Source organism: Typha latifolia, chromosome 1 (genome assembly GCF_019914945.1).
Source record: "Typha latifolia isolate L0001 chromosome 1, TyphaL0001v2, whole genome shotgun sequence".
NCBI classification, from domain to species: domain Eukaryota; kingdom Viridiplantae; phylum Streptophyta; class Magnoliopsida; order Poales; family Typhaceae; genus Typha; species Typha latifolia.
The window spans coordinates 20,213,498-20,268,343 of record NC_133086.1 but is presented as its reverse complement, the minus strand read 5'-3'; the positions used below and the strand labels follow the sequence as shown (position 1 = coordinate 20,268,343).

Here is a 54,846-nt window from a genome sequence, read left to right as displayed (position 1 = left end):
TTAATTTTCTTGACATTTACGTATATCTACCATCTTCTTTAAACATTTGATTCAAATGGCCTTTGGCCTTTCTGCAACTAATGCTGAGTTTCTAAAATACTGACCTTCGTTTCCAGTTTCGTCTCTGTTTTCCTTTATGCATCTGAAGAAAAGCTGGGTAGAATTAAGGACTCGCATGTGTAACATTTAAATATTGATCTTATATGGAAAAAAACTCATGATCACTTGAATTCTGGCACATTCTTACCATATTGACTCCTCTGTGCTGGGGCGGTGAACATGGACATGGTTTACCAAACAACTGCTCGAGCACTTTGGAGGCTCCCCTGAGCTTGTACCAACTACTTACGGGGCTTCTTGCTAATTTGTCAACATCATTTTGGCATACCATTTATGCTACCATAACTTCCAAACTGTTATCAAGTCTATTTACAATTGCCAGAAAAATAAACTTGGATTCTCCCCGCGGCTTTTTTTTTTTTCTTTTTCTTTCTAAAAATAGTCGAAAGGCAACCAATAGGAGTGTAATTGAGCCGAGCTTGATTGAATTTAAGTTATAAATTATTTGGAGCTTAGATTTGTAAAAATTTGAATTGAAGTCATTTAAAAGTTTAAATCTAAACGAGCAAATTAATAAGCAGTCTAATTCCAATTGCAGATGAAAATTCCAATTCGACTGGCATTCAATATAGCATAGCTGATAATATATCCGAAGACCAACCTATTCTTGCCAAGAACCCACAAAATAAACTAGGCCCTGTCTGAGGAGGACTGGGCCGACTGAAGCCTATCTAATCCATTAAAATAAACTTAAATTATGTAATCAGCAGATAATGCCATATTTAAGAGAAGGGGAAATTATACTTCACCCCCATTTGATCTGGTTTGAATTCACTTTACTCCTTATATAATTATTATTTATACTACTTTATTCTCTTATGATTAAATCTAAATTAAAACTATTATTTTTTCATTATTTTTAACTATATTATATATTATTATTCAGGATTAGAGTAAAATGTAATTTTCCCATGAGCAAATTCGTAGTTACAACTCGGTTGCAAAATAATGTCCTTGAATGCATATGTTTCACTAAATACTGCTAATTACTAGTCGACAAAACTCCACTCCAACATGTGAAAAACTTTATCGTATGCTTAAATCTTGGGACAGTTAAATCTGCTTCCAGGATTCAAGTTCGATAAGAAATCTAAACTAATATTTGCCCCTACGACTTCCATACTACTCAAGTCTTCTTCCAAATATTTTATTAGAAGGTATTTTGTAGATAAATGATAGTTGACTGCAACCTATGAATGGTCTTATAATTTTTCACAAGAAAATAATTTCCATAATACGTCACTATTTGCTAACTTATTATAATATAAGTTTTGCGGCCAGCACAGTAATTCTTACTCGAATTATCACTGTATTACTACGCTCTCTCCCATATAACTAGCATTCTCTTGGTAATTTTCTCACTTTATTCTCATAGTCAGTTTATCTTTATAATAAATTATTATCTCATGCAATGATTTATAAATCACCTTCGGAAAAAGAGCAATTTGTTAATCACTTTTGGTCTTAGTTTAAGATTTACTGAGTTGGCAAAAATTATAATAATTTTAAAAGTTGTAATAATCTTAAAAATAATTTATATTGTGTTGTACAGCAGAATCATGTAGCAGTACTTTAGCCAAAAACTCTCATAATTAAAATAAAATAAAAACTTCCATAACAAACCTTCATCTTCTAGTGCACTAACTTTATTGGGAAGCCCCACCTGAAAAGAACACCATGCTATATAGAAATCAATTAAGAAGCACAAGTGATCAAGAAGGGCAACTTGGTAAAGAGCTCTTCTCATGTCTACGCACGTGAGTTGCCGAGCTCCACCACGTGGATGCCCAGAAGTCTTCCCCTACGAACTTCTCCTTTTTACTGCGAATTTAAGACCCCTTCGATCGAGATGATCGAGGCCTCAAATCCGACATCAAATCACCGATGGATTGAGGAGAGAGAGAGGCTTAGAGGGATTGCGAGATCGGGTTCGTGCCATACGATAGCAGCTGCAGTTGTTATTAGCAGTAATGAATCGAATCCGAAAAAAGCGAAAAAAGGAAGGAAAAAAAAAAAGAGAAGGAAAAAATCCAAAAACCCACGACCCAAATCCCAAAAAGAAAACATACCCATGTCGAGATTTCTAAGAATTTATACTCTCCACACATCAAAATCCAACCTTTTTATTTCTCGCCCCCTCTTTTCCAGTAATTCCTCTTTTCCGTCTTTTGGTACAGAGCGGAGGACTAGTTGTAAAGAGTTCCTGGTTATTTTAATTCCTGGGCGTAGTAATTGTACCACCTTATAATCTCTGATCTCCGAATCTTTTGGTCGTCCCTCTCTCTATCTCTATCTCTATCGCTCTTCTGGATTCTTTTTTTCTTTTTTGGTTGGTTTCGGTCTTTGGTTCTTAAATCCAGTTTTGTCAAGGGATAGATTGGTATAACATTTTTATTACTCCAATCTCCTCTGCTCTCTTTCATTGGTTTTGTTTGACTCGGCGTGTTCAGGAGGCAATTGTGTGGGTTTGGTTACAAAAGGTGGAATTTTTATCGCATTGGATGGGTTCGCGTTCGATTCGGGTGTGGCTTTCTTGGGGGTATAGATGGATAGAAATAGTTGTCGCTCCTCCTTTTCTATGATGAGAGGATTATTTTTTTTTTAAAATTTGAGTGTGATTTTTAAGGACAAGCGGTGTGCTATTAGGGTTCGGTTCTCTCGTCGTTACTTTACTCTTCTTCCCATCTCATCCCCCCTTTTCTGGGTCTCGGGTTGCTTGTTGGGAGAGCTCGGGAGGCGTTCTCTTGCGGAAAAAAATCATCGATTCCTCTTCTGAGTCCTTGATTTCCGTCGTTTTGGCACTTGGGATTCGCTATTTCACCGATTTGAGAAGATTTTGAGGCGATTTCTGAAGATTTTGATCGTTCTGCTTGGTGGGTTTTTGTGAGAGACTGGTCCTTTTGGCTCTGATCTGATTTCAGAGTCTGGGAAGAAGGAAACTGCAAGAGATTGCTCTGAATCTGGTTGACACGGTGGGCAACTATTCTCTTCTTTTGGGTTGAAGCTGAGATGATAGCGGCAGCAGCTATCCGCTGCTTCTATGGCTTCTGGCTGAGAGGAAGACCAGATAATTAGCTTTACAGATTCTTTTGCTGGTGTCATTTGTATCCAATGTCTCATTTTCAAGGTTTCGCAAGACAAAACTGTAGCCTCCTTGCAGTGTTATGTGGGAAGGTCGCCGATAGATCGACGGGGGAGGCTAAGCATCAATCTTTGTATCCCTTTCCAGACCTTGCTTCATCCGGGCGCTTAGAGGTTTCATGCATCCTGAATTTGTTTCTTTTGACTAATTTCTGCTAAGCATTTTGGGTCGTCTCACTCAGAACTATTCACTTAGGTTTCGTTTCTGCTCTCATACAATTGCAGGTTACTTCACTTGTTAATCCTACTTTTGATAAGTTTTGTGAAGCTCAGAGACTGGTGCAACCAAACTTTTTGTACTGCCAAGGAGAGCAACTTGAGGATGAAGAAGAAATTGGGTCTCTTATATGGGGAGAAGTTGATGCTTCTGAACCACAATTATTTAGTTCATTGATCAGTCCGCCATTACCCACCATTGTAAGGCATATGATTCTTGTGATTCTCTTAATTATTAAATTCTTTAGTTCGAAAAATGCCAGTTTTGGTGTAATGCCGTTGTGTTAATGCAGTTACAACCCCATATTGTGGATTGAATTTTATCTCTGCACACACTGACTTTTTGGTAACTTAATCCCTTGAGCATGATGATGCAGGTTTATTTGGAGGCTCCGAACAGTGAAAAAATTGCTCAAGCACTTCACTCTAAGGTGAATAGTCGGGAATGCTACTGAACTACTTTGCAATGCTTTTCCTCTTACAAATGTAAATTTTGGGAATGTGCTTTTAGGATCTAGAAGTATGTTGGTGGCTTGGTGCATTATTTCCTTCGTCCTTCTAGAGGTTCCAGGTCTTTAATTTGGCACTTAAGCACATTTAAAGAATATTAAAAAGTTTCCCTTTATCAGTTTGCCTACGTCATTTTCATTTTAAACTTTGAGTGCATGTACTTCATGAAGTTTTCTTATCTTATCTTATCTTATCTTTTTTTTTGTTTTTTTGGCTCACACATCATTAGTATCTCCTGCTGTTCTATGTTTTAATTTGACACACACAAACACACACACACATATATATACGGTGGTTTTTATCTGTTCTCTCTTTTCACTGATCTGATTCTGCATTCCTTACTATTGAAGTAGATATTCTTCATCAGGAAGGCCTATCTCTTTGCACTTTAAAATTACTGTTTTCTCTGTTACCAGGGGGTTCCATACATAATATACTGGAAGAATTCATTTTCATCTTGTGCAGCTTCTCATTTTCGCCAAGCTTTGCTCGCAGTTATCCAAAGGTATTACTCCTTTTGTTACTGTTCGACCATATAGAACTTAGGATGATCTAATGGTTGGCTCCCTCTGGATGCAGTTCATGTAGCCATACATGGGATGCTTTTCAACTTGCACATGCATCCTTCCAGTTATATTGTGTACGGAACAACCACATCCTGCCAGATAATAGTCAAAAGGTTAGTGGTAAGCTTGGGCCCCGTCTACTAGGAGATGCTCCAAAGATAAATATAACTCCGCCTGAGAAGGATATTGCTGAGGAAGAAGGCCTATCTGAAGCATTTCCTACAGTAAAAGTTTATGATGAAGATGTGGACATTAGACTTCTTGTTTGCGGAGTACCCTGCACATTGGTCAGCTCGAGCTTCCTTTCTTATCATGTTTCTTGTGTGGTTCTATATTTCTATTACAGAAGGTAGTAGATTAAGCTATACATTGTTTTAAGCAAAGTTCTCTTGTCTTCCAGGATGCATGTCTGTTGGGTTCTTTAGAAGATGGTTTGAATGCCCTTTTGAATATCGAAGTAAGTATGGATCCGAAGGAAAAAAAAATGGAAAAAAAAGGCTATGGAAACTCTAATCTATCTTTCCCATCAGCTAACTAAGATGATACAATCAACCCCTTTCTTGTATTTGTTTTTGCATGAAACATCATCATATGACCTTGTATATGAGAATTCCAGTTCCAAATAATTGGTTTGCAGATTGTTTTCACATAAAGCTTTCTTGCAGAAACTAGATTATCTATTTGGTTAGCCAACGAAACCAAACTTCTTTTAAGATGATATCTGTTATGCAGTTGCACTTGAGCTTGCAGTTCCATTGATGATGTAAGATTTTCAAGCTGATGTGAGAAATAAAAATTTGATGGATGAAAAGAAATATAAAGATTGAGATATTGCATGCTGCTATCTTTTAGGATGAATTAACTACATAAAGATACTTCTACTTGTTTTAGTTTTACTGATATTTTGATAGTAACATCTCTTCTAACGCTTCTTGCTATCTTTGCAGATTCGTGGGAGCAAACTCATGAATCGAGTGAGGTAATCTGAATTTTTTAGCATTGATATGATTAATATCTTGTAGAATATTTGCATAGAGATAGGTCAACTTTATGTTCACACATCATACCATAAGCAGTTGCATACCAATTTTTGTCTATATTGTAACATAAAATAATAGAATGTTGTGTGTTATTACTATTTGGTACCCAACCCTTGCTTTCTCTACATTGATCAAAGACCATCTTGTTGGTAACTTACACATCATGCTTTAAACCAAATACTTGGGTTAAATAGATCATAGACTTGAAACAGCCAAATTTTCTTAATTAACCTCAGCACATATATAAATAAGTAAAGAACTATAAAATAAGATAAAGTAAAAAATAATAAATGGTCAGAGCTGTACAACTTATTAATAAGCTTTACTAACCTATCTTTGTCCTCTCTTTCTTTCTCTGCCGCTTCAGTTAAATTATCACATCATTAAAATTTCTGACATGGCTATTCCTTACTTCCTCTCCTCCCGTAATAGTCTCTGAATCCCTCTTTTTTCTCGAAGAGAGATGGAGACTGGAGGATGACATTTTATGTATTCTAACATAAGTACCAGAATAGAAGACTACTGGAATGGGAGATCAAGGTAATGACGTACCTGAGACGGAGCAATTTGGTGTTCCAAGCCATGAATTTGGGGAGAGAACCTTGGAGAAAATCCATGAAAAACCTCCTTGTTCTTTGCGGGAATTTCTTAAATGAGCCCTCCTATTTTCTTGAATCCTCAAACGAGCAGAAGAATGTGAGGGAGTCAGTTGTGAATAGGAGAGGAGGGAAGGGTTCTATTGGGTGAAGACAGATTTCAAATTTTGAATCTTTTCTTGATCTTTGGGGGATTCTGTCCCCTGACTGTCATATCGTCAGATCGTGGCATCAGCATTATAGGAAGAACATGGGTGTTCCGATACACTATAAAGCTAGTTAAAAAATCTCATCTTCCAACCACTCTGGCTATTGGACTAATAGCCCAAGGTGCTTATAAAATATTAACTTTAATATAACATATGCTCGGTAACTGTTATCCTGGTTTGATAACTCACTATGGCTCTGCTCTATCAAGCTGGGCAATTCTTCCCAGTGTAAAACATGTATTGGATTTTATATATTTGTGCAATGAATGTCATAAATGCCATTATTTCCAGTCACATTTTCTTGTGTGATTTTTTTCCATTGAAGTTAATGGCTTTTGAGCTGGAACTTATCAAGATGGTGTTCATCTCTGGCAGTGCCACCCCACCTCCTCTTCAAGCTGGGACATTTACTCGTGGGGTTGTGACAATGCGCTGTGATATTACAACTTGCAGTTCTGCTCACATTTCACTTTTAGTCTCTGGTAGTGCACAAACTTGTTTTGATGATCAGGTACCCAGTTCTTAATATCTTCCCCTTTTCCTAGACTAATGTTACCTTCATGCTTGCTAACTTAAATGATGGTAACTTGTAGCTTTTGGAATGCCACATTAAGAACGAGCTCATTGAGAAGAATCAGCTAGTTCGTGCTCTACCGAATATTGAGGAAGACAAGGCATCTTTGCTTGAGCCTTTGAATTCTGTCTCTATAGCCTGTGGTGCGTCTGTATTTGAAGTCTGCTTGAAAGTCCCTACGTGGGCTGCGCAGGTTGCTTTCTTACTTTTTTAAAAAAATATTTATTTATTTTCCTTTTATTTGGTCACACTGCCGGATAGCCATCATACTTTTAGATTCTTATTATTATTTTGTGTATTCATTGAATCGCTGTCTTAGAGCATAGAAATTTTTGTCTTGTCATGTGTTTAGGTTCTGAGGCATCTTGCACCAGAGGTCTCATATCGCAGTTTGGTTACACTTGGTATTGCAAGTATACATGGTACTCCAGTTGCTTCTTTTGAGAGGCAAGATGCAGATCGCCTCCTTTTCTTTTGTACAAGGCAGAGGAAAGATTTTAATGTCGAAGGTGATGTTAAGTTTCATCTACCAAGATGGTCATCCTCTCTTATAAGGTCTAAACCAGGTCTAAAATCAAGACGTATGAACTCCAATATTTCTGGTGATAATGGAGCAGCAGGTGGACATGCTGATCAGGAAGACATGAAGGAAAAGTGCCCAACTGAAGGATCTCCTGTTCCCATTTCATCTGTTAATCAGAGAACAAGGGTTGCTGCATTGAGGCCCATTCCTCACTCGCGGAAGCATAAAATGCTTCCTTTCTTGGGAATGGCTGAAGCTTATCTGCATGAAGGAAGTCAGGTTAAACCTAACTTGCCGATTGTTCCCGCTGTGAAGCATACTCCAGTGCCTGCTGCCCCAGCAACTCACAGGAAGTCCTCAGGGTCGCTCCATGCTCAGCAGATAATTTCATTAAACCCACTACCAATGAAGAAACATGGATGTAACCGGTTGCCAATTCAAGTTTGTCCTGAAGTATGCTACTTGAACAGTCTCTACTGTTGGAATTTGGAAATACTTTAGAATCAACCTGGGTAACCCTTATTTAAAAAAAAAAATTAATTTTGCAGGAAGACTTCTTGAAGGATGTCATGCAATTTCTAATTCTTAGGGGCCATAGTCGACTTGTTCCTCAAGGAGGAATATCTGAGTTTCCTGATGCTATCCTTAATGCAAAGCGCCTTGACCTCTACAACCTGTATAGAGAGGTTAATCTTCCCATCTACTTCTGTCTTATTTGCTAATATGCTTTTTTGATTTTCTGGTGTCAAAATGAGCCCCCAGGCATATGCCTGGGCAAGGAGCCACCTCTAAATGACACCAGGAAAAGTGAATTTATGTTATGGAATCTCCCTGCAACTGCTTGGGAGATTGAAACTCATGATCAGTCCATACAGGGCTCCATGTTCCTAATCCCTTCTAGATGGCTACAAGCTGATGACTGATGTCCATTATGTATTTGTTGACCTGCAATTTAGAAGTATAAGTTAGAAAGTTTTTCTTGTGCCAGGTGGTTTCAAGAGGTGGTTTTTATGTTGGAAATGGCATAAATTGGAAAGGACAAGTCTTTTCAAAGATGCGCAACCATACTGCGACCAACAGAATGACTGTATGTTTCAATTTCCATATATACTTTCTTGTTTATAGTGTTATATTACTCTTATATTCCAAGTCTGACACAGAAGAAGAATTATGGTATATTTTATGTAGTATTTAACTATAAAGCTCAGAGCAGTTTTTTAATTCAAAAGATAACATGAAATATATGATCAGGTGTATCCTAAGCCTATTTCACTGTCAGGGAGATTTTAGATGTGCATATTATTTATTGCTGTGTTGCTATTATTGGCTATCTAATTTTCTTCAATAACAGGATAAATAAATGGTGAGTAATTAAATTAAATTCTATGAGAGGCAGACAACAAACCTACTTAGTACACGTCATTCATCATAAGGTGGATAAAGCAGTTGATTCATTTAGTAGGTGCTTGATTCACTCTATAGAGTATATATACAAGCCATTTTGTTGATTGCTTTACTTCTAGTGTAATCCAGTATCTGAGTTGGATTGTCCATTAGAACTCAAGTTCTTTAACCTTTTATTATCCTCACAATTCCCTTTATATAGGGTGTTGGAAACACACTGAAAAGACATTACGAAACATACCTGTTGGAGTACGAATTGGCGCATGATGATGTGGATGGAGAATGCTGCTTGATGTGTCACAGGTTTGCGAGCCCAATTTTCTTTTACTTTTTACTATCATTCATTTGGTCTTTTTTTTGTTACAATCAACTGACAGAGGAGTGTGGCAAGTGTTTCTCCAGTAGTGCGCCGGGTGATTGGGTTAATTGTGGATTATGCGGTGAGTGGGCGCACTTTGGCTGTGATAGACGGCAGGGCCTAGGTACTTTCAAGGTGAGTAGCCTAAAATTTCACCAAATACATTTTACTTATCAAAGGATCTTTCTTCCTTTATAGTTTGTACTCATGCATTATGGACACAGCATGCACATCATCTAGATGAAATTTGAATTTTGAATCCATTCCAAACTTTGCATTAGATTAAACAATTAGTTGACTCAAACAATCTTTATTAGGCTATGGATTAGATTATGCATCTCACTGCATGATTTCATTTGCTGTTGTGACAGGACTATGCGAAGACAGACGGATTGGAGTACATATGTCCCCACTGTAGCCTAACAAACTATAAGAAAAAGCCTCAGAAGTTAGTTAATGGTTTTTCAAATACTCCGGCTGTTTCGCGGCATGTTTAATTCTTTTCTTTTTTTTCCTTTATTTCTTTAACTCCTTTTGCCCCTTATGTTGGAGGGGTCTGATAATAGTTGAGTGGCGGAGGGAGAGGGAGTGTCTAAATAGGTGTAGAGGTTAATATGTATTTTTCCCATTGTTGTTTCAAGGTTTAGGTAGGCCAAGATCTCATATAGCCTGTAACTATACAGAAGTAAGGGGAAAAAAAAAGGGAAAAAAAATTAGTTGCTCTTCCGTAAACACAATGTATCATATTTTTGTTGGTAAACTCTCTCCTTTACAGGTTAACCTCGTTGCTCCAATTATTATACGAGTTGTGGAGTTATCTTCTAATTGTCAGAAACAAATATGCTAAATTTTTCTTCTTCTTCTTAAGTATATTCTTAAATGTTCATCGAAAATTTGCATGCGTGCAAATCGATACTTTTGCTCTCCGGCTCCTCGTTACCATCGTTCTCAGCACTCGAGACATTAATCAAACACATCGGGAATGATCAAAGCAAGTCTCGATCTACCACAACGACCTCTCAAATTCCTTATACTTCATCTATTAATACACCAACTCAACGGCTAAGAAGGCAAGTAATGGAAGGGTCACTCTACGCACAAGTAGATGACTTCTACTTCTCAGCACTTTCCAACGGAGACGAGGAGCTTTTCCCCATATCTGGCGAGAAGTACGCCGAAGAACTCCAGCTCCAAGAAGTGCTCATGTCCGCCACCGTCGCCTCTCGCTTTTGCTCACAAACACTCCCACCACCGCGGCCGCCACTTGTTCAAAAGGTTCGCCTCACGGGGGAGTCCTCTTCATCAGCTCAAACCTTCTGCAAGATCTGCATGGAAACTGCAGTGATATCAGAAATGTTTTACAGCAACAACTGCTCGCATGCCTTTTGCCGCAATTGCTTAGGCCGGTACATCGCTGCGATGGTCAACGGCAACATGTCGACGGTTAGATGCCCAGAAATCGGATGTAAAGGCGTGTTAGAGCCAGAATTATGTCAAGAGATAGTACCTAAAGAGGTGTTTGAGAGGTGGGCAGATGCATCGTGTGAGTCTATGGTTCTTGCGTCGCATAAGTATTATTGCCCTTTTAAGGACTGCTCGGCGATGATGGTGAATACCAGAGAGGAGGCGGTAACGCAGTCGGAGTGCCCAAGTTGCAGGAGATTGTTCTGTGCTCGGTGTAATGTTCCATGGCATTCAGGATTGAGCTGCAACGAGTTTAGAGGGTTGGGGAATGACGAGAGGGGAAGGGAGGATCTCATGCTTATGGAGGTTGCAAAGAGTAAGGCGTGGAAGAGGTGCCCCAGGTGCAAGTACTTTGTGGAGAAGACAGAAGGGTGCATGCACATCACATGCAGGTATATAAAAGAGAGGCTTGCAATTAAATTTGAGTCTTGATATATATATTTTTGACAGATTGGTTTGACTTTTGCTACAGGTGTGGCTTCGAGTTTTGCTACGGATGCGGATTAAAGTGGAGCATAACTCATGCTAGCTGCGTTAATCAACGTTGATACTGGCAACTGGATTTTCTTGTTATAGACAGATAGAATTTTGGAACCAAAGGAAGTTATTAATTCTACTTTGCCTGTCATTTTCTGTACGAAAGAAGAAGGTAACCACACATATTTTGACTCTTCTTCTACCTCAAAGTGCAATATTCATCTGAATCTTTTAGCAGTTAAGTATACTAAACCTCCAAATGTAGACAAGAAATTATTGTCTACGGCTTTCTGAGAAGGCATTGCACACTCATATCAACTCGAAACAAGTTGGACAAACAAAATAATTGAACAATACCATTATAAATACACTTAGATACATAGCATGCCTCAGTACACGTCTATCAGCACAAGCTTCAGCCAATTATTAGTATCTACATGTAGAAGGCTCAATATCAGCATCCTAAGTGAAATTAAAACAGACTGCCTACAAAAACAAAGTTTCTTAAAAGCAAACAGTCTACTATATTAAGAGGAAAGAGAGCAAGTCAGTTGGCTTTTCAATGCTTTTGGTTTCAGTTAGGTTTTGTTAATAGATTTCAGAGCTTTCTTTTCCAACGACAGCTCCACTGCAGCCACTGGCTCCATCTTCTGCAGCACTAGACTCAATGCGAGCCCAGCTGCAGTTAGAGATTGCGTCATGGTCCAAGCCTGGTTTGCTTCCTTCAGGGGGGATAGCCGAGGAAGAGGAGCCTTTCTGATTGGATATTGCAGCAGCAAGAGCAACTGGCATGAGGCAGAGACCTTTATTCTGAAGGTACTGCATCGCAGTGGTGACGTTGGATTCCATCAGCTTCACAACTTCTTGCTCAAAGGCCAAGCTATCCTGAGACTCAGATGGATGTAGCCCTTGTCCAACTGATGAAGATGATAGAAGCAGACTGCCAGAACCCTGCATACATAGATAACAGAAAAACACCACATCAATCTGAAGGAAAGAACAAATGTTATGAAGAGCTCATATTAGTAAAAAGGAGAACCACGGCAACTGCTCAAAAGGATTAGACCAAATTGCAATCTAGTGCATTGAGAATCAATTCTCCAATTTTAGTTATATTTTCTCACTGATTATGTATACATTCATGCTTCCTGGGGATCCCTGAGAAAGACAACAGATGACAAAAATGGGAGCTTATTGTCGTCCTCAAATGGATCTGCCTTTCATATTTAAGATGATCAGGGTAGTAGTAGTAAATAACTATGTTCATTTTGTGCATGTTCTGCATTTAATAGTGACCAACACAACCAATACCATACAAAAGTACATGCCACCCTTGGCTATCCATATCACTGTCTCAGAAGCCACTCGACAGAACAACTGTTCTTTGGAGATTTGAACAGCTCAAGCTGCTCAGCCCATCTTATAACAGAAAATTTTCACAAGAGATAGCTTGCTAATATGACCGAGACAATCCAAAGTATTAAATTGTCACAAAATGAATCAAATGATCATTTCCAAAAACGAAAGAAGAAAGATCTCAACTGTAGAAATTGGGAATAAATTGAGATGACACCTCAGACTGCGAATCTGTTAGAAGGGGAACAACTGCTCCAGCTGCACCCAATCGGCTCATGCTTAAGACCTTCATTTAAGATATAACATTAAGTGTCAGTACTTGAGTAGAATCTTCTGATGATCCAGATACAATGTCCTCATTCAAACCTTGACTTGTAGCTGAAGGAATTTCACATAGTCAATAATTTCATCAAGCATTGATGCTTTATCTGCCTGCTCAATAGTTGAAGATTGAAGATTCAGCATGAATCATTGATAGATAGAGAACAAGAAAAACCATAGTTATTGAAAGAAACACGAAATAATGTTGCAATATTAGGTTACTGAGTCTCATTTTATTATAGCTGAAAACCCAAAACGATCCTATCACAGACGAGATCCACCTTCCCAACAAGTTTTAACATTAGTCGTAAGCTGTAACTGTTGCTAGTTTGGTTCGGTTGGTTTGCTATGGGACCATCATAGGTATACAATGAGTTTGAGTTTGGATTGGCATTTTTGGATATGTTAGGCTAGCATCTGGTCAGATGAGATATGCATTTATCAAGTTAGCTATGGATTGACCCTCAATCCTATCTGAGGTCATCTGATTTACAGGTATTTGCGACCTATATAACCTAGTCTAAGCTACAATTTGGTCATTAATATCTTATTACATCTACTATGGAGATCAGGCCTCAATAACATGACCTCACAGATAAAACATAGTACAACAGATGAAAATTTGTGTTCCTACATCATTTGCTCAATTCGCACTAAATCCTACAAATTTTTTGTAAGCATCATGCAGGATGACCAGTCTTCGGAATTGACTGCTCATGGTCCCCATCGCATTACTGAACTAACAACAGAGAAATGTAGGATTGCAAACAACCAATGGAGACATGATCCGCAGAGACAAAAAGTTAGTACCTTGTTGGAGTTTGGGACAAGTTCCTGGAGATTCTTCATTCTTTCTGCAATTTTTTCTCTTCGAAGCTGCATGAACAAGTAACTGTCAAGTATGAGACACTTCTTATAACAGCATATGGAAGTTTTCTGAAAAAGAAAAAAAAAACCTCTACAACCAAAAACAACTCCAATCTGATGAGCTTATTATTATAACACATGATCCAAAATCATGAACTCACCCGCTCTGCAATACTATGAGGATCGGTAGCCTGACCACGGCGTGCTCTGACACGAGGCTTGATAGCTCCATTACAACCATTTCCGTTCATTGGACCTAATTGCGACTGAGTACCAAATGAATTATCCATGCGATGCTTGCTAGGATTTCCGTCAATAGACTGTGACAACAAAACCGGGGAAAATAAAATATCCCTCTCATCATGCGAAAAAGTGAAACTATGATCAAACATATTAAACCAACATTTAATAGAGAAAACCTGCTGAGGGGTCTGTACTCCATTTGGTTTCGTAAATGTCATTTGTGGCCCAGAAGCAAAAGAAGACAGATAAATGTTGTGAAGGCCATTTGGTTCCTGCAACATCACACAAAAATAAACTAATAAATTCTAAATGCCATAATATTTCCATAAAAAATAAATAAATGTTAATAAATGTGGAACTAGTTGACTAGTTTGCTTCATCACTTTTATCAGTTGTCCAGCAGTTAAAGAAGGCACATGGTTGTTGTGGAACTTGTGATTCTGCAATATCATTTGGACCAAATATTGGGACTCAGATGACCTCATTAGAACAGAGTATAAAATCCCAGTTTAAGTACTCACATCTAGAGATGGCGAAGCCAAATAGTCAATCTCTGAGAATTTACTATTTTCAGTGCATGTTTTCCTCAAAACATCATCACTTTCTACCCCTTGAAACCCAAAAGTTTGTGATTTTCTTTGTCCCATTGCTGGACCGGTTGGATATGATGAAGGCCAAATAGCTGAAGCTGATGAAATAGAGTTTGTATCAGCATGTGGAAAAACAGATAATTGGCTGCCATTGCTCTCAATAAAATTAGAAACTGCAAGTGCACTATGAGGCAATGCAATAGGACATGATGAACTGAATTCTGAGCTAAATGATCCAGACGCTGAGTCACATTCTATCACCCCTGGTAATGCGTAACAACTTTCAGAAGTCCCAATATCTTGCAGTTGTGGTTGCAACAGTTGTTTATGTAGCTTATGCTGAGATATGGTACAGCCAGGACGTAGGCCCTTGTCAATGCCATACTCCAAATTTTCGTTGATGAATATTGATGATGTATCATTGTGCTCGTGAAATTTCAAATGGTCAATAGATGCATTCCCTACAATGTGATTTGTAGATTGCATGTATCTGGGACGGTTCCTTCCATCCCTCTCACATGCTTCAACTGAATTAGCAAGCAAATTATCACTTCCAGACGCAGCATTCCCAGCCAAAGATAATGTGTTAGGTGCATTAGCAGGCCATGTTGGTGTTGGAAGGAAGGTATCAATAAAATCATCCATTCAAATTTCTTGGTGATGTTACTTCGCTGATATGTTGTGAGAAGTTGAGAAAACTTATGCTGGCAATTTGATGAAATGAAATCTTTAGGTAACTAAGGTCATATTCCCCACAACTGATACTATGTCAACAATTCTATGATCAAGTTTCATATGAAACAGAACAGTCAACAGATGATATATGGTATGTCCTAACAAAATCTGAACTGTCCAGTGCTCAGTAAATTGAGAACCCTTGGCTTTGGTAAACTGAGCTCAAGTGTAGATGTCTTCTGAACCCAATTTCTTGACCCCTATCTAGCATGACAAGGAATAAGTGTTAGCTATTTAATGCTGCATAATTAAAAGTACTACTCTATAAGATGCTAACTTAATCATCAAAGGAGAAAAAACATGATTAGCTTAGAATATGAGAATTATTGTATGATCCATTTTCCAAGCAACCAATGCATACTAGCAGCATACACCATGACTGGATTAAAACATGTATTTGGCCATAAGCAACTATACAAGAACCTAAATTTTCTTTAATGCTCCTTATATAACCCACAAGTGATGATAAAACTCAATTAGGATCAGTGAAGTGATAAAATTTGCCTCTACTACCAGTCCTAGCAGGAAGGAGTTTTTTCTACTACCTTAAACTAGCCTCTGGAACTTGCAACATTATATGATAGAGAATGCAAACAACATTCTGGAATGGACAAAAGCAGCTGGCATATGTGATCTCCTCTATAAACCCAAAAACACTAGATAGACCTAAACTTTAACAAAGATTCAGTAAAGCAAGATTCATCTCACTAGCCTGCTAGAGAATGTCTGCAACTAGTTTAGCAGTCGAGTATCATATATAGATATTTTGTCATATTTCTATATTCCGAAGTTTCCACCGGATTCTTACATGCAAATGAGCATACCAAAATGCTTGATGATCAGTTAAGAGGAGTAATTTGAATGAGAAGTGGAATGGAAGATCTCTAGCTCTTAGACATGTAGGTGGCAGCACTTGAGCATGCCCACTTCTTTCCTAATTTCACTCTGTTCTCCTCTATCACCTACCGTCAAACTCCTCTCCACCACTGACCTGCCTTCCAATTTTCTTTCCCTTCCTATGGCCAGCAGCATGGCAACAAGTGCAATTCACTTTAGCAATTTTGAAATTCCTTCACCTTCTTCCTCATTGCCTCAACAAGATCTGCATTAGACTCCAGATTTTGTTCTTTGCACTCATGCTGTAAGTTATAGCCAACACAAAGAACATTCATTCTATCACAGGTTGGTCCAGTTGCTGACCCTATGATTCAGAGGCTCACATATGTTATTTAAATAAAGTTTCAGGATTTGAAAAACATATTGTTCAATAAATAGACATTAAAAACATGATTTTTCTTGCTTGTTTCTACAATATCCACAACCCCTTAAAACCTAACCAATCTAGAAGTATACTAACTCGCACGATCTTATTATAAACACTTATAGTATGAAGTACTAGTTTTAGGTCCAATATACAAACTGTCGAGTAACATCGACAATCTAATCATAATAAACAAATCAGTATTGCTCCCCAAGATCATATACAAGAAAGTGGCATACTGACACACTGCAATCAAACCCGGACCGCTCAGAAGAAAGTGAGAATAATCGAAAAGAAATTGAAAACTATTAGACCCTCTCTTCTCAATCCAGGACGCGATGAAATCAACGAGAACAGACTCCAAGATCAGAACTTGAACCAAACCATATGAGTTAAAACAACAGAAACTTACAAACAAACAAACAAACAGCTGAATTAGAGAAAAAGCCACGGAAAATTCCATGAAAGGGACGCAAGAATTGAACCGCAAAGAAAGAGGCAGAAGAATAACAGAAGATAAGTCTACAAATAATACCAGAACACACAAGAATTTGCTACTATTTCACCAGCCAAAGCAGTCTCGCGAAAGACTTCACGAGCCCTAACCCTAATTTGGTGCTAAGAACCCACCGACAGAGCCAAGAGAGTAAGCTCCAACGCAAAAGACGAGATCGCGAAAGCAAATGGGGAAGAAAAAGAGCAGTTTTAGCTTCCTATGCCGGAGAAGCGGAGACTGATGTGTCGCTCCTTTCAAGTGTGAACGCGGACACGAGATTAAGGTATAGTGTGATTCTTCTTCATTTTAGAAGGTTGTATAAGCGAATCATCTCAGCATTCCTTCGATTACCAGTAACCCAAGTTGCAGCCACTTTTGATTGTGAGGTCATCAACGGTAAGAATAATGTCTCTTTGCAGAAAGTTTTAGTTGTAACATTGTAGCTAAACGTGGATGTGAATAACTAATTAGTCTTGCAATAAGATGTAATACTTATACTCCATATGCATATTGAGTCTTCCTCTAGTGGATATCTGAAGAATAGACTGAGGAAAATTTATCAATTTGCAACTGCTCAAGTCTAAGTTACAGTAAATATTCAGGACCTTATTATTGACCACAAGCAAATTAAAGACAATATAGTCTTAGGCTCTTAGCTTGAAGACAAGAAGGTTCTGTAAGCTTACCGTAACTGACAAATGTGGTAATTGCACCGCGGTTGGTGAAGCTTATAGATAGATTACTTGCTTGTATAGTCTCACACGTAACTGACCAGGTGAAACCACTTGTAGTCTATTTTCCCGAAAAAGATTTTATTCCATAAACGTGGTAGTATTTAATTGGCGCGCATGGTGGGCTCTCCGTAGCAACCGTTTCAACACGGCTTTACGAAAGATATCGACATTTTCAAAGCCGATCGAAATTACCAACATATCCCCAAATTGTGCAGTTGACAGTGGGCATTTTAGTCATTCCAAGCATAGATGACGCGTGTGCGGCCTCCGTGATCTCGGCGTTGATATAGTCCTAATCGTAATATTCAAATTTTAAGCATAATTAGACGGAGCACCAGGACTCTTGAGTGTGATATGGTAAATTCACTTTGGTGGCAGTTTGATTAAGGCCGGATTAGCCGGAGAAATTCCAGGATTACCGTTTTAAACTTAGGATGCGCAATTACGATAGGAAAGAAAATAAAATAAAATTTAAAAAAAAAGGCGTATCCAATAGCAAAGAGGCTGTTAAAGGTGGGGCCGAACCTAGCGCCTATATTTACTTAGTGGGCTCCACGTGAGTTGATATCTTGGCATCTTAGCTTTTGAAAGCCTTTTATATTTAGTGCAGTGATTCTTAATTTTAAGAACAAAGGTTGACGTTGATGCCAATTGATAGAGGATCGAGTGGAGCCAAAGCTAGTACATTGTTGCATTAATACCCAACAAATAAGACACTTAAACCCGTCATTCATTACCTTAACTACATAGTACGTGGGGAACAGCTAATGCTGCAAACATTTACCTCACCAAGACATTCATAAATAACCTAAGACATTATGTACATGCAATACATTCTAAGTCATCAAAATGAATTGTAATTTGTAATGGATCGACAACCCACTGCACACGGAAGAGATTTTAGATTCTCAAGCAAAATCGTTGAGTTTTTTTTTATGAGAATTGTTCTTCTAAGCCATTCACACCGCTAAGTCATAACCGAGCTAAGTTATTGAGCTTAAGCCGCCACCGATCACCAAATAATATTCTTTACAAAAATTATTTAGAATTAAAATTAATTTTATAATCTCTTTAGTCATCGAGAAGATACCGAACAACTCTACTAGAATTATTTTGTGCAAAATCTTTAGATTTATAGCTTGATTCTTGAACTGACTCAAAAGTGGACTAATATTTTTGCTCCACCGTGAAGTGTTAGGTACTTTGGTCCTAATTGCGGAGGGAGAGTTGATTATAAATTAAATTAAATGTCTTATTTAAAAGTGGACTCCAGCCCATCAACTATTGGTTGGGCCTTAGATGCCATCAATCCAGCCCATGTATTACTTCCATTTTGCAACTAGTAACGTCTCCGATACTTCGTACTGACCGGTCTTCTCACTCACTCTCTCTCTCGTGGTCTCGTCGTGCGTGCCCCTAGGGTTTTGGAAGGACGGATTGCATCTCGTGTCTCACAACAGCTTCCTCTCCTGATGTAAGAATGATAAAGGTGGATCTCGAATTTTGTTAAAATGACTGAAGAAAGGCCCATCTTTTCATGATTCTGGTTTGATTTCCTTTCGGATTCTTTTAGTGGTTGAACTCGATAGGGATGCAGACAGTGCTTATTCTTTGGCTAGTATTTTTCATTATTTTTTTCCATTTACTATAAGTTTTCGTTCTCATGGGTGTTTATCCTAGAAATTAGAGTTTATTGTTTAAGACTGGTAGTTCCGTCATCTGTATTTAAAACTCCCTTTTTAGAGGGACGGTGCATGAAAGGGTGTTAATGTTTGATCTATATATTACGAAGCCACATTATAATAGCTTAAGCTTTTGGATTAGATTTTCTCCTTTATAGTGATCGAGAAAAATTGAAGCACTAATCTTGAGTTACAGAAGCACATTTAATGCAGTTCGATTGCTTCAGTGAAAATTTTCTTTTGCAGTCATATTCTGTAACTAGATAGTAAGATGATAACCTTCTTATATGATATAACTGGTTTGTTCTATGGCTGCGGCATTTTTGGTCGCCTCTTCTGATTGTCGGACATGATGAAAATGGGCCTTAGCTTGTAAGTTCCTAATCTTTGATAAGTTGGTTAAACAGTTTGTAATTGTTCAAACTGCTCATTGGAATCACTTCGAAGTCCTCAATTTATTGGTTTGGCAGAGTGAAACTCAAGTCAAAATGAATAATATGTTGGAACTTGATTATGACCATAACTTTTCTTAACAGTAAACCAAAATGAATTTGTCTCACTGAAACAGAGTAGGATGAACGTAGAGGCAGATAGTTGTGACTGGATTGTAAGAAATGCCTTATGGAAAAAAAATATATATATATAGCAGCCATGTCATGAGAAATTATTCAAGACTTGTCTACATGCTAGCCATCTCTTGAGATCTCATTGGAATTCCCGATTATAAAAGTTCATCTGAAGTATTTAGTAAATGGCATAACCCTTCATGAATCTGAAACTTCATATCTTTTAATCTTGAAGCAAGTGCTGAAAGGTAGGACTGCAAGGCAAATTCTTTTGTTATCTTTTTCTCTGTAGCCTTCAATAATCATGCTGATATAGGACTTCTATTCTTCTTCAGGTGATACCAAACAATTGTGGTTTTGCAAACCTAGCTTCTAGTTACCATCTGTAATACTCCTCAGCTTGAAACTGTTATTGAATGCCTATAAGGAGAACCAATGTGTATTCCTTCCTACATTTGTCATATCTCTAGATACATCTTAATAACCTGCTCCATGTTGGGAGCCCGTCTGGTTGAGAATTCTGATGAGAAAAGCTTTCCCTTCCTTCTGATTACACCAGCTTACTTTTAACTGGTTTGGGATTAGTAGATATGGTGAACCTAGTAGCAGCGGGGAAAACATGCCAACTGCTTTCATTGTTATCCTATTCAAAATTCAGTTATGAATCTTAAAGCAAGTCAGAATTGTGATTTCTTATGATCCGATTATACTCTGCATTATCATAATATTGCTATTCTTCTGTGAAAGCTTTATGCATTCTGAGAGTGTAACTTACATTTGCCTAGATTTCTTGATCAGCTTGTATGAACAGGCTATCAGGTTGCAAGGGCTAACATTTTTTATTAATCAGTTTGCTACTATTATAGAAGTATTTTTATTACTATAAACATTTTCTGTTTATGACGGGCTTCTTCTTTTGCAATGCGTGTTAAGCTTTTTCACCCTAGAAATTTGTGGTCGGAGGAAGGGGGGAAATTTTTATCTGTTATTTTGTTGGAGATCGATTAGGAGTCTCTAATACTGTTAAGTTTAATATTTGCTTTGTCATCCCCATGCTTGATTTAATATGAAACAGTCGGTAGCTCACCAGACAATAGTGGTAAAACCTGATGAAAGTTGCACAATGTCCTGAAGACACAATATGGAATTAATGTGGGCCAAGGTGCATTCTTTCTATCAGTACATGATCGTTGAGAGGATTCTTGATCAGTTTGATGAACTTCATGTATGCAGAATTTGTTCTGTTAGATAATTGAATAGATTGGTCCTTCCTTGTTCCCCTCTCAATATCCATAATCAAATATTGCTTTTTCCCTTCTTCTTGTGCATCATCTCTCAATCGGGAAGCTGCCATCTGGTTAGTTAATCCATCATCGCTGAGTATCATATTCTTCTTCAACGCATCTAGAAGGTTTTTGACCCGAGTAGAAGCATATATGAAGGCTGTTAATATTAAAGTGACAGTCATATATTGTGACAAGAAGAATGACCGTGTCGTTTTTATATCTAACTTGCAGAATCACAAGATGATTGAGTTGGACTATAATGGTGGCTCTCTTCCTTACAAGCATGAAGACAAGCCATATATATCTAGAATAACGTGGTCCTTTGGAAAGAAAGGTTCACAAGTCGCATTCAGAGAAAACAAATGTTATAGTTTATGCTACCCAAAGATAACCTATCCTTGATGTCTCATTCCAAATGTGAGCTTGCTGAAGTGTCAGCATGTGGAATAGCTTAAATATGTGAAAAATAGAAAGTGAGTATCATTATTGGCAGGGTTTTGAATGTGAGCACGCCTTAACAGGCTCCTTTGTATAGATTGAATGAAGTGGGGTATAGGATTTATTGGACAGACCTCATTGTTAATTTGGTTTAGGAGTAGCATAGTTCTCCAAAAGTGTGACATGTGGGTCTATCTGGACAGTTTCGGTCATCACTTTGATATCTTTGACCCTGCTTTTCCCCAAAGTACACACAAGAAAAGAAGCTCTTTTCTTTCATGATATTTCTTGCGTTAGATACTAATTCATTTTCTAACAACTATTTCATGTCTCCTGCGCATCGGATGCTTCATACGTGTGAGTGGGCTTTCTGTATTACACTGTTTGTCTTCTTCATGTACAAGTAAATATCTACCATTTGTTTGCTTGCCTGAGAAATTTATATACAGGGGCAGGATCAAACAGGATGTTGGACAAGAAGCAGTAGGCGGTTATACAGCACGAATCACAAGGCAGAACAAACTACCTCTCCTCCTATCTCACCTCATCTGGTAACTGGCAAGTAGTCTAATTTGTAGATTTACCCTTCTACCATAAACCATCCACCTATTCTTTTATGCATCACCTATCAGAATTCAGAAACCTTGTACTAAGATGTTAAAAGAATTTCTTTATCGTTTTCAACAGTAAATAGGAAGCCCAGAAATACTTGGTAAAGTGTGAAACCCAAGTGGGGTCTCTACCATGAATGCTTTCCAACAACTAGAACCACCCCTACTTACGAAGGAGAGTTCTAATAATTGCATGTGAGTATGTGACCTGCACCTACCCTCACTACACTATATATTCTTCCCATCCCAGCAATGCGCTGGGCCATGCCTGTGGCTTTGCTTTACCTTTCCTTTTTTTTACTCATCTACTGCGCCCTTTGCCCTTTGGCAATTGCATCTTTGTCCACAACTTGGTATTTGTCTCCTTTCCGCTGTCCTATTAAAGCACCCTTTTATCTAACTGGTAAAAGGGAGGGTGGCAAAAGTGTCTCTATCTTACAGCCGGATGCATTTGATTGTGCTAATAGGTGAACTAGCATACATGGTTCTGATTTCTGAACGTGCGTTAGGCTCTAGTACATCTAAGGTGGTCCCTGTGATAGTCTTTTACATGGAATTAAAATCTCGAGTATGCCGGGGATCTTTTTGTATCAGCACTATGCTCCAGTGGGGTGCAATATCAAAGACAAAGCGACGGAGCCCTTGAGTGCAGGAAATTTTCTTTCAGCCTGTCACAGGCTACAAAGTACCTGCATGCAGGAAATTCCTGCAGCTTCGGTTGCAGAGGGTCTATTTGATGACCTCTTTTGTCTTTAATTAGTAGTAGTAGGTGTTATTGGACGACCCCTAGTCTAGTCTGCTGGTTGAGTTTTATCTACGTATAATAAAAATTATAAATTTTTAGTATGAGAGTTTGGCTAGTTCAATCTACAAGTTCATAATCCTGTTTAAAAGAAAGAGTAGTGGTAGATATATGAACAGGAAAACACATCAAGTTACCCCGTGGGGTCCATCATTTTATAACCATCGTTAAGAAACAAACAAGCGAGATGGGGTTATTCGCGGCTGTTCCATGGCATGGCCTCATCTTGCTGTCCTGCATCTCGTAGTACTCAACACTGTACCAAGAGTTGCCGACATCGTTATTTGGGACCTATTCTTTTTCCTTCTACTTCGAGATGATAGTTTGTACGATAAATTACCATTTTTTGTGAGCTATCAAATCAGGCTTAGCTTAGCTGCAGGATCCGCCTAACTATTCTTTTCTCTTTGCATTGACAGGAAGGTTTGAGAATGATTTCTTTTTCCTTTTCTTTTCGTATAATATGTACATATATTTCTGGGATATATACATACGACAGCTTTACCTTTCTTTTTGGTTTATTTTTTTCGATAAAAAATTCCAGAGATTCTCTGCAATCCACGCATCCTCCAAGGCTCTAATGGTATTAAAGAAATATAATTAAACGAAAGCACAAACTCATCTCCGCCTTCCACCTGTACACTTATAACAGAGCTACTCCGCTGCTACTTAGTAGTGTGGTGAGTACTTCTTTCTCACTCACACTCCCCCCCTATCTATCCTCCTCTCCCTCTCCTTCCACCATGGAAATAAACCTCCATTTCGTTTATCTCTTCCTCCTCCTCCTCCTCCTCCTCTTCCCTCTTTCTTCCATCTTCGTCAATGGTACCGAAACCAACGGCGATGGTGGCGCGGAGCGCACCTACATCGTCCGCATGGACCGCGACGCCAAGCCTTCCGTCTTCCCCACCCATGCCCACTGGTACGAGACCTCCGTCCTAGCCGCCTACGGTGGCGGCGCCACGTGGCCTCCTGGCGGCCCATTGATCCACACTTACTCCTCCGTCTTCCACGGTTTCTCCGCCCGTCTTTCCCCCTCCGCCGCCGCCTCTCTCTCCTCCCTACCCGGTGTAGTGGCCGTACTCCCGGAGCTCATCCGCCGACCCACCACTACCCGCTCCCCTCTCTTCCTCGGTCTGCTCCCTTCTCCTCCCTCCGCCCTCCTCGCCGACTCCGACTTCGGCTCCGACCTCGTCGTGGCTGTCATCGACACCGGCGTCTCCCCCTCCCACCGCAGCTTCTCCGACCGCGGCCTCGCCCTCGTCCCTCCCAAATGGAAGGGCGCCTGCGTCTCCGGCCCAGGATTCCCCCCTTCCTCTTGCAACCGCAAGCTCATCGGCGCGCGCTTCTTCTGCGGCGGGTACGAGGCCACCTCGGGGCGCATGAACGAGTCCGCCGAACTCAGGTCGCCGCGCGACAATGACGGGCATGGGACCCACACGGCATCCATCGCCGCGGGGCGATACGTCTTCCCTGCCTCTACACTTGGCTACGCTAGAGGCGTCGCCGCCGGGATGGCACCCAAGGCCCGCCTCGCGGCGTACAAGGTGTGCTGGATAGGTGGTTGCTTCGACTCTGATATTCTCGCCGCCTTCGACGCGGCCATTGCCGATGGGGTCGATGTCATCTCCCTCAGCGTGGGCGGGGTCGTCGTGCCTTACTACCTCGACGCCATCGCCATCGGGGCATTCGCCGCTGCCGAGGCGGGTATCTTCGTCTCCGCCTCTGCTGGCAATGGCGGTCCTGGCGGCCTCACCGTCACCAACGTCGCGCCGTGGGTGGCCACCGTAGGCGCCGGATCCATGGATCGCGACTTCCCCGCCGACGTACAGCTCGGAGATGGCCGGGTTCTCCCCGGGGTTAGCGTCTACGGCGGCCCAGGGCTTGCTCCGGGAAGGCTTTACCCTCTCGTCTACGGTGCACTCTGTCTCGACGGATCTCTCGATCCGGATGCCGTCCGGAGCAAGCTCGTGGTCTGCGACCGCGGAGTCAACCCCCGCGCCGCCAAGGGCGACGTCGTCCGGCGCGCCGGTGGCGTTGGGATGATCCTCGCCAACGGCGTCTTCGACGGCGAGGGCCTTGTCGCCGACTGCCACGTCCTTCCCGCCACCGCCGTGGGCGCCTCCGTCGGAGACAAGATTAGAAATATATCGCCGCCGCCACGCCCAAATCCCCGGCCGTGGCTACTATCCTCTTCCGCGGGACCCGACTGGGCGTCCGCCCAGCGCCAGTAGTAGCTGCATTCTCGGCCCGCGGTCCAAATCCGCAGTCGCCGGAGATCTTAAAGCCCGATGTCATCGCCCCTGGGCTCAACATCCTTGCCGCATGGCCGGACGCCGTTGGCCCCGCCGGGATCCCTGCCGACGGACGGCGCACTGAGTTCAACATCCTGTCAGGAACGTCCATGGCGTGCCCGCACGTGTCTGGCCTCGCCGCACTCCTCAAAGCGGCGCACCCAGAGTGGAGCCCGGCAGCAATCAAGTCGGCGCTCACGACCACCGCCTACGTCAAGGACAACCGCAATGCCACTATGGTGGACGAATCCACTTCCGAGGCCGCCGATGTGTTCGACTTCGGAGCCGGCCACGTCAACCCGCAGCGTGCTATGGACCCTGGCTTGGTCTACGACATCTCACCTTCTGACTACGTGAATTTCCTCTGCAACCTCAATTACAGTCAGCAGAACATCCGGACAATCACAAGGCACCCCTCCGATTGCCGAGAAGCCCGAAGGGCCGGGCACGCCGGCAATCTCAATTACCCATCGTTCACCGCTGTGTTCATCGCCGACGGAGCAAAGGCAAGGAGATCGACACACTTCATTAGGACAGTGACCAACGTCGGGAGCGGCGGCGCCACCTATCGAGCAACAATTAGGGCGCCGGAGGGGAGCAGGGTGACGGTGGATCCAGAAAAGCTCGTGTTCCGCAGAGCAGGGCAGAAGCTGAGTTTCCTATTAAGGGTGGCGGCTCCGGCTCTGACGGAGAAGATGGAGCCAGGGAGCACCAGATTAAGGAGCGGGGCAATCACTTGGAGCGACGGAACACGCACTGTGAATAGCCCAATTGTGGTCACAATGCAAGCACCTGTGGAGTAAGCCGGTAATAAGGGGATGAATGGAAAAAAAACCTTGCTCAGGGTTCTGCATAAGGGTTTAAAGATTTTATTAAGTTCCTTCTTTTCCTTTTAAGCCCTTCGTTTCAAAGTTGCATAGGAGAGAGGGGGTTTTGAAAGGGTTGTTATTATTATTAGCTTATATCTACATGTGATGATGTTGAGCACTTATCTGTGGGCTTGGAATAACAAAAGCCCCCTATGAAGAATTACTGAGGAGGGTCAAGAGGTGTACATTACTTGAAACCAGGAAGAAGAGAGGAGTTTCTGCAACAAGGGAAGAAGAGAAAGAAAGAGGGAAAAGGAGTGTAACGGGAGATGAGGGGGATATGTTGGTTGTTGATGTTTGCTGTTATGTAATTGGTTAAATTATTTCATAGGACTGTACCCTTGTGCTCTTCTTCTGCTTTTAAAAGGACTAAACAGATGCATGTGAGTGGTGAGAGTGGTAGTATTTGCTTTGTTCTTTTGCTCGTTTGGTTTAACTCTATAATGGCAAGTGTAAGGTGTGAGGCCACCTTGATGGCTGGCAGCCTGCACTGCGCTACCGACTACCGAGTTTAGTGGCGGCCAGTTGGGCCTCCTGCTTCAGTAGCAGTACTGCAATGAAGGAACTCCTGGAGTAGGTAATAATTGGTAACATTTGGCTTCACTGCTGCAGCTAGCATTCTTTCTAGTCCTTGAGTTTTATTTTGGAAATAATTACAGCTAGATCTTTTGTACTATTCATTTTTAAAAAAAAAACTAGTGTCAAAAAGTAAATAACAGTCAATGTGAAAAATAGACTGTAATTCAAAGAATGTAAATGTAATGGGCACTATTTTATTCAAACGTATGTTTCTTCCTACAAGTATCACTCAATACCTCCAGATCTATGTCAAGATAAATAAGCTTGGATTGTAGGCAAAGGCTTACTTTAAAACAATCAAGCCCATTTAGTTTTGGGCGTAGAGGTTGCGGGCCTTCCGACTCATGGAAAAATAAGTGGGCCGTAGAATGTATTCGAGGCCCACTTAACTCTCTCTCTCTCTCTCTCTCTCTCTCTCTCTCTAATGGCAATCTAAAGATCCCAATTGGAGAAAGTACATATATACACATGGATTTAGAAAGTGAAATAACAGCTAGCATTATTAAAAATTAAAGACTCCATGATTTTATGAATTGTATTACGAAAATAACGGCGACACGTGTGCCATGTTTGGCGTAATGTTCTGATTTCATTTATGTCGTACCGCAGTTAAATACATTTTTAACAAGCTTTGTTTGACTCAAATACTTTCTACGCCTATGAGAAAGATGACGGAATAAGTTGGACTAGCTGCCCGAGGAGCAGTGAGATCCATATTTTCTCTATTTTGATGTGAAAGATATTTTGGGTCAAAAGGTCCAAATATCAAAGCCAAAACTTACAGAAATATTCTTATCCAGAGAGTTCTAGAAGTTCTTATTTTGTCATTATGGTTTATAATTAAATTAAGTCGATTGCCCTTGCTTAATAACACATGGAATGAGAATTGTCATGGAAACAAAATCTAGCAAGCCTGATGAACTAGTTTTAGAGCAGACATGATCATAGTTGTCTAATATATATGTATATGTGTGACCTGTCTAGTATAAGTCTCCATCCTTATGAGATAGGGTTTAGGATGAATTTAGATAAAGTCGACCTACACTAAATCCGCACTCATTAACATTAGCTTGAACATACTTGGTGTTCCAACTTGGCTGCATGCAAAGCTAAAGCTGAAAGTAACACGCTAGCTACATGGCACATGACACATGAGGTCGTTCTCATAATTCTCGTATGCATAAATCGAGTTCACTGAACTTGGCTCCATAAGGGGGGGGAGGAGATGCTCCAGGACCATAAGTCCATGTCCAAGTACAAAAGTAGACATGTTTGGCCTAATGCCACCGTTAATTCCAACGGTCCTTTTCCCTGTCGACAAGCCTATCTCAATTTCTTTGGCGGATATAATCTAATTAAATTTGCTACAATCAAGCTACGGAAGAAGCCATTAGAATTTAATTTATTTGTCCTTGAAATAAACATATTTAAAACTTGCACTGCACCTCCATCGATCCTTACAACTACGCAGTTTGAGAGATGAGATACATCCACATGACCGTAACTGCCGAGGGCCCACTTGCCTTTGGTCCCATATATGCTCTCATTTTTCTCTTTAACCCTAGGGCATATCCCTAGGTTTGCCATGGTCAAAAAGACAACAAGAGAAGAAGAAAGAAAAGCAGGAGGGCTGCTTCTTTTACTGCGTCTAGATGAGCAATCGAAATGTGCAACACCTGCTTCTTTGACTGCAGGATTCACTATCTTATCAGGAGAGTTTTTCTTTTTTAATACCTGGGAGGAATTTAAGAGAAGAGGTGGTTGTGAAAAACGTGAAGAGGTTGACTCAAGAGGATAGTAATCCTGGATGACTACCGAAGACAGGGACTGTTGCTAGAGTTTTGTTCAGGATGCAAGTCTCTTGTATTTTCTCTGCCTTTGGTGTAATGATTTGTTATAACTGATATCTGGCTATTTCTGTACTATTTTTTGATGTGGATTGCTTGGTGTTTTGCGTTATGTGGTTGTTATTGTTGTTGTTGTTGGTTGTAGATCTAACTCCACATTATTTTGCTCTCTATATAACTATAACTCATGAACCTTATATATATATATATATATATATAAGGTGTGGATGCGATCAGTTTCAATCCACTATTGAGTGAACTCAAATATACTATAGAGTTGGATCTGTAAGTCAAACTGGAGTTGTATAAAACAATGTAATTGATGATTTAAAACAATTAATAAAGGCCGGCCCGGCTCCCTCGGTAAGTTGCAATTATATAAAGCTAATGAATACATCATTAGCATAATCGGATCATTAGCTACAAAATGGGATACAATATTGAAAGAGGGCGAAATCACGAAGCACCGAGGACCAAATCTAGCGTATAAGTTATTTTATACCACGTCCGATTAAAGTAAAGTGCGAAGGTGACGAGGGTTACAAATGGCGATTAATCAACCTTCTTTTTTCACGACGGTTGCATGAAAGAAAGAAAAAGAGGAGGAAAAAGAAACAATAAATTACAAGATCAAAGACTCGAGGGAATCGTGACCTCCAGGTAATATATATTGGAAATTAAAATAAGAATGAAAACTTAATTATGACAAGCGTTAGAGATGTTGATGAGAATAACTTGCATGGGCTGGTTATTCTCATTTAAGTAAAAGTAGACATTATATTAGTAAAATTATACTTAAACTGCAACGGCAAACATTATTAGTAAAGATAGTAAAATGACTCAAGTGATATTATTTTTATTAAACAAGTATAAATATTCGGAGAGAAAATTTTGTGGGGGTTAGTGATAATAACAACAAGATGTTCACGAGTAGAGTAACTTTTATTCAAACCAATAACAATAACTTAAATTAAAAGTTAAGAAGAGTAAGATAATTATCATCTAAAACGTATGAGCTTAGAATGTATTAAACTCTCCATACATCACCTAAGAAGTTGAAGTGAGCATAGGAGTTAGGTAAGAATTAATGCTCTAAAGTATTGATTACCTCCTGAGAGTTAGATGGTGACGATTAGGCCATCATTCCTCTTGAGAAAGTATTAAAAGCTCCTCAAGATCACCAAACCACTTTGAGAAGTATTTGATGGATCTCTTATTATAGACGTGGAAGTTGCATTTTTGCCACTAAAAATTAGGCAACCCAACCACAATACCACCAATGGATGATTTCATTGGACACAACGATTAGTATAAAGATTAAATAAAATTAAAGAGTCCTATCAGGGCCTTCTACACCACTTTTGCATTTCTTACTGTTTAGATATCCTATAGATATTGTGACATTTCTGACAAAAAGTCTCAGACAATCTATCTAACAACTTCTGCTCTTTTTGAATGATTTAGAAGGCAATATATAATTTGCAAATAATCCTCCCGTCATTTAATAATCAAACTACCTAATAAACTTTCATTGGTATGGTTTAACTAATATAAAACTTTTAATTTTTTGCATGCAAACTTAAGAGAGGTAATACAACAACTATAATAGTAGGAGAATTTATGAAAAATAATTTTTTTTCACCATAATAAAATATTAAGATATCAAAATTATCATATTCTCCGATTAAATTTACTCACTGTATCATATTTTATATTTACTTAAAAGATGTGATTAAATTTTATAGTGATTGTACTTATTTTTTGTTGAATTTGGCTTAAAAAATGAAATAATTTTATAAAGGAGCAAAAAAAATAAATACAAATAAAATTTACCATAGGGGCATTTATGTAATCTTATATATGTCCAGCCGACCTCCTCTCTGGTAATTAAAATTTCCGCCGTATCGAAAATATATAGTATTTCTCTTTTCCTTCTCTCCTTCCCAAAACCCATTAATATAAAACCCAACCATCTCTTCTACTCCCACCTTTCCTCATAATAAGAAAGAAGCCTTTGGCTTGTACTGCTTTCGGTATATACTAATTTACTTCTGCTATCTCTTAGAAGGAAGAGCTGAGGGAGTCTTAACTCGCCAGAGGAGAGATGTGTGGAGGAGCAATCATCTCCGGCTTCATCCCCACGGGGGCCTCGAGGCGGCTGACCGCCGACTATCTGTGGCCGGATCTGAAGAAGGCGTCGAAGAAGAAGAAGAGCAAGAAGCAGCAGAGGATCGATATCGTCGACGACTTCGAGGCCGATTTCGAGGAATTCAAGGATGAGGTAGGGGAGTCCGAGGAGGACGATGAAGTGGAGCTCACTGATGTGAAACCCTTCTCCGTCGCCCCCAAAATCCCCCTTTCCCAAGGTAGTCGCATGGAAAAAAAAATCGAAATTGTGGTAGTACTTCTTTTTTTTCTGTTATTCTTCCTTGTGTTTGTTTACATGGTCAAATGGGCGTTGTTGGTGATCATAGAACGGCGAACATGTCTCCTGGATTAATCACATCAAAAAAATTGATTTTTTTTTTGAGTTTGCTATACTAATTTTTCTTATTGGGTCTTCATAAGGATCAGAGAGTTGTTTTGGGGGAAGCGTAGTTTATCATTTCGTCCTCTTAATTCTTTGTTTGGATGGATGAAATTTCCTCAAATCGAGTTCTGTTTTGGGCTGGAGAGTTGCTTTTAGATGATTGTCGTCATCTTTTAGCTGTCAATTACCTCTTCTTTTAGGGGTACACTTCAAAATCGTATCTTGAAGTTCTTCTTCTTGGTCCTAGCATGTATTGTTTTGAGGCAAGGAACTATTTTGGATTTTGCAGTTGATAGATGAAAAAATGGAGCCAAACAGTAATGCAAGTTGCTCGTCGTAGATTAGGATCAATTCAGAATCGGTTTGCTCTTGTGTAAACTGTATGTGTTAATAGTTATTTCTTAGCGACATGCAGTAAATTGGGCATCACCTTTATCAAATTTTGATGAAAGCATAGTTCTGCTTCTCCTTAAACATTAAAGAGAAATCAGTTTTGCTATCATCGTAGTGAATAACAAAGAGAAAAACTGATCAGCAAAATTATTTTGATATGAATTGAACTTTGCACTGAGCAAGTATTAGATTATTTACTATAGGGCGTATCTTCCTTGTCCTGATTTGTTATCGTTGGATCTGATTAGTGTTGAATGTTTACCTTTATTTATTCATGGAAGAGAAGATGGAATCTCTTTATCTGTTAGAAGGATTTGTTTCTTTCTCTGAAATTTCTCTCTTGAATGCACCACGATGCTTCGTTTTTGGAGTGCAGATGGATCGACTGCTCTGAAGCCTGTTGAATATGATGGACCTGCTGCTAAATCAACTACAAGAAAGAGAAAGAACATATATAGGGGGATCCGCCAGCGTCCTTGGGGTAAATGGGCAGCTGAGATCAGAGATCCTAGTAAGGGTGTCCGCGTTTGGCTTGGAACATTCAATACTGCTGAAGAAGCTGCAAGGGCCTACGATGCAGAAGCACGTAGGATTCGTGGGAAGAAAGCCAAGGTGAACTTTCCTGATGAGGCACCACTAAGAGCTCAAAAGAGCCTCCCAAAGCCAACTGTCATGAAAGCGGCCAATTCAAATCCATCTGAGAAGCCCAACTATGATCAATCTTTCAATTATCTGTTAAATGCAGATAATGATCTATACTCGACTTTTGACATCCTCGAAGAGAAGGTGCCTGTTAAGCAATCTGAGAGCTTGAGCTTCTTCCCTGCAGTTGTACATGTTGCATCCTCTGAGGGCCCTGGGATGAACTTGTATTCTGATCAGGGAAGTAACTCCTTTGGTTGTTCAGACTTTGGCTGGGAGAATGAATCAAAGACTCCAGATATCACATCAGTTCTTGCTTCCACTAACACCATAAGTCCAGTTGATGAGTTTGCAATCCTGGAAGATGGCAGTCCGCCAAAGAAAATGAAGAACAATGCTGGTGAAGCTGTGCGTGCTGCAGAGGACAATGCTTCGGCCAAACTCTCTGAGGAGCTGTGTGATTTTGAATCGTACATGAAATTTCTGCAATTTCCCTATCTTGAGGGGAGCTCAGATGAGTCAATCGACAGCCTTCTGAGCAATGATGCGACTCAGGATGTAGTGGACAGTGTGGATCTTTGGAGCTTCGATGACCTGACCATGGCTGCTGATAATTACTGAGTGGATCATGGAACTGGCAACTGATTCTCTACAGATGAGTGTAAGCATTCCATGATTTTCATTTGGTTTTGGCAGCCATTCTTTGGTATCCATGCATCTTCTTATTCTCCTCTTGAGAGAATTCTGTCTTGTTGCCTTATTTTCTGTTTCAGGAATCTATATCTATGGAGAAATGAAGAACTGATGTTGTCAGCTATGATCAATCTAATAGTACTTTGGTTATGCTATTATTGTGAGGTACTGTATATCTTAATATCTGTTAAGTTGCGTAATTGGGTCCTTATATGACGCCATAATGTCCTATTCCAGAAACTGATCAATAGTTGCATTTGGTTGTATGTTTATCTACTGTTCCTATCCGAGATGCTTATGAACTTTGGTCCTGCTTCTTGTGCCTTGTATGTGTGATTCCTCGGAGTAAATAAATATTTCCTATCAATAATGCTGCCCCGGGACAATCTTATTAATGGATTTTTTGTCAGCATAATTGGGTTTTCTTTTCTTTCCACTGGAATCTCATCAATGTCTTTTATTTGCTTTAAATGGATTCCAGCTGTGTGAAAATCTTATAATTTCGATGTAACTATCACTAACGATTTGCCTTAGATTTGTAATCTAGCTTCTCTTTGCCACTCGCTGCATTTGTCAATTAGCTACCTAGCTATGCTGAAGCTTAAGATCTTTTTCCTATCTAATAATTCCATTTAAAATAGTTGCCACTAGTTCATAAGAAACCAAGAGATCTTTATTGAGTTGTGACGTGCTTGTTTGTTGCTTTAAGTCTTTAGCAGTGACTAGTGAGATCATTGTATACGGAAAGAGTGAAGGAAACTGGTCATGTGCCTGCGCTTTTAAGGTTTCCAGATCTACACACTCTTGTTAGGTTTGCATTACTATCTGGCTATCAGATTCTCGAGAGAACAAGTCTCTCAAAGTGGGGACCTTTCATGATCTCACTTTTTGGCCCCAGTTCTCGGTAGTTGGAAGCGATAAAGTGATAAAGTGATGCCAAAAAGGACCGTCTCTTTTGTTTGTCTATGATTTTTATGTGCCACATCAGCAGTAGGTTGAGAAGGAGCTATTTCTTGTGCTGTTGGTCTTTATCGTTCATCCAACTTGGCCTTCCAATCTAAATCTCAGAAGTTATGGTCCAGGCCAGGCATATCATTTCATATAATGCAAGTGGTGTTTGATACTTCTGGATAGATGTGATCTCTCTTAGACTCATGGTATCTATTCATGGAGAGACGGGTAGTTGTGCTCATCTGAAACAGGCCTATAGGAATCTTTTTGTGCCAATTGTTTGTTGCCTTTATATGTTCAATCTAACGCCAGGTTGAGGTAGGGAAGTTCCAGATTTGCACCTTGGAGTGGTTTATTGTTCATGTCTCTCACTGTGAGTAGGAGTAGACCCAAGTGGGTCATCCAACTCCAAAGAGAGTTCCAGTGTTATCTGTAAGTTGGATCTAGTGATAGCAAGCATAACTTCTTGGATTTCAATTTATGGGTTTAATTTAAAGTTGCATCTGAGGAGGCCTCAAGTTGGGTTGTTTTCTAAGCTTTTCTTATTATTAACTGATAAAAATTCTAAAACCTCAAATTGTTAGGTAACAAATTACCAGCACATATCATACCTTTAACATAGACTAATGAGCACCCTTCAAGGACTTCTAGCACTCAAACGAAGCAATTGGTATTGGTTTTGGTGTGGTCTTTTATGCTTACTACTGATTACCGATATAGATAGAATTCTAGTGGGTTTAATTGGTGATTAAGGTCCTAATATTTGGGTAATTAGAAGCTCCAAGATTGAAGGTATATAGTAGAGTAAAATGTAACATGATGAGATTTAATTACCCCTAACCGAGTGCTGCTTAATGTGTAGTTAGGCCGAGATGGTTCACTTTGTGTACCTCGGTAGGCCTTGACACACCTGAGCTTAATCCTGTGAAGTAGATTGTTCACATTGCCCGACCCAAATATAGCCCAGATAAAGCCCAAGAATGGCTTAAACTAATTTAGACAAAGAGGAGGAAGAAAAGGAAAATCTCATACCACACAAACATAGCACCCAGATCCGATTACTCCAGTGCTGTTCAAAACTACGAACAATTAAATTACAAACGAAGTCACCTGGAAACCCAATTCTCACTCAAGAAAAACCTGGAAACCCAATTAGGCTCCGCAATTAGCGGTTACACACTGTACAGTAATGGTATTCCTTCGACATCGGAGACGCACAAACGTAGCAGAAGCAATACCCACACCTTCAAATCAGAGAGAGGCAAACAAAGAGTAGATCATAACGAGAGAATTATTAGGATCGAAGAAAATAAGAGAAGAGATTGGAATAAAATACCTGCAGCTCATAAACATACACCCATCGATCTTCTCCACGAACATCTTGCACTGAGGACACCTTTGCCACTTCTTATCCGCCGCCAGCTTCCGCAGCATGAGATCCTCCGTCCCCCTCTCATCCTTCCCGAGCTTCTCGAACTCCTCGCACCCAATCCCGTCGTGCCATGCCACCCTACACCGGGCGCAGAACATCCGGTTGCAATGCGGGCACTCCGCATCCGTTATCGTCGTCGCCGCGTCCCCTTCGTCTACCAGCAACGCGGAGCAGTCCTTGTACGGGCAGTAAAACTTCTTGGAACCCAGGGACGACTCGCACAGCGCCCACCCCCACCTGTGAAATACGGCGCCGGGAAGGATGTCCCGGCACATCTCCGGGTCCACGGCGCCGACTTTGCAGTCAGGGTCGGGGCATCTGATGGACACCACGTTGTCCTCCACCTTGGCCGACACGTACTGCGCCACGCAGCTGGCGCAGAAGACGTGGCCGCACGACGCGATGGCGAAGTACTCGCCCACGGGATGCGACTCCATGCAGATGTTGCAGAAGAAGTCGTCGTTGGTGGATTTGGAGCATTCACCTTTCTCTATCTTTCGAACAGGTCTTGCTGTGTTTTTTGTTTTCAAATATCAAATTAGATTTTAAAACCGAAAAAAAAATCTTTAATTTTTTTAAAAAATTGGATGAAGTGATACCTTTCTGTTTGGGCTTCTGCGAAACGATCTCTCGATGAGCTTTGGGCTCGAGAACTCCCTTGCAACTCTCATGGCGGCATTTAACCATTCGAATGTCCTTCTTGAGCTCTAAGTCTATGTATTCGGTCAAACATGCATTGCAGAAGAGGTGATCACACTTGGTTTCTTGGACTACCTCCATTTGTGGAACGACCTCTTCGCAAATGTCATACAAAGTGAGGAAGCTCTTGGTGGAAGACATGATGACCTCTTGGAGCTGCAGCTCTTCGGCCAACATCTCGTCATCGGAGATCTCGCAGACTTTGTCGTCGTCGTCGATGACGATTATGCGATCGGAGTCGCCTTCTTCCATCCTGTGTTTCTATGTGGTCTGTACTTGTACTCGTGCTTGTGATGCGGTTTGGATTTGGATTTGAGGTTAATTTTATAGCGAGGAATTTGAAAAGTCTGTATGGTTGGGAAAGCAATTCTGTGTTCTTTCGTCGTTAACAGTGTTGCTTCTTCTTTTTCCTTTATTATTTTTTGACTAAAGACAGTGTTGCTTCTTCGACATTTATGGGCATCTTTTATAGCATTACAACTTGCAAGTCGATGAGAAAATTAAAACTTTTGCAACTCAATGGAGGACTAGTTCAACTTACTCCAATGCTTAATCTTATCCATTTGTTAATTTTATTAATTTCGTTAAATCTTTTTTTTTCAGATAATACCTCTCTCTCTCTCAACAATAAAATATCTTCCATTATTTGTTAGCCATTAGGGGGCTTCTTATACTCTTAACATTAATTCCAAATACCTCTCTCTCTCTCAACAATAAAATATCTTCACAGTATTTAATTATACTCTTTTCTGAGACATTAATATGTAGCCTCTTAGTTATCCCCACCGGTTCTACCAGAGGCAAATGGCTAACATCTTGAATAGGTCTTATATAGAGCTCTGGTATTTGCATAATAAACTTTTTAAAATGATAAAAATATTCTCATTTGATTTAATGGAATGTAGGAGTCTAGAAGATAAAGTAGAAGTATAATAATCAAATTTTCCTTGGCAGTAATATCATTGATAGAATTGGCTAATTAAAGACTATTCACATAGAAAAGATGACAGACAGTTAAATGACATTTGTTGAGAGTTCCAGTGTAAGTATGGGATTTCAGAGGGAAGTCTCCATTCACAAGCTAACTACTTTGGTTTGATATTTCATGCAATTTCGCAATCAAGGGAAAACATTTTAAACAACTCTGCAGGTTTTGAGAGATAAAATAAATAAAAATATCAAGGCGAAACTTGTTAGTAATTGATATGCCACAGAACCACATCAAGGCAACTTCATGTGTAATTGCCTCTCAGGTTCATATCTTAGTTAGGAATTCAGACAGATGAATCTTTTGTCATGGTTAGAGATCTCATAGACTTCGTCTTCGATGACTGTGACTTGGGGATCTTTCATTCCCTCTCTGACTCGTTCTATAGATTAGAGACTGCTACTTTAGATTTGTTAATGTCTCCCTGTCCCTGGGTTGGAGTTCAAATTTATTGTTATTTAAGGGTGAATTTGGAAAGTCGGTTGGTTTCAGTGATAGTGGAGGAATAGATCCGTTTGCCAAGTGAAACAAAGATCCATTTCAAGTCTGGTGGAAATTTCCCAATAGGCCCATTTAATTTGGAATTAATTAAAGAATATTTGAATAAGGACTAGTTTGGAGAAAAAAATTCTTAAGTTTTAGTAATATTAAGATTAAACTCTTGAAACTAAATACATTTATTTATTTTATATAAAATATGCCCACAAGAGTCTATTTTTAATATTTTTAAAACTGAAGGACTTCTTGAATTCAAACCAATTTCTAGATTACCGGGATAATGCAAATTCCATCACAGGGATATGGTGTTAAAAAATTAGAATCTACTCAAAATTCACACATGATTTTCTTTTCATTTTGACGCCTGGAAGCATATTCATGACAAATACTCTCATCTGGTTTCCATCTCAAACGTCTAATATGCATATATACAGTTATTCCACCTTTGGAGAACATTATCGTGTAGACAAAGAATTTACAGTGGTGCTAGTTCAAGCATCTGTAATTTAACATATCTATGCTTGCAATCCCAAGTCAACTTACTTTGACTGATTGGCCCGGTGATTCAAGCACGTATGATTTTTGGGGCAGATATGCACAAGAGAAGCCGCTTCTGAGAGCTAACATTGTAGTTTCGAATAGAGGTCATCAAGGGCAGAGTACAGAGGTGCAGCAGCATTTGGTCTCCCTACTGTCCCCAGAAGAATGTCACTGGTGGTCACATATGGATCCCCATAGAAGCGAAGATTAGCATCTTGGCGTGTCGCGATGATGTTCCCCTCCAGTGAGACTCCAAGAAAAGCACCTGCTTGGTTTCCAACCAAACGTGAGTATCACATTTTTCTTGGTAATAGGAATAAAATCAGAGATCTACAACTGAGCTAATACTTATCACATGCTCCCATGCAAATGCTAAGTATATATTAAAAAATCACCTTATAGCTAAAAACTACCTGGTAGTTTGAGAGCAAGAATAATTCATCTGAAGAAAGAAAGTATCAAGATCTTCACAATTCAGACAAAATAATTGCCCAAAATTGTAGGAATTAACTCTAAATGTATTAATAATACTACGGTGGATCTTGTTTGTGATGTGCAATCCAAAAAGGTCATAAGCCTCGGCCTACAAAAGACAACTTAAATATGCATTATCTTCCATGCCAAAGAAAATAAAAAAGACCAACAAAAACCTTCACTTTCTTACGGAATATATATAATGGATGCGGGCTGCAGAATACTGACACAGATGTTAGTATTTTCAGCTGTTAATAAACTATTACCTTTGCTACAGCTGTATGTATAACACATTCCAGACCCTTTGTCCCCTGCTCTTAGATCTGCTTCTATAACTCTACCAACAGGTCCTGCTGCAGCACTTAAACCTGCCCCAAAGGAAAAGTGCATTTGGCTACTAAATGTCTTGACAGCTTTAGAACCATGAAGAACGATAATGAAATCCATCAACTCAGCTCCAATCTGCAGGCAAGCAAGGTCAGAGAACAATGTGGAAAGTTCTAAATGAACACCAATAATATCGAAAGGGAACTAATTGTTCTGACGATGGATGGTCAAAGTGCAGAAACCTGAAAAGAATGGTCATGCTATATAAGCAAACAGAGAGTAAACCACCATTCTGGACAAAGCACCACTTTGCCGTATACACAATTCTATGTAATCCCCATGTCATTATATTTTCTGGCGCACTAACAAACCTGGCGTCCATGTTAGACCGAATGGCTTAAAAGTAGAACTGTAGAAGTTATGAGATTTACACTTTTGAGCCTCATTGAGAACAAATAAGATAAATTTTCCAAATAAAATTTTCCTTTCTATAGCATAGACATGGATGCTAAACCAGCCTTCACATGTTAGCGCTTAGCACCAACATCTATTTGTCTACACTTTATATATCTCCTCTTCAATGCTGTTGTCCCCATTTCTATTTTATGTTTCAAGTTGTAGCAAAATTCTTTCTAGCCAAAAACCTTTCAAACCATAGTTCAAAATTTTTGGTTTTGGTTTCGGCTTAGTTAAAAAATAAAATGTTTCAGTTAGTTTTTGTCGCTTTCGATTCTAGTTTCATTTTCAGATTTCTTTTGATATCTTTTTTCTTAATGCACGACACAAAATCTAAGAGCATTTAAGAAATGAGGTTCATATTGAATTTGAAACATACATTAATAATATTGTTATTAGGATTGTTTCAGTTGGATGCTAGTTTCGGTTCAGATAAAATTGAAATGCAAAATATTTTGACAAAGCATCTCAGTTTTGGACATGCTTTAAACCATGTTTCAAATAAATCACATATTCCCAGAACTTTGTACCAAAACGATCTTTCATCACTTAACCCACACACACAGCTGTTGGAAGTAGATACTCTATCTTAGAAACTGCACTTACATGAGGACAAAAGGGGGAATTATTTTTATTTGCATACCTGTGCTCCCCATCCTAAACCAATGGAGATTATGGCAGATGGTGCAGACCAGGAACCATCTGACCTTCGAGCAACTACTAGGCCAGTACCCATTTTATAAGTCAGAATTGTGCCAGCTTTGGCAACTGTCAGAATAGCAAGCCCTTTTGCACCTTTTAGAACTGCCTGAGGAATAGATCTTTCAGGGTCTAATCTGGCAACCTGAATTCAAAATTTTGATGGAGCAGAAATTAGAATGTCCAGATTTTCAAAGTCAAGATGAAGCTTGTTTCCATACGTAAATAATGTGGCAGAATCACACATGCAAAAGAAAAAGGTCAAAGTAGATGCACCTGGCTGTAACTCTTCAAGGTATTAGCTGCCTTGTATATCTCGTGCTCCATTGACAAACCAACAGGCAGATTTAACCACCCTCTTGTACATGTCCAATCCATGACATCATGTTTCGCTGACTGTGTAGCATTGCTAATGGAATTAATCAATATTCCCTGCAAGGGATCTAGCCTATCATAACAGGAATCACAAACTCTTTGAGGATTCCTCTCCCGAAATTTCACAGGCAACAAAGATTTTCCTTTTGTGCATGCACCACAAAATATGCCTCCACAAAATCGACAGTGATGTCTGCCACACATAAGAGTGAAAGGAACAGAGCACTGCATGCAGACATTAGCGTAGCTATCTGGCACCCACTCCGGTGGATCTGCTTCTAGTAGGGACCTATAACCACTATAGTTAATAGCTTCTGCTTCAAGCAATGGTGGAGCACTAGGTATATACACAGAAGGATGCAAGAAATTATCTCCATTACTTGCAGATCCCAAGAATGATATACTCGAGCTAGTACCCTGTGAAGGTCGGACGCCATCACTTCTGCTCCACCTACTGAGAATTGCCACCAACCCACCTAGTACATTTTTTACGTTCACTTCTGGTCGTGTTCTCGACGGCATAGACATGCAATACTCCTTAGCAGAATCAAAATCATCAACAAACTCGGGCTCCTCAGATAGCTGATAAGGATCTTGTCCTGAGGATTTTGGCTCTGGTGAGAAAAAGTTTCTTTGAAGTTGCCCCAAGCTTTCAGATAGGAAATCTTTGTCATAATTCCTTTGTTTGTCAATCTTCGAAAGTGAACCATATGTGATTATCTCTTTAGATGCTGCCATTAGTTCATTAAAACTTCAATACCTATCGATAGAAAGAGCTCTCCTGAGGATTATGGAATACAATCTTTCATAAATGGATAATTAAAGAGAGTAACCATCTAGTTTGGGCATGGCTTGTTAGTTAACTAAATGAGAAAACACAAAAGTTACACAGACAGCTGCTAATTAGCAAATCAATCATACTACTTTCTTCAAGAAAAAAACTCTCATTTCGCTGCAAAAACAAAAGCTCATGTATATCCACACTATTAATGTTTAGATGGGGACAGAAAATAATAGGAATTTGAAGCACCAACATGCTACAACTAGCTGCAAGTATTCAAAGAATAAGAATCAGAAGTAGATACCCTGTAAATCTATAATATCATAACTGCACCCAAAAAAAAAAACCAAACAAAATCTATTACTCTAATAAATTAGCCAAAATAAAGGAATCTATGGCTGCAGAATGTAAGAATCAACTAAATAACTCAATAACATATAAAACAGATTCGGAATCATAACTATCATCACCATCATCAAAAGAGCTCGTATCCACACCATCATCCAATACTCCCCAATCCTAGGAAGGTTCAGCATAGCATCCTAATTATCATCTCCCAAAAGCTCTTTCCTTTATTCTTCGAACGAAATATCTCCTCTCTCAAACTATTCAAGCTCAATAAAAGAACTAGAAATTTCAACATTCTACTTCAAACTCAGAAAGTTACAACCTCTGAAGATATCGACAAAATTAAGAAAAAGGACGTGCGAATTGCAAGAGAATCTAAAGAAATCCCCAAAATTGACGAAAGCCCCAACAATCGAGGGAATCACGTAATCACAAAGAACCGACTAGCGAGGTGGATTAATTAAAATAAAACAGAATAAAAAATCACCTCGAAAGTTGAACCGGTTAAGTTTTCTCCAAGCGCTCGAGGATTTGGGAAGGGAAGGGAAGAAGGAAAGCCGTAGAACGGAGTCGCAAGGATTCCTCCGGGGTACAGATAAGCCACATACCCGATTGGATCGGTTAATCACAGATCCGTTTTATTTTTATTGACCGAATCCATCTAAAATGTAGGGCTCGACTTGCAAATATAAAATTGCAGGGTGTAAAACATAAATAGGTGAAACAAAGGTTCTAAAAGCAAATTTCCCAAGTAGTAAAGACCCTATTTTTATGGTTAGAGATGCTCACAAAAAACAAAAAAGCCTTGCTAGAGAGTGGGATTAGGGTTTTCAGATGGCTAACCCTAGTAAAAGAGTCGACATCCAGAATCTTCTCACCCTGGGGGACGATCTTATTGGAGTTCTCAACAACCAGAAGGATGGAGATGGTCTGATGCAATCTTTCGAGGGGGCAAAGATGCTTCGCTCTTCGTGTCTGTCTGATACCAGAGACCTTCAAAGCTCATTGGAAGGTTAAACTTGTCTTTTAATCATCATTTCCTCCTGTGTTTTGCGGCATTATATTGATCAGATAATAAAATTGCATTTTTTGTTGTTTTTGTTTTGGAATAATACGGCGTTAATTAACTAGAGAGCATTCTTAGTGATATGGTGATGCTAGAAGCGGGTTGTGTGCTACTATATGTTGTTTTCTCTTATCCAATTTCCTTGGTGATTTGATGTTTTTCCTCACATATGTAAGTGCGGGGAAAAAGGGAATACTAGTTCAATTTGAAAAGCACCAAGTTTCAAAGTTCTAACTCTCTGCTGTTCTCATCCTTCGCTCGAACTTTATGTTTCAGATTTAACTCATTTGCAAACTTATGTTGTTTTATACATATGATATACTTAGCTTCCTAGCATCTATTGAATTTGTGCACCACAGACTATCAAAAAAAGATTAGTGTTTGCAAAGAGATGATAGAGAAGGCAAAAGGTGAAACAATTGATGATGCTGAATTAGAGCATCTTCAAAGTGAACTGGAAGGGAAGCTTCAAAGTGAACGCCTGCTCCATCAGGAACTAAGATAAGTTTTGGTTCAATTTTAATGACAGTATGCTTGAAATTTTATTTTCCATGAACTATGGAGACTACAACATTGCTGATATAACTTTTTATGTGCTTCAACACAGCAATTAGTGATGAGCTCGATGATTTAGATCATCAAAGGGCTTCGTTTGAAGAGCGAAAGGAAATAATGAAGAGAAAAGAGAAGGATGTACTGAGGTCACAGTATGTATCGAGAAAATTTAAGTGATTCATTTTTTTTTTCTCATATTGCTTACATACTTTTCACTTTTTGAGGCTCTTGGTTGTGATAGTTTCACTTTGTCTGTTTCATTCTTAATTATTAATACTGAGAGTGGCAGAAGTAGTCAAGTGATTAAGCCATTGTAAAGATTGCTTTGTGTGAGAATTTACTCATGAGTGATGATTTGAACCAACTCACATGCTACTTTGAGAGAAGTATATATTACCTACTCGCAAGCATAAAAAGTCTGATATGTTAGATGACCAGGATATGATTTCTGGGTATATCTTGTTACCTAAGATAGATTGTCTATTTCAATACAACAGTTAAGATTAATCTCACTTCTTTATTTGCAGAGATTTGCTCTCTATGTGCGCCTCAGTTACCAATATCCTCCCCAATTTAGATGATCAGGATATGATTTCTGGCTGTATCCTTCCTACTACAAGTAGACTATTGCATATGGTTTTGGCCTTTTAGGTTCCTCTTGTATGTTGCATGGGAAGTTCATTGGAAACTTTACTTGTTAAGATTTGGGACTTCAATTTCAGTCGATGTTATCCCTAAAAGGCATTCAGATATTGTGGAGAAAAACAAGAAGAAAGTTGAGAAATTTGCATTTGACAAGACAACGCCCCAACTTGAAGTATGCAGCAAGCTGTGGAAGGGAGCATAGCTGTGGCGGTGTTATGTTGATGTTCCTTCTCAGCTCCCTTAAGCTTTGTTCTCTTATTCCTGAACATGTATTAGCTTCTTGCTTTTATATTGCTGAAGCTAACAATGATACAATGTACAGTGAGAACTGCTATTTTAATATGATAAATATGAAATTTCAGCTACTTTCGACATCATACTATATTATCTCAGTTGCAACCATTGTTTCACCTAGCTCTCTGGATGCTTGAGACGGGGATGTTGATAGGATGGATTGTCTTTTCTGTCTTCTTAAAAGGAATAATCGATTGATAAGGCCCTTTTTACAATGCTGTTGTCTAAACCTACTTAGGATACCTGGATGAGAAATTTTTTATATTTCAAGCTTTGTGCAGCAAATTTTGATGAATTGATAAGTCTACTACTCTACTTCAATATGAAAGTAGAGGGTAGAGAGAGCATGGCCGATCTGGGATATCATGAAGGAGAACATAGCTGTCAAAGCTCAGTTGCTGCAGTTCCAAGCCTTTGGAACTCGGGCCTAGACGAGAGATCTCGTTGCTATTTGCTTTGTGCTCGAAGAGATTGGTTGATGTTGACTGCCCAAGTAATAAACTGGCTAATAGAACCGCGCGGTTAAAAGGACTCATGTTGTATAGTTATTCTTGAGGCATCAGTTTAACTAAAACACTATTAAAATTACTACTACTCTCTACTCACACACAAAAGCACATTAGATAGCTTGGTCTTCTTCGTGTCGTGAATTTTGAATTGACTGCCATTTCTCGGGAAAAGGGGAAAAAGATTTGACACAAAAAATGTAAGGTGAAAGCAGAGCTTTTATATTGGCATTTAGCCTTATGTTGAATCACATCTACCAAGCATCAAAACATCGTCCACAAACAAAACAAGGCCCCGATAATGAGGCTAACCCAGAAACAGTAAAATAAAACAGACAATAATCAAAAGCATTGCAACTCAATACTTGGCCTTTCAACGAACTCAACTTGGAGCCTGCATCTCCTGCTCTTTCTCAGCTCAGTTAGTGGAGCTTTCAGCATCAACAGCCAAGGGAACAGATGCCGCCTGTATAGAAACAAAAGCAAGCAAATTCCATTATTTTCTGCAAATTATGAAGCATCTGCACACCATATTAAGAAGATGTATTTAGATCAAAGAGCTCACCAAATGACGGTACTTGAGAGCATAGAACATCTCAAGGTAGCGCTTAGTCTCGCGCCTCTCAAGGTTGGAGACATACTTCCAGAAGCCATAAACACCAGTCAATGTCATCAGCCTCTCAGAGTACAGCTTCCAAGTGTATCTGAATTGTCAAATTATGGAAGAGTGAAGCAGTAAGTGATAAATCCAAATAAAAGTCAAGAATTTTCCCAAAAGAATCATCAAGGCAATAGAGTGTACTTCTCATAGATTCTCTTCAGCCCTCCTTGCGAGATTTTGTCCCAGTGAGTAGGGTCTTCCTTGCATTTCTCAAAGAAGCCGACTAAAATCTCAGCAGCTTTGTCACCCTGATAAGGATCAATGTGGAAGCCGGACACCCCGTCAACTATGATCTCTGCTGGCCCTCCATTGCATGTGGCAAATGTTGGTAGACCGCATGTCATGGCTTCTACAACTGTAAGCCCAAATGCTTCATAGAATGCGGGCTACAAAGAAAAGAGGCACTGTTATAATTCACATAATTTTTTTTCTGAAGACATCTATTATTTCTCATCCATTTCCTCATTATAAAATGGTATACCTGCACGAAAGCTCCTTTAGTATCAGCAATGTAGCGGTACAGCTCACCATTTCGGACACGGTTCATCTGGGCAGAGATCCAACGTATCTGGCCATTGAGCTTGTACTGCTCAATGTGGGTGTACATCTTCTTCAGCTCTGCTTGCTCCTCCTTATCCTTGGATTCTTTTCCATGGTCACCGCACACCACCACAAGGTTGACCAGCTCCCTCAGACGGGCATTCTTGCCATAAAACTCAACCAGACCGGTCAAGTTCTTCACACGATCCAGCCTAGCCATCGAGAAAATAATCGGCTTGTTTCTGTCTGCCAACACAAACCTGGAAGGAATTCAAAGTCATATTATTCCTTGACTGATCAATAACAGCAAAAGGTGGACAGAGAATGCAATTAATATGACAATTACTGACTTGTGCTCATCATTCTCAACAGAACTGTAAAGGAGCTCCTCAATTTCAGGGTGGAAGGCTGTAAGTCTCTTATCCTTCTCTGAGTAAGGGTAATAGATAGACATATCAGCTCCAGGGGAGACAATGTTGAACTTGGGATCAAACACATCGATTCCATGAACAACTCGGTATAGCCCCGGAAGAGTAAATGCGGTATGAGATTCATATTGCCCCACAGTGTCTTTGCTGAAATTACAGGCATAGTGTCCAGACAGTTTTGTTAGTCTCAATTGTTATAAACATTTTGTTAGTCTCTTAAGATATAAACTTCAAGTGGAATAAGAACAGATTCAATAAAAACTAAAAAGTATCACCTTCCAGCGATCTCTTGGAAGGTACTGGTGATAATGAAGTCAGTGTGGTTCATTGCATATAAATCGGCTGTGAACTGGCAGGAGAAGTGGTAGTGGTTGTCGAAATTCTTCCAATATATATCGGAATTAGGATACTTTGTTTTCTCCAAAGCATGGGCAATGGTGCACTACACATGAGAGAAGATATGGTTAGTAGCTGTAGAACAAAGTTTTCCAAGGTAAAGAAGTCAAATAATAGTTCATGTTTAAATGTGCAAACCTGAGTGACTCCTAACTTGTGTGCCAGCAAAGATGCCACTAAGTTTCCATCACTATAATTTCCAATAATGAGATCGGGTTTTGCCTGCAATTCTGCCGCCAATTCTTTCGCAACATCCTTTCAGCAGAAGAGAAAAAGAAGATAACTTGAATTGAAAAAAAAAATGATTTAGAAATAGGCCTTTGCTCAGATGATAGATATACCTCAGTGTAAGTTTCTAGGTAAGGCCAAACATCAAAACGTGAGATCCATTTGCGAAGGATTCCCTTTTCTGTTCTAAATGGAACTCGCAGAATGTTGGTGTGCTCTGTACCAATGACCTTCTCAATACGCTCTCCGCAGGTAGTCCCAACAGCATCAGGTAGAAGTCTTGTTACCTATGTCAAACAGAAGAAGGTAATCAACACTGCACTAGCAACAAATCTTTCATACATTTGCCTCAGACAAAAAGAAAGAGAGGTTTTAAAACTAACAATGAGAATTTTAGGAGTGATATCGAGGCCTTGTTGCTTTATCCTGAGAAGCATCTCCTCCTCCAAAGCACGAACTTGATCCAAAATGTAAACAACCTGAAAATAAAATTGCAATTAGTGCAAGATAGTGAGAAAAAGTTGGTAGCTCCATTAGTTTCAGTACAGGAACTTTTAACTTTCTAGAAGGATGGTTGTACCTGACCACCAGTATCAGGGTATCCCAAAACATTATCTTGAGCAAAGTAGCCATGAGGAGATAGGATGACAACATTAAACATCATGGGAATGGTGCTGAGAAATTTCTCCAAGGTGCAAGGATCAGGTGCCTCAAGAAGATCAAGGAGTAGGTGAATGTTCTCGTGTACACGCTTAGCCGTGTCACCCCAGCCCTTCTCCAAACCAAGCTCTTGGAATCTACATGCAGTTTCAAATATGTGAAACTAGAAATTGTATGAATAGCTGGAAAAAGAGATAACTAGAAGAATTTAACAGTAAGTACTTGTGATTGAATTCTGCGTATGGAGTATCTTGAGGGATGCTCAGTAGATGCTCCTCTGCCTTCCTCAGTGCAGCTTGGAGAGCTCCAAGGCTTTGTATTCTATCATTCAACATCATTGTCTGCATACCATTAACAGAAAATTGAGATAGTATCTTCCATGCCTTACCAACAAAATCTCTACTGAAAGTATAATGTTTTGCAGAAAAAAAGAGATCACATCCAAGGAGATTGAATTTACCATTCCATTATAATTGTGTTGTCGAAGAAAATTAAGCAGTGGGTACATGCTTTCCTTGTCCTGAAACAATTTTGATGAGAGGTGTCGGTTAAGAAACTGCACACCATTACCAATGGATTTCGACAGCGAAGGACGAGGGAAGGAAGCATTGAAAGGTTCAAAGTCCAACTCCAGGGTAAAGTTACTTTGGCTGTTGATCAAATAGAAGAAATATATTCAATTCATAATATCTAATAATTTAGGGCAATATGTAAACTACAGTATAGATCAGGTGGAAATAAACACTACCTTTCTTCTACAAGTTTATCCTTCAACTGCAGATAGTCAGACTCACTCAACTTCTCCACAGCCAGCTCGCTCACATTAACGCGCACATATTCCCAGACACCAGGCCTTGGCCTAATCGCGAGAGCTACCCATGGAGGTATAACGATCGCTTCCTGCCATACATCAGCATCAAGCAGGATTTTGTCAGACCAAAAGAACTCAAATTGAAAGATCTAAATGAATAAGCAATTACTCTAATAAGTACAATTTCTTTGCATCACCTGTGCAGATCGCAGAACTTCTTCAAAGTCAGCGAGCTTCTCAATCACACCCTCGGAGTATGCAGCTTCGAACTCAGCGAGCAACTGGTGGGGCTGCAGCATCCCTTTCCCCTGTTTAACATACCTGGAGAGTGAAGAAGAACATATAAGCATAGATCCATACTCATTTGTGGCTGAAAAGTACTAGATCCTTAGATAGTTCATACTAAATGAGGATCATCAAGTGTTGTCTTAGACTTTTAGCTAGATTTATAATACAATATGGAACTGATTTGGTTCATAAGATCAGCAATATATAGTCAAACTTCGTTTGATCTAGAGAGACAGATTGATTCAAAACCTGGAAAAGACAGCGATCAGTTCATTAGGATGAGCAGAAAGGGTGTCGCCGAGGCGCTCCTTCATGCTGTGGATGCGGGTCAACGCGCGCCCAACCATGGCTTCTTCCTCAACTTTCTTCACTCCTTAAAAGTTGGAACTGCAAAGGACGGATCTTATTAACACATACTAAACATAGAGATTTGAATTGCAAAAGTTGACAAGAAAGTTAGATCAAAACACAAAGTGGAAAAAAATAATATATAGAAAGACATCAATATCTAATCTCCTGGAAAGAAGTTTAATCTCTACTAAATAGAAACAGAAGGAAGCAAATTCTAGTGGAACTTTCTCACTCAAATCTCTAAATTAAAAGGAAAAAAAATTAAAAAAAAATCATACGCATATAAATGACAAAGAAGACTTTACAGTAGAAAGTAAAAAGATTAACAAGATTTTATCATAGATAACCAAGTCATCAAGCAGCAAAGTTATTGTTATACAAGAGATCAGGAAAAAGCACCACAAAACAAAAAGCAGGAGAAAGAAACGAAGAAAGTGATTGCCCAACAAGAGATCAGCAAAAACGAAGAAAGCTTAACAAAAATATACTTGGGAAACAAGTCAGACCAGGAAGGCAAGAATAATGCAAGGGAAGTCTTATATAGATAAAGTCAAGGAGAAGTAAATGCCTACATAATAATATAATAAGATCAAATATTTCTTCATCTAAATTCTCTCATCAATGCTGTCCGCGAAAAAGCAGAGTCTTATACCGTTCCTACGACCTATTGATCCAACAGCTAGAACTGACGCAAAGGAGAAAAAAGGAGAAGTCCTCCAAGTTCTTAACCACTGCGCAAACGAAAAATAGGCATAGATAACCCCCGAATGCTACAAGAAATGTGGTCAAGGTGTTACCTTTTTATCGAGAAAAAAAAGAAAGAACAAGAATAGAACGATACCAAACGAAAAAAGAAGACCCTTCTCGCTATTTCAAACTTTGGTTAGATCTACAAGCAGAAATCGCATTCTAAGGAGGACCCATATGGCCACTCGTCCAAACGCACTAGATTCAGTTCCTTGTTAGAATAAAAATCAAATTTTTTTCGTTATTTCTGTGATCCTTCAGGCGGCATTTACCTTGTCGAGAACGGAAACGGCAACCAGAATCTGGAGGGAAAAATATAAAGAAAAAACCCCAAAACAGGGCAAACGCAACGGAGCCAAAAACGCAAGAGGAAACGAAACGGAGGAGTGGATGAAGAGATTTGTAGAGGAAAGCACCTATTTATATACAACCGAGATGGGGATCCACTAGCTAGTTGACGCCAGGCCAATGTGTCAGCACTCAGCAGGCGAACAAACTGTTCCTTTTTAATCAAAAGATTCAAAACCACTTCAAAATCTTCCGGTTTTGTGTACCATCTGCTCACGACTCCGACATTTGCTTAGAAAATAATTCAAAGCGTATTATTTCTTATCGTGCAGACGTTTACTTTTCTGTTCCTCTCGTTTCACATTTTCCTTTTATAAAAAATTAGTTATCTCATAAATTTTATTTATCAAAATAAATCACGCCACATATTTAATATCAAATATCTTTCATTCTAATATACTGAATTTATCGGCACTTCACCTTAATGCTAACAAGTTTATGTTCGACTTTATCACATTAAGTAGTCTAAGATAATCCCAACCAATAGATCAATCTAATCCTATAGAGATAATATTAGATAAAAATCTAGTATGATAAATACTTTATCTCTCAATTTCATATTTAAATTAGGCTATAATACAACTTGCACTCCATATATGAATCAAGTAAGGGTATTAAATGCTGAGGGTAGCAATATCATGTAAGTACATCTAATTTTTATTTATTTTTTATTGATCTAATGGATAATGTAGTCTTATATCAATTTTATCGGTAACATTTTATTCTGATATATAAAACGCTAATATTATTAGTATTTTAGGTATGATAATTAAAAAAAAAAGATTTAGTTGAATTTATCAATATTTTATATAAAAATGAAGCTAATTATCTAAACAAACCGTTGATATTGTACATGTATAAAATATGGAATCGTACTAATTTTGTCAACTCTTCTCGGTTTCTTCTCTTTGTTTCGTTTTCTTTTCTTCTTAGTTTCAACTCTTCTCGATAGTTTTATTTCTTCGGTTAAAGTAACGTGTCAAAGTTCTTAACTACAAAAGGCTGTTCGTATTCTCTGGCCCGTGGATTGAAAGTTTTCTTTCCTCTCTCGATTTATGTTACCTTTTAGCCGTAGATAAGGATAAAGAACTTTTTATACAGTCGGAAGCATTGGTCATATCAACTCAAGAGTCGGATTAAATTCAAAAGGATGGAAGCATTGGTTAATCACAATATCCACCGCCATAACCAAAAAATACGTAAATCTGGCTACATGACAAAGTGCTTTTCTTTTTATCTATCAATTGCAATATTCTACTCTGTTATTTGTGATACCATGAACAATGCCACAAATGATACTCACGAATTGGGTGGCTACGAAGTTGGCGATATATTATCTTATATACTCTCTCTCCCTCTCTCTCTCTCCGTTTACGAACACACACCCCTTTCTAAATCTTTCTTCTGATGCTTTGTATGAGCCAAAATAGAAGCACTAATTGAGGCCATCAAAATAGATGGTCAACGAGCAGTTGATTATTTAAAACATTGGCATTATAAGGCCTCTCCAGTTTCAGAGGAGCCACCACGTCAGCAGCGGGTCCCGTCTTCTTTCCGGTTAACCACAGTCGTACGCGTGGCGCTTGATGGACAGCAAAGCCGACGATCTCGCACTCGCAGCCGTGTCTCGAGACCGTCTCGGCGAGTTATTGAGCGACGAGATTGGATCGAGTCGGAGCTTTTATTGAGTTAATTTTGCCGCAAATTGCGGATCCAATCACCATGAACTATGAGAACAGTATAGCTAGATTAAAGCCGAGGATCCATCGCCAATCACAATACTAATCGCCGCGTCGGGTTTTGGAATTGCACGCAGATCCGATATCTACTGGCAAACAGCGGATCCAGGTAAAATGTTCGATTGCGGGCGGGGGCAACTGAGTTGAATTCTAACCTCCTGCCGAGCTGGCTCCACGTCACCTTGACAGCACGACGAGCCAACTGTAACCAATAATATATTTTTTTTTGGATTATTCATAAGCCGGAAGGCTAGATGTTGGCTGGACAAAGAACCAACCCTCTTTAAATACAGAGACACTTTAGGCTCCACCGAATTTTTAGCTATCTAATAGGGTTGGAGTTGAACTCATGACCTTATTGGTTATGAGCAAGGTACCTAGAGTTGGTTGGTACTATAACCAAAAAACTGTTAGCTTTGCCCCCCTCTTCCGTATATAATTGTATTTGACCAACCAACCCGTCCTTTCCCTCTCGCATTAATCCCTCTCACATCATCAATTACTACGAAAGATATCCTTAATTATTATCCTAATTAATTCAAAGAGGCCCCCACCAGCCACATCAGATGGGCCCTTAAATTAATCCTCATCCTTATCCTTCCACGACTCGATTAAATCGGCATGAGGTATAGAAAACGACTCGCTTATTTCATGCAGGGCTTGAGCACTCGTTTGGTATAGCGTCAAACGTAGTTTAATTAACCCCTCCACTTGGCGTGATTAGTTTAATTAACCACATAATTTAGGTTGTTAGGTCATTGGTATTGCTTCGGCAATGGAGGCAAAGATTAACTGGAAAGCATGTTGAGTTAATTAGGTTGCAAAAGGCATCGTGATCTGTGATGTGAGAACGTGGATAAGATAGAGAAGAGTGGGGTTAAGGTGATGAAACCATGGGCTCTGCCAGTGGCTAATACTGTCATTAATATAATAATGTCAGCATGTGGAGGAATATATAAATATGCGTGCAAATACTAAAATATCTCTAAAATATATATATATATATAGGTGTCGTCTTCCAAATTGGCTTTGTTGATCCAACATTGACCAGTGCTTTTATTTTACGTTTTCAGAATCCCAACGTGAGAGAGGATTAGTTGGGTTCAGATTAAGACATTTTGAGATATTATAAATTGCATGATGGTGGAATTTTTTTGGCCTAGTTTTGGTTGTTACATGGTCGCCCATCCTAGTATTATTATTTTACTGACTGTAGTGGGTAATAAAGATGTTGGATTTGTTTACTCCTTTAGTTAGTATAACACGATCATTAAAGCTACCATACATTATATCTTAGTAGTTGGTTATTATATGTTCAATTACTCGGTGGATACTAGAGTTGATATTTAATCGATTTTTTATCGAATTATTATATGTGTATGATTTAGATTCTAGCTTAATTATCTAATTTATATATAAAATGAATTAACTTCTTTGTTTAATCTATAGCCGACGAGGTTGTGATCAATTAAGGAAAACAAAATAAAAAAAAAAACATGATCACAGAATTTATCAAGCCTAGAGATATTTCTGGTTAAAGAGTTTGGCCCGGGCCATTTCCAATTTAGTACGTGCCTATTTCTAGAGCGTGCTTTTTTGGATCATGTTAACTTAAAATGGCATACTTCTGTATATTATACTGCGTATCATCTTTCTTAAATCTATATATACCATGAACTAAATAAAGTGATTAGCCTTTCTCAGTAAATAAATTAGATAATTGGGTCATTCGTCTAAAAAATAGGCCACCGATGGACCCAAATTATACTCGCACAATGTCCGTGTGATTTTTTTTTTTCATATAAATCACGTTATGAGGGTAAGTTTGGAATCATAATTTTCTTAAAAAAATCATAGAAAAAGTTCGTAGATGAGATATCATTATTTCAATCAGAATCGTTGTGACTAATAAAACACTACTGGCAGATTATAAACCTAATACACATAAAAATTTTAGGAGAGTTTAAATAAGCCCCACAATCTAGTAAAACATCAATATCACAATAATAAACATATTCTATCAAGCTTAAGGAGTGAAACATATGGCTATCACCAGCATGCCACACCAAGATAAAGATAAAGATAAAGGTCTTCCATCGCTTTTATCACGTTCCTACCAGATCCAGACCAAAACTGGAAAGAGAAAAGGGCCAACAACTGCCTTGGTTGTTGCCCCATCTCAAAACCTTAGCAGAGATCCTCTCTGTTATGATAAGGTAGGACCTAAACAACTCATTGTGCCTATTTATTTTCATTTTTCATTTGATACATCAAATTTTTTTTTTCTCAATCTTAATTTCCATTTCCTGTTGCTAGTTGTTAATTTGAAGAACTCTGAAAATAACACCCAGTTTAACCAAACTTATACGCCAAACAGAGCTCTCATGAAAGTTTATTATGTTAAATTATGCAGCTAGACTAAATTCTCCATGGCATTTTTCTCATCCACTGCATCAGCTATTCTGAGCTTGTCATGGTGGGAGGATAGATTCTTTAGATTATATGGCGCCGCCACTGATGGTGGATGACCATTCCAGAGTACTTGGGGGCAAACTTCTCGTGGATCCCCAAGAACACAGTCATGATGGTGTTCACATATATTGTTCTCACTCAGATCCTTATCCCCTCCACAGCTAAAGACTCCTCCAAAGGGACCTCCCCCATAGCAAGCATTCAATCCATCCTTGAAATTTTTGAATCCAAATTAAAGATAAAAGCTGATCCAATGGCCAAAGAATTCAATCACATCGTCTTTGTAACATATGAAGTTAAAAACATTAGAAAGGCCTCCATCTGCTTTAGGATTTGCTGCTCTGAGAGCAGGTAAGCAACCCAAATGACACAAACTCAGGAAACAAAACTTTCTACCTACTTTTGCATACAATTTCTGATAGCATTTAGTACGCGAAGTGCATTTATATCTTAGATTAGTTGCATGAGAAAAGGCACCTGGATAGATTATGTCGGATTGCCCATAACCAT

At 39.3% G+C, this 54,846-nt stretch overlaps 9 protein-coding genes across 23 annotated transcripts; 5 read left to right on the top strand and 4 right to left on the bottom strand.

The window, feature by feature from the left end:
• Positions 1 to 2,389: 2,389 nt before the first annotated feature.
• On the top strand, positions 2,390 to 10,074 carry LOC140784614 (AT-rich interactive domain-containing protein 4-like). 3 transcript variants are annotated; one of them, XM_073132124.1, is made up of 16 exons: positions 2,390 to 3,375; positions 3,487 to 3,678; positions 3,855 to 3,908; positions 4,404 to 4,492; positions 4,567 to 4,840; positions 4,954 to 5,010; positions 5,501 to 5,532; positions 6,774 to 6,909; positions 6,992 to 7,165; positions 7,325 to 7,481; positions 7,593 to 7,948; positions 8,044 to 8,181; positions 8,484 to 8,582; positions 9,102 to 9,202; positions 9,302 to 9,392; positions 9,629 to 10,074. In XM_073132124.1, exons 1-16 carry the CDS (start codon positions 3,232 to 3,234, stop codon positions 9,752 to 9,754), a joined length of 2,220 nt encoding a protein of 739 aa, XP_072988225.1. In that variant the 5' UTR covers positions 2,390 to 3,231; the 3' UTR covers positions 9,755 to 10,074. The 3 variants fall into 3 exon arrangements, with proteins under 3 accessions (XP_072988225.1, XP_072988217.1, XP_072988208.1); XM_073132116.1 differs by having other exon boundaries at positions 7,590 to 7,948; XM_073132107.1 differs by having other exon boundaries at positions 7,325 to 7,948.
• On the top strand, positions 10,024 to 11,400 carry LOC140784660 (uncharacterized). The gene is made up of 2 exons (XM_073132183.1): positions 10,024 to 11,113; positions 11,194 to 11,400. Exons 1-2 carry the CDS (start codon positions 10,137 to 10,139, stop codon positions 11,267 to 11,269), a joined length of 1,053 nt encoding a protein of 350 aa, XP_072988284.1. The 5' UTR covers positions 10,024 to 10,136; the 3' UTR covers positions 11,270 to 11,400.
• A 127-nt stretch (positions 11,401 to 11,527) lies between these two features.
• LOC140784635 (uncharacterized) lies at positions 11,528 to 17,528 on the bottom strand. Of its 5 annotated transcripts, none has more exons than XM_073132143.1 (9): positions 17,202 to 17,326; positions 14,507 to 15,514; positions 14,369 to 14,425; positions 14,162 to 14,257; positions 13,904 to 14,062; positions 13,686 to 13,751; positions 12,921 to 12,986; positions 12,772 to 12,840; positions 11,528 to 12,149 (listed from the first exon to the last, which is right to left on the bottom strand). In XM_073132143.1, the coding sequence occupies exons 2-9, from the start codon at positions 15,218 to 15,220 to the stop codon at positions 11,787 to 11,789; spliced, it is 1,590 nt and encodes a 529-aa protein (XP_072988244.1). In that variant the 5' UTR covers positions 15,221 to 15,514; positions 17,202 to 17,326; the 3' UTR covers positions 11,528 to 11,786. The 5 variants fall into 5 exon arrangements, with proteins under 5 accessions (XP_072988244.1, XP_072988272.1, XP_072988236.1 ...); XM_073132171.1 differs by having other exon boundaries at positions 12,741 to 12,840; positions 17,107 to 17,323; XM_073132135.1 differs by having other exon boundaries at positions 17,107 to 17,323.
• Positions 17,529 to 19,164: 1,636 nt separating this feature from the next.
• On the top strand, positions 19,165 to 26,677 carry LOC140786119 (subtilisin-like protease SBT1.5). Its single transcript, XM_073134339.1, is given in 3 exon segments — positions 19,165 to 19,275; positions 22,223 to 25,328; positions 25,331 to 26,677. Coding segments are annotated over 2 exon segments (2,352 nt in total). The 5' UTR covers positions 19,165 to 19,275; positions 22,223 to 23,929; the 3' UTR covers positions 26,284 to 26,677.
• A 4,005-nt stretch (positions 26,678 to 30,682) lies between these two features.
• On the top strand, positions 30,683 to 33,403 carry LOC140786112 (ethylene-responsive transcription factor 1-like). The gene is made up of 3 exons (XM_073134326.1): positions 30,683 to 31,141; positions 32,075 to 33,001; positions 33,114 to 33,403. The coding sequence occupies exons 1-2, from the start codon at positions 30,880 to 30,882 to the stop codon at positions 32,959 to 32,961; spliced, it is 1,149 nt and encodes a 382-aa protein (XP_072990427.1). The 5' UTR covers positions 30,683 to 30,879; the 3' UTR covers positions 32,962 to 33,001; positions 33,114 to 33,403.
• Positions 33,404 to 34,993: 1,590 nt separating this feature from the next.
• On the bottom strand, positions 34,994 to 36,555 carry LOC140800035 (uncharacterized). Of its 2 annotated transcripts, XM_073154675.1 has the most exons (3): positions 36,016 to 36,555; positions 35,321 to 35,927; positions 34,994 to 35,228 (listed from the first exon to the last, which is right to left on the bottom strand). In XM_073154675.1, exons 1-3 carry the CDS (start codon positions 36,365 to 36,367, stop codon positions 35,150 to 35,152), a joined length of 1,038 nt encoding a protein of 345 aa, XP_073010776.1. In that variant the 5' UTR covers positions 36,368 to 36,555; the 3' UTR covers positions 34,994 to 35,149. The 2 variants fall into 2 exon arrangements, with proteins under 2 accessions (XP_073010776.1, XP_073010767.1); XM_073154666.1 differs by having other exon boundaries at positions 35,091 to 35,927.
• A 1,421-nt stretch (positions 36,556 to 37,976) lies between these two features.
• On the bottom strand, positions 37,977 to 42,211 carry LOC140780419 (uncharacterized). Of its 2 annotated transcripts, none has more exons than XM_073125970.1 (5): positions 42,089 to 42,211; positions 40,374 to 41,232; positions 40,042 to 40,242; positions 38,882 to 39,077; positions 37,977 to 38,406 (listed from the first exon to the last, which is right to left on the bottom strand). In XM_073125970.1, exons 2-5 carry the CDS (start codon positions 41,208 to 41,210, stop codon positions 38,222 to 38,224), a joined length of 1,419 nt encoding a protein of 472 aa, XP_072982071.1. In that variant the 5' UTR covers positions 41,211 to 41,232; positions 42,089 to 42,211; the 3' UTR covers positions 37,977 to 38,221. The 2 variants fall into 2 exon arrangements, with proteins under 2 accessions (XP_072982071.1, XP_072982072.1); XM_073125971.1 differs by having other exon boundaries at positions 40,374 to 41,253; positions 42,089 to 42,205.
• A 176-nt stretch (positions 42,212 to 42,387) lies between these two features.
• Positions 42,388 to 44,244, top strand: LOC140794826 (kinetochore protein SPC24 homolog). The gene is made up of 5 exons (XM_073147072.1): positions 42,388 to 42,613; positions 43,027 to 43,169; positions 43,274 to 43,374; positions 43,750 to 43,823; positions 43,972 to 44,244. The coding sequence occupies exons 1-5, from the start codon at positions 42,436 to 42,438 to the stop codon at positions 44,067 to 44,069; spliced, it is 594 nt and encodes a 197-aa protein (XP_073003173.1). The 5' UTR covers positions 42,388 to 42,435; the 3' UTR covers positions 44,070 to 44,244.
• A 624-nt stretch (positions 44,245 to 44,868) lies between these two features.
• On the bottom strand, positions 44,869 to 50,284 carry LOC140789208 (sucrose synthase 1-like). 7 transcript variants are annotated; one of them, XM_073138846.1, is made up of 16 exons: positions 50,194 to 50,284; positions 48,929 to 49,066; positions 48,589 to 48,712; positions 48,329 to 48,480; positions 48,041 to 48,230; positions 47,803 to 47,921; positions 47,501 to 47,717; positions 47,304 to 47,399; positions 47,034 to 47,207; positions 46,831 to 46,947; positions 46,572 to 46,738; positions 46,219 to 46,443; positions 45,810 to 46,128; positions 45,470 to 45,714; positions 45,233 to 45,371; positions 44,869 to 45,133 (listed from the first exon to the last, which is right to left on the bottom strand). In XM_073138846.1, exons 2-16 carry the CDS (start codon positions 49,024 to 49,026, stop codon positions 45,086 to 45,088), a joined length of 2,430 nt encoding a protein of 809 aa, XP_072994947.1. In that variant the 5' UTR covers positions 49,027 to 49,066; positions 50,194 to 50,284; the 3' UTR covers positions 44,869 to 45,085. The 7 variants fall into 7 exon arrangements, with proteins under 7 accessions (XP_072994947.1, XP_072994916.1, XP_072994930.1 ...); XM_073138815.1 differs by lacking the exon at positions 50,194 to 50,284 and adding an exon at positions 50,050 to 50,169; XM_073138829.1 differs by lacking the exon at positions 50,194 to 50,284 and adding an exon at positions 49,603 to 49,642.
• Positions 50,285 to 54,846: the final 4,562 nt, after the last annotated feature.

Excerpts from the sequence above, each read along its gene's own strand:
- LOC140784614 (XM_073132107.1), top strand. The coding sequence starts at position 3,232 with ATGTCTCATTTTCAAGGTTTCGCAAGACAAAACTGTAGCCTCCTTGCA. Across the intron at positions 3,909-4,403 it reads CTCAAGCACTTCACTCTAAG|GGGGTTCCATACATAATATA; the intron begins GTGAATAGTCGG and ends CTCTGTTACCAG. Across the intron at positions 6,910-6,991 it reads AAACTTGTTTTGATGATCAG|CTTTTGGAATGCCACATTAA; the intron begins GTACCCAGTTCT and ends GGTAACTTGTAG.
- LOC140784660 (XM_073132183.1), top strand. The coding sequence starts at position 10,137 with ATGTTCATCGAAAATTTGCATGCGTGCAAATCGATACTTTTGCTCTCC. Across the intron at positions 11,114-11,193 it reads TGCATGCACATCACATGCAG|GTGTGGCTTCGAGTTTTGCT; the intron begins GTATATAAAAGA and ends CTTTTGCTACAG.
- LOC140784635 (XM_073132143.1), bottom strand. The coding sequence starts at position 15,220 with ATGGATGATTTTATTGATACCTTCCTTCCAACACCAACATGGCCTGCT. Across the intron at positions 14,258-14,368 it reads CTGCTGGACAACTGATAAAA|GAACCAAATGGCCTTCACAA; the intron begins GTGATGAAGCAA and ends GTGATGTTGCAG. Across the intron at positions 14,063-14,161 it reads GAGTACAGACCCCTCAGCAG|TCTATTGACGGAAATCCTAG; the intron begins GTTTTCTCTATT and ends TTGTTGTCACAG.
- LOC140786112 (XM_073134326.1), top strand. The coding sequence starts at position 30,880 with ATGTGTGGAGGAGCAATCATCTCCGGCTTCATCCCCACGGGGGCCTCG. Across the intron at positions 31,142-32,074 it reads CAAAATCCCCCTTTCCCAAG|ATGGATCGACTGCTCTGAAG; the intron begins GTAGTCGCATGG and ends TTTGGAGTGCAG.
- LOC140800035 (XM_073154666.1), bottom strand. The coding sequence starts at position 36,367 with ATGGAAGAAGGCGACTCCGATCGCATAATCGTCATCGACGACGACGAC. Across the intron at positions 35,928-36,015 it reads GCAGAAGCCCAAACAGAAAG|CAAGACCTGTTCGAAAGATA; the intron begins GTATCACTTCAT and ends CAAAAAACACAG.
- LOC140780419 (XM_073125970.1), bottom strand. The coding sequence starts at position 41,210 with ATGGCAGCATCTAAAGAGATAATCACATATGGTTCACTTTCGAAGATT. Across the intron at positions 39,078-40,041 it reads GTTTAGGATGGGGAGCACAG|ATTGGAGCTGAGTTGATGGA; the intron begins GTATGCAAATAA and ends GCTTGCCTGCAG. Across the intron at positions 38,407-38,881 it reads TACATACAGCTGTAGCAAAG|GTGCTTTTCTTGGAGTCTCA; the intron begins GTAATAGTTTAT and ends GAAACCAAGCAG.
- LOC140794826 (XM_073147072.1), top strand. The coding sequence starts at position 42,436 with ATGGCTAACCCTAGTAAAAGAGTCGACATCCAGAATCTTCTCACCCTG. Across the intron at positions 42,614-43,026 it reads CCTTCAAAGCTCATTGGAAG|ACTATCAAAAAAAGATTAGT; the intron begins GTTAAACTTGTC and ends TGTGCACCACAG. Across the intron at positions 43,824-43,971 it reads TCAGGATATGATTTCTGGCT|ATATTGTGGAGAAAAACAAG; the intron begins GTATCCTTCCTA and ends AAAGGCATTCAG.
- LOC140789208 (XM_073138846.1), bottom strand. The coding sequence starts at position 49,026 with ATGGTTGGGCGCGCGTTGACCCGCATCCACAGCATGAAGGAGCGCCTC. Across the intron at positions 47,400-47,500 it reads ACCCTGATACTGGTGGTCAG|GTTGTTTACATTTTGGATCA; the intron begins GTACAACCATCC and ends TTTTATTTTCAG. Across the intron at positions 45,372-45,469 it reads CTGAAGAGAATCTATGAGAA|ATACACTTGGAAGCTGTACT; the intron begins GTACACTCTATT and ends TTGACAATTCAG.